The sequence below is a fragment of the Erigeron canadensis genome, chromosome 3 (assembly GCF_010389155.1).
Source record: "Erigeron canadensis isolate Cc75 chromosome 3, C_canadensis_v1, whole genome shotgun sequence".
NCBI classification, from domain to species: domain Eukaryota; kingdom Viridiplantae; phylum Streptophyta; class Magnoliopsida; order Asterales; family Asteraceae; genus Erigeron; species Erigeron canadensis.
In genome coordinates, this window is record NC_057763.1 from 35569108 (window position 1) to 35641196 (window position 72089).

Here is a 72089-nt window from a genome sequence, read left to right on the forward strand (position 1 = left end):
AATTTAACTTAAACTTTGGGCCAAACAAATAAAAAACAAACTTACGTGGTCCTTTGTCCATCTATATATTAGTTATTCTGCTTGTATGATGGTTACGTGAAAATTATTGGTTATAATAATATATTTTGATATGATGAGCTATTGGCCCTTTGATGTCTTTGTTACTATTTTATGTTTATTTTGTCCAAGTGTTTGACAATTTATTTGGATGATGAGGATTGAGGAAGAGGTACTAAGGTGTTGTATTTGGGGCGTGACTTGTTGGCCGTGGGTTGGAATCATCCAACTCAACCATACTCATATTAATTGTGTACGTAACATCTAAATTAAACCCAAACATACTTAAACAGTTAAACCTATTTGACCTACACGATCCGTATATTCCGTTTTTCAAACAGGTCAAATGAGTTAGCATGTCAAACCAATTCTTAGGTTATGATATATGAGATGATTAAAGATTAAAGTCGCGAAGATGTATGATGATTATAGTTTTTTCAATTGTTAGAGTTAGGTGATAGGAAAGGGAAAACTAAACATAACTATAAGAGTTGCATATGGTAAACTTAAACGACCAAATCTTTTAAAAAATGGATTGGCGAGTCAACTCATTTATCTTCAACCCTAACTAGGTAGATTGCGATGCAAATCGGTTTAGCTACAACTCTAGTCTCAAACCATTTATTTCCTGTTAGACAATTGACGACCAAATCAGATCAGCTCTAACCCAAATAACCAAGGTGAAAGACAACTACAACATTTTTATTTTTATTTTGTTGAAAATCGAATATACACGTGGTACATAATTACATTAGATATGAATAATAATGAGTTTAAAATCACTTTTGATTAAAAATATGTTAAATGGGTATCTAACAAACTCAATCGACATATGAACCGGATGACTTGTAATAGTCCATGATACTTTAAAAACTATGTATCGATATCGATTTGTTTACGTATATAAGTATATGAACAAATATTAGTTTTTTATCGATATAATCAATATTATATTGTACAAAAGAGTTAAGTACTTTTTTCATCTATGTGGTTTTCGATTTTGTACTTTTCATCTTCGCCGTTAACTTTAGGCCAAAATCATTTTTGTGGTTTGCATTTCGTTCTTGAATCTAGGGATGAGAAAAAAAACGAAACCCGTGAACCGACCCGCCCTTCGGGCTAACGAGTCGGGTCACGGGTCAAGCTTTTGTTGCATTTTCGAGTCACGGGTTGTGCGGGTCGGGCCGGGTCGGGTCAAGCCAAAAACCAAAAAAAGGTGAAGGAAACCCGTGACCCCCGAACCAACTTGAACCGAACTAATGTGTATTTTCTAGTCTTAAATTTATGAACACGAAATACCTAGTTACTGACTACTACACACTTGCGGGCAGTGAACCCGTTCGTATGCAATATAGTTGACTTGGTAGACCGAGGTCGAACACAAGGACTTAATAAGCAATTGTTACAATAAAATGATTCAGATAAAAGGGGAGTTTTGTGACCGAATTGTCACGTTGCAAAGTTAGTGAAGAAAGTCAGTAATCCCGTAGGATTAATCGCAAAGAGTATTTGATTGGTTGAATCTTAACACAGATTTAGAAATGAACACCTACTTGGATCAGCTCACATGCCAATCATCGGGTCTAAATATTACTTGCATTTGTTGAACGACTCAAAAAGTAGACAAGATGAACTCCCGTTATACTTGAAACTTTAACTGTTCAAAACATAATTATTGCTCCCGCACTTAATTTCTCCTCTAAACAGTTAAGCATTAAATTCCTGAGTTGATTTTATGATTTAATATTTTGAAAGCTTTCTCCCGAACTGCTTATTCGCCTAATCAGATCCCTCTATCATAGACGTTTACACATTCAAAATGAATTTAATTGTTTTTAATCTTTATCGTTGATTTCTCCCGAACTCCAACGATTTCAGGTTAATTATAGACCGATTAACCATTTCATAAATCAATTGACAATGACATAGATTTCTCCCGAACTTCTAATTACAATTATCAATCAATTAACATAAAAGTTGAAAACAATATTTAAATCTAAATAAATGTGGATATTCGATTAAACATATAAACCTTGTTCAACATTCACAAGCAACATCAATTCGACCCTATGACATGCTTACTACCCAAGCGGGTGCTAAAGATTTAGCTATTCATATTAAAATCACAAGAATAAACAAATAGAGAGGAAATCATATTATACCAAATGAATGACGATAATCCGGTAGCGATGATGATTACAATCCAAAGCTGAAAATAGGTGAAACCCTCATCACTTGTTTGCTCCAAAGTATTCCAAAATATATGAAAACTAATAAAATTGTGTTATGAATTCGTCCCAAAGTGCAGAACCCTAACTGATCCCATATACAAAACACGCGTAACGGCCGTTACTCTTATACTTGATGTCTAACGGGAGTTACTGGGCTAACGGCCGTTACTCGCCAGTTGATTTCTAACGGCCGTTAGTTCTCTAACTGCCAGTTACAGGAGAAACCATAAACCACCTCTGTAACGGCCGTTAGTACAGTAACGGCAGTTACAACTTCCAGATTTCGTTTTCTTCATCTTTCGCTTGATTTCACCCGAATCTTTCTCCCGTTTCTTCCATAACTCATCAAAATCGACCAATTCATTCATTTAATCAATTTCCAACCTGAAAACACTCAACACACCTTCAAAGCATCGAAAGTTGGATATAAAACTATCAAAATGACGAATAATTGGTTCTAAAATCACGTGGGAAATGGTATAAAATATGACACATCTTTCATCTATGTGGTTTTCGATTTTGTACTTTTCATCTTCGCCGTTAACTTTAGGCCAAAATCATTTCTGTGGTTTGCATTTCGTTCTTGAATCTAGGGATGAGAAAAAAAACGAAACCCGTGAACCGACCCGCCCTTCGGGCTAACGAGTCGGGTCACAGGTCAAGCTTTTGTTGCATTTTCGGGTCACGGGTTGTGCGGGTCGGGTCGGGCCGGGTCAAGCCAAAAACCAAAAAAGGTGAAGGAAACCCGTGACCCCCGAACCAACTTGAACCGAACCATCACGGGACGGGTCACGGTTCTGATTTTCATGTACTTGCGGGTCACGGGTCGGGCCGGGTTTTTGCTGGTCGGGCCATTTGCACATCCCTACTTGGATCCGTTAACCCCCTTACGTGCCTTGCACGTGAGGGGCATTTATGTCTTTTCACCCATCTTTATGGTTTCTCCTTATGGTTAAGTGCAAAATTTGTCTCTATGGTTTGTCGTTTTTGCATTTTTCATCCTTGTCTTTAACAAACCTCCAAACAAGAATTTAATCAAAAAAACCAAATAAACTCAAATTAAAAACCTATATATACCTACATATGAGGATCTTATTTAATACCGATTGGTACGACTAATTTAATTTATTTTATTTATTATATAAAAATGTTATAAAACTTATTACAGTTTAATGAATTAAATAGTCAAAATATAATTACAATTTACTAAAAAATAATACCAAATAGGTATTTTATAATAAAATATAAGTTTTAAAGTTCACAAATTACAAAAAATAACATTAAAGTATTATAAAAATAATATATAAAAAATAAAAAAAATAAAAAATGAGAATACCGTAAATACCGGAACAGTAATACCAAAAAATACCGAAAATACCAGAAATAGTTGTACGAGTATCCTCCGATACCGGTATTACGAGTAATACTACTGGTATTTAAAACATCGTATGTACGAGTTTTTTTTTGACAAACGAGTCGATCTCGAGTCGAGCTCGGGCTTTTTTAACATATCGCGAGCCGAGCACGAGCATAAACAATAAGGTTCGGTCGAGCTCGAGCCCGAGCTTCTAAAAGGAATTCGAGATTGAGCTCGAGCTTGGCAGCATTCGAGCTCGGCTCGGCTTGTTTACACCCTTAACCACTCGTCACCAACACCACTAAACCGTCGCCGCCGTCACCGTCACCACATTGCGCGGGTACCATACTAGTAATACGATTATATATGGTAGTACTTTTCTATGGGCACAACAAAAAGATAAAGCCATGTACAATAAAATTGACAGGCAAGGTTTATTTTTTAAAGATATTATTTGAATCATACTTTTTATATTTATGAGAGTCGGAATTTAATAAAAATAATAATAATAAGGTAAATAAACATATAAATTCCTACTCAAAGGCAGCTCGTTTCTTAACTTTAGGGCCGAGTCCTCTCAGCTCGAAGTTAAATTGGAACTTGCTTACTAAGTTCGAAATTGCCTCGCAAGCTATGATCCTCCTCGATTAGTTTTGGACCTAACTTTAACAATTAACAAAACGTACCAAGAGCTTCCAAAAATATAATCTATGTTTTATTTCAGTATTTTATTTTCAACGAGTGTAAGTACCCGCGCGATGCGGCGGTGAGATGGTGGGGGTGATAGTTAGGTCAGAGAGTGTGATAGTCAAATGCCTACGGCCTCCGCCCTCGGATTTAAAAATTCGTCGAAAGTATATCGAATGACATCTCTAATGAAAGAGCATGAAATTTTAAGAACATCCATACAATTTTTATAATTTATCGACGTATGATTTTTGAGATAAAAGATTTTTAATAAATTGGGTGAATAAATGATTTATGGAGGAGAGAGAAAAAAGATGATTGATTGAGATTTGAGGAGAGAGAAAGGGTATTATGGTTATTTTAGATAAATATAGAATAGATGAGAGATGTATTTTGGGGATGTACTTAAAATCAATATTGAAAATTTCAACTCAATGTTGAAAATCTGGAAGGAATCTGCTTTATAATATAGTATAGATGTACAAATGGTTAAACAACAATAATGAACATTAACTACTTTAATCTATATCTTATAGACATTTTGTTAATTACTAAAATTGTATATCATAAATCAATTCTCGGCATTTTAAGAGCAAAAAAATAACAATCAATTTTTCAAGAAAGAAACGTTTCAAAAAATGAAAGTGTTCGTCTTTACTGTCAACTTTTTGCAACTTTTAAGTTTTAACAGTGATGTAAGCTGGGTTATTAACTTAAAATATGATTATCAAATGAAATAATTTGTTTTCATTATTAACAAAGTAACTGAATTTCTTGTACATTCATGAACTTTCCATATATTTTTTTTTTTTAAAGTTAGTTTCGATTCAAACGTGCTAGAGGCAATTTTAACCAACAATTTGTTGGACCTCCAACTCCATCCTCATGAAAAATACTGGTTTAGTGACTTTAATCGGATGAACTTAGTAATATTAATATTCTTTCAATTTCAATTCACCATGCACAAATGTTTTACATATTAGGGTTTTTTTTCTTTCTTTTCATTAAGTATAGATATAGATATAGTGAAGATGAGCACCAAAAAGAAAATTAATTTTTCATAAGTATATATTGATAATTTCTCTTAGTTCTACTCGATGTAATTTATTCTTTAATAAAATGTTAATATATATATATATACTAGTGTTCAAACCCGTCCATTGGACAGGTAGTGTCAAAATATATTAATCAAAGCTAAAAAAAATTGGAATTCAACTTATCCTAAGAATTAATATAGGTTACAAATACAAAAGTTAATATATAATATTTAGATTACTCAAGTCATATAAAACTTAATTAATACGAAAACTAATTTCATATAAATATTGATTATAGTTTACCTTTTTTTCAACTTTAGTTAAATAAAAATTTGCCGAAAATTAATTTCATATAAATATTGATTATAGTTTACCCCCTTTTTTTCAAGTTTAGTTAAATAAAAATTTGCAGTTACATGTATTCTAAAAGTGTAAACTATACAAAGATCATTAATTTAAAAAATCCTACCACATAAACTTACAAAAATCCATAACTAACATATAAAGAATGAAGTTTATAATAATGATTAATATAAATTTATAATATGAATTAGAAACGTACCTTGTAGTCGGATGTAACTTGTAAGTTGAACATATTAAAAGTCTAGGTAAACCAACTAAACTGTATACGAACATGGCAAGATATAAGTTCATTAATTGAAAAAATCCTACCACCTAAGCTTACAAAAATCCATAACCAGCATATAAAGAATAAAGTTTATAATAATAATTAGTATAAATCTATAATATGAATTAGAAACCTACGTTGTAATCGAACAATAGTCGACTGTTTATTTTTTTCTGAACAAAAGAACGTACGCTTTTTTTGTGCAATAGTTTTTTAGGGATTTTGGGTTTTATATGTATTTATAGATATAGATAAAAAAAAATTAAAAATAATAAAAGGGGTCGGTCATACATAAAATAAATTATAAAAAATAGAGGATTAATGAGAGGAGAGTAATAAGCTCAAAGAGGGGGATTATGGGTGCCAAGTGTACCCTCAACCCCCTCTTTTAGTTATATTATAGATACTAGATTATTTTCCCGCGTAATACGCGGGATAAAGTTATTATGCTTTTAGTTATAAAAATGTGTTAGGTATATCGTTAGACCTATGTTTTAAGCATATATATCATTACCCATAAATAAAACATGTATACATATGATGATACAAAATATATTTGTATCAAAGACGGTTGGTACGTATATGTACATTATATATTTATAATTTATACAATGATAATGATGATATAAAGTTAAATATAAATAATAATCTTGTTGAAAAATGAGAAAACTTTAACTTGAAAATGTTTTTATTATTATTTTAGATGGTTTAGATGATATTAAGATACATATATTTGTTATCTTCCTATAATGATGATTTCAAATAAAATATAGATAAAATATTTTATTTAGTGTAATAACAATATTATCAAAAAAATATATTATCTTCTTATTTATAAAAAGTTAAACATCAAATTATTAAGTTTAGTTTTATTATATTTATCTATCTCATCTAATAAAATAAAATAACAGAGCAATACAATAACCAAGGTCATAAATATTACCCCATCAGTTTTAAAATACAACAAAATACATTATAATAGCTAAGATCATTATAACTATGCATCAGTCTCTAAATAAATGTTCATAATATATTATATATGATAATTATAAAAATATATTACAATGATATTATAGTTTAAAATTTTTAAAATAACTTAGTCTTTTGGTAGGTATAAAATAACATAGTTTTTCTAATATAAGAACAATAGTATGTTTTGTTTAATAGTAAAATATAACTAATTTTACTCATATATTTTAACATTATGTAAAATTCAGATAATTATAGTGTATTAAGAATTTCCGTTAAGATGAATTTAGCTCCCTTGTTGTTTTTACTAATGATTATAGTAAACATCGTGGTTCCATTGAATTTGTTTTGTTTATTTCTTAATCGTAATTATTTGATAGATTTGTACAATCTTCATCATAGACCTATAAATACGTAGATCAGAAAAATAACCAGAGTACATTGTGAGCAATAAAAAGAAAAGAAAACTTCGTATCTGACTGTAATCTAAAAAAATGTTTATTTTTGAATGCTATTGCATCGTGAGCTATCATAATCTTAATCTTAATCTTAATATATTAAAAGGTAAATGACATAATCTCAATTGACGAATCATAGCCATTATTTTCTCAAAATTAATTAAATCAACACATGTCTAAATTTAATTAGACTTTTTGGTTTGTATCACCAATTTACACTTTAACCCAATTTAAAAATAATTAATATATTTTTTTTTTGGTTTTTTATCATCAATTTACACTTTAACCCAACTTATAAATAATTAATTTACACGTTTTGGTTTTTTATCAACAATTTACACTTTGACACAAATTAAAAATAAATAATGTTTTATTGCATAATATTTATCTAATAATAAAATATAACTAAGAGTTAGAGAGGTTACAACATTTGGAATAAATGATTAATATGAATTAATATTTATATCAATATTTTAGTTGTTCTTGAGAATTATGGCTAACGAAAAAAATTAATATTTTTGCAAAACGTCAATGAAAACTTGGGCAATTGTGTGATTAAGGTTAGAATATTGCTTCTCAAGAAAAGTTTGTATAAAAAACTTTTTGCTACATCATCTAGCTTTGATATTATTTAGTATTCAGTATTTACATTTGAATCTTTCAGTATTTTATAAGTATTTTTACATTTTAACATATAAGTATATTTTTGTTCCATATTCTATTATAGTGATAATGTTGTAAAATTCATGTATTTGACACATGTTTAAAATCTATAATATACAAATTAGATATATTGCAATACATATTAAAAATATTATAACTTATTAATTTGCATTATGCATTAAATATAGTTACAGTTTTGGTATATAGATGTTGCTATATAGTTGAAAGCATCTAATTTTTAAAAGAAAAACATATATAGTTGAAAGCATCTGATATGATATTTGCAATAAATCATCATGTTTGTAGATTGAACATCTATTGGATATGTAATTTTATAAATAAATTAATAATAAAGTGGGAATGTAAATCGTTAGATATATTTAGACGTAATTATATATTTTTTAAGATTACATTACTCGTATATAATTAGTTAATTACTTGCGATTTAAGATAGTAATAGTAATAGTAAATTGTAAATATATATAGATAATCTAAAAAAGGTAAATGAGATCATCAAATCAATCTAATGGCTAATATATATTTTTATTTTTCATCCAATGGTTGTTGCTATTTAAAAAAATCTTTAAGATGTTGGTTTATAATTATTGGGATATATATATATATATTTCTTTTCATAGAAGTGATTTAAACTTAGAAAATGCTTTACAACTTTCAACTCATTTGAACCATTTGTATTGTTTACAAAATAAATTTTTATACTAAACTGAAAAGTTAACCTTTAGCAAATAATCAAGATTAAAATTAACAAAAAGTTGTTTAGCCTTGTGTGCATAAAATAACGTCCTTAATAACACCCATACAATAGATACAATCACAACCGTTGAATTTGCCCACCACCTCTAAATCGTGGTCCGAAATCAACGTCCACGAACTACACCCCATTTCAACACGACCCCACGCTTTTGAATTCGAATACTCTCTAACGGTCTTCTCTGCATATTAATTCTAAAAAATACCAAAAAATCACACCATAATTCTTTTAAGATACACAAATTAAAACACTCTTTTGCTCACTAATATTCTCTCAAAGAATCCAATTTTTCCTGATTTTGTTTCCAATTATACAAGATTGAATTTTGATTTATAAAAAATCTTAAAGATTTCGAGAATTAATGGATGTGATTGTATCAAGAGATGGGCATGATCTGAATTTTAATTTGGCATCAAGAAAAGCCCAAGAAGCAGGTAAAGTTTCAATCTTTGTGATTATATATTTTTTATATTAAAGTATATAAATATAAATAAATGTTTTCTTGATTTGGGTTTCTTGAATTTATTAAAAAGTTTGAATCTTTTTGGGATGTTTGTAGCTTGGAGAAGGTATCAAGCAACCGAATGGCTTGAAACGATTGTGGGTCCGTTAGGAATACCGAAACAACCATCGGAGAAAGAATTTGTTTCGTGTTTGAGAAACGGGTTGATTCTTTGTGATGCTATTAACAGAATTAAACCTGGGTCGGTCCCAAAGGTATATTAGTCATATAACAACTTACTGCACAACTAGGTTTTCATTAATTAGCATTTTTAGGTTTTTTTTATTTTTGATTAGTAATGTATGTATTTTCGACGAATTGTGATGAAGGTTGTGAAGATTACTACTTGTCCTTCACAAACCCTAACATGGGATTCTCAGCCATTACCTGCTTATCAGTTCTTTGAGAATGTTAGAAACTTTTTGAAAGCGGTTGAAGGACTAAAGTTGCCTGTATTTGAAGCTTCTGTATTCGAAAGGGTACTCATATAATGATTTTCGGTTCATTTTATTTTATATATGAAATTTGTAATGATCTCTTAAGTCTTTTTTAGGAAAACATGGAGACGGGATCTTCGTGTACTAAGATCGTTGATTGCGTATTGGGACTTAAAGAATACTATGAAAGGAAACAGAAAAAAGAAGGGAATGCATCTTCTAAGTATACTTTGAGATCTCCAATGAGTGTTCGTTCAAATGGTAGGAACCCTAAAGACGCATTGTTTGTAGACCCAAATACGCAATTGGATGTATCTACCCACTGTGAAAAGCAGTCGCCGACTCAACCTGATGCTCGAATAAATGAAGGTTTACTATTCTTTTACTTATGTGAATATATGGTTTTTGATCAAATGAATATTCTAGTTAGGTTTATTGAATCTCAAAAAGGATTTCATTTTCATTTATAGATTGTTAAGGTAGAATTATATAATGTTTCATTTAAATTGTCACAAAATATGGTTTTGTGATCAAATGCATAGTTAGGTTATTTCAATAACTTTATATGGATTTTTTATCACAAAAATGATTAGGTTGATTGTTGATATAAAAGTGTATTTGTTTTTGTATGATTTAGATTCTATAATCAAGGCCTTAGCAGATTGTATGATTGATGCAAAAGAGAACTTAGACGGCAGCTTGTTGTCTTCTCTTCGTAATGGAGATACGGTAATAACTATTGCCCTTTTTATGCTTTTGTCGTTCTACAACTTTTCTAAACGGTGTTACAAAATTTTGTGCATTATAAGCTTATAACGGATAAACGCAATGATTGTTATATAGGATATTGTCAAGTTGTTTCGTAAGATACTTTCGAGTACATTTGAAGAACAGCTTAAGTACAAGTTCCCTGAGGTATCATATATAGTATGCTATGACTCAAATTAGATTCTGTATCCAACTATCATTTATATAGTTATGCTATGAACATTACCATTAATATTTTCTTTTTGAAATCAGTTGACCCCTACTATCAAAGACTTAATAAAAGATAAAAGTGGATCGATCACGGGGTCATCAGCTTCATCGCCTCTAAATTCATCCACAACTGAAAATGGAAAAGTATGTAACTTCATGTATTCTGTTATATTTAAAAGATTGTTATTATAGTAACAGAAAGCTTGTGTTAATCTACATTACGCTCATTCGGAGTTCTTGCAAATTTTGTTGCAGTGTTGTCAATCTGTTGATTGCAAACACTGGCAGATGTTTCAAGTTCAAGAAAGGGAGCTAATGGTATGCCTTATTTTCTGGTTCTTAGTAACATTATCATTGCATAATATTACGCCAGTGCCTCATTGTTAAATATCTATCTACAGAACTTAAAAGCGTTGTTGTCAAGGACAAAAGCAGAGTATGGAAATATGCAGGCACAGTTGCAAATCGATTTTAAACACTTGGGTATGCTAAGCTACTTACAAATGTTCAATAGTCAACTTGCTACCAAAATATTAGAGTATGTATTATTTTGCTGATTTTTGCTAATGGTGTTTCAGAGAGTCAAGTAGAGGAGTTATCCGCTGCTGCCCAGGGATATCATAAGGTCGTCAAAGAAAACCGGACCTTGTACAACATGGTTCAGGACTTAAAAGGTATATCACTTGGTTGTTAGCATCATCAAAATTGAGACTATGTATTTACATTAAAGTTACCTCCATTTCAGGAAACATTCGAGTTTACTGCAGGATCCGACCTGCATTTAGATCTGACACAAAAAACGTCATTGATTTTATTGGAGATGATGGCTCCTTAATCGTTTTTGATCCCTCAAAACCACTTAAAGATGGAAAGAAGCTGTTCCAGTTTAACCGTATCTTTGGTCCTACCGCCACTCAGGGTACTTATGCCTCATTACTTTGTATTACATTTACTAGCGTCTATGAAAGCGTTAAGTTTTAACATTTTGCTCTTTCATCAGAGGATGTATTCGCAGACACCCAGCCACTTATAAGATCTGTTATGGATGGTTATAATGTGTGCATTTTTGCATATGGGCAGACGGGATCTGGAAAAACGCATACAATGGTGTGTAAAATACATACATCTTTTTTCCATTTTTGCTGTTAATCTTTGTGGCTCTAATTTTATTTGGTTTGTATTTGTTAGTGTGGACCTACTGGTGCATCTGAAAAAGAACTGGGAATCAACTATTTAGCTCTGAATGATCTCTTTGATCTCTCGAATAGCAGAAGAGATGTTGTGAAATATGAGCTCTATGTACAAATGGTGGAAATTTACAATGAGCAAGTAAGAGATCTTCTCACTTGTGATTCTGCACCCACCACTAAACTGGAGATCCGTAGCTGCACTGCTGAGAATGGATTGAGCCTTCCTGATGCAACCATGCTCCCAGTGAGTTCTACCGCCGATGTTCTGAACTTGATGAAAACTGGTCAAGTAAATCGCGCAGTTAGTTCAACTGCACTGAATAACCAAAGCAGCCGTTCCCACAGGTTTGTGTTTCTTTATCTTCTAACTAGAGGTAGAAAATTGGGCAGCATTGATAATGGGTCAAAGCAAGGCCGTTATAGTTATGTGAAAATGGTATTCTTTTGCCTACCCAAGATTGACAAGTAAATGGGTTGAAGTTTCGTTTATACTTTTAACCAAAAAAGATATATAACGAGTTATGTGGTGTAATTTTTTCAGCATATTGACTGTACACGTCCATGGAAAAGATGTAAATGGAGGCACCCTTCGTAGCTGCCTTCATTTGGTCGACTTAGCAGGAAGTGAAAGGGTGGACAAGTCAGAAGTCACAGGGGATGGGCTTAAAGAAGCTCAGTACATAAACAAGTCACTTTCTTGTTTAGGAGATGTGATTACTGCCTTATCCCAGAAGAACTCATACATCCCATACAGAAACAGCAAACTCACACTACTACTTCAGAATTCTTTAGGTATCAAATGAAAGAAATAAGTAAATTGACATTTTTAACAGAAATGGGTTCTGATCAGGGATTTTTTTATATGAAATGTGCAGGAGGAAATGCAAAGACATTAATGTTTGCTCATGTGAGCCCAGAAGGTGATTCTTTTGGGGAGACTGTTAGTACATTGAAGTTTGCTCAACGGGCCTCGACTGTTGAACTTGGTGCAGCTCGATCGAATAAAGAAAGCCGGGAAGTCATGGACCTTAAAGAACAGATTGAGACCCTGAAAAGACAATTGGGTGAAAAGGAGCCACAAAGTGCACAACATTCCAACAAACTGGAAGCAAAATCGCCATTACAGAGACAAAAAGCAACACCAATGACTTTAGAAAGAACTCCACCCCGTACTCGAAGATTGAGCATTGAGAAATGTCCTCCAAAGAGTCCCATTCCAGCAAGTTCTGCTTCTGTAAACAGGCAACCGAAACCAGATGGAAGGCTGCTACCTAAAACACCTGAGCCTCCTCAAGTGTCCATCAGAAACGAGATCATAATCTCTTCTGAAATTAGAACAAGCACAGCGAATGGGAAATCATCACATATAAGAAAATCAATTCGGACCATTGGGAAGCTGATTAATGGCTCAGAAAAACGGTGAGTATAAAAGATAATAAAGTAAAGTTCCAGAGTCTGAACTTATTTCATGAAAACCAAATTCATAATGTTTTGCTCTTTTGCAGGATCCAACAGAAAGCAGCAAATGAGATGCAATCATTGGCACCTCTAAGCAGTGCTAAGCCATCAAGACGACAGTCATTAACTGGGGTTCAGCCACCAGACGGATGGTCAAGGAGATCTTCACCTGGAGAAGTGGACCCTTGTAAGTCCATATCTGTTGAAACCTTGACTGTTTTTTAATCATTCATTGAACTTTATCTGACTTGTTTACGACATGGGTTTTCATTTGCTTTTGTTTAGGTGTGGATAAAAACAGGAATGCAAAAACGCCTCCACCACCCAACCGTACAAGCAAGACAAAGTGGATGTAAACTTGGGGGCTGAGTTAAGAAAAGAAACTTTGATGGCTTTGACTCGAAGCATTAGTATTGACTTTCGCTTAGAATACAAAAAAATTGTCAATCTTTCAGTTCGGCATTATTAGTTTTAGTTGCAGTATAATGTACAAAAATTGGTCGCACATAATCTTTGGTTTTCCACATTATCAATAATTCATTTGATTGATTTACTTTCTGCCTTGTGAAAGTTTGCTTCATTTCATTTCATTTGCAGTTTGCTCCTATCTTAAGACTTGGAAGTATATTTTGTGGCAAGTGGTTTTGCAAATGAGACAAACTTTTATCATATTTATCTGTATTGGAGTTTGAACAATAAAATGCGTCAAAATATGTAAATGCCAAATTCGAGTTTACTAAATCTCTAGTTGGATTGGATTCACATCAAACTCTATGCATGATGTCAATCGAACCTTAAGTTAAATAAACTCGATTTCCTTGTTATATATGCTTTGAGTGACATACATTTTAGTATTGGAGCTCAAATCCGACTAAATGCATGACAAAGCCATGGAAACGGGTTTGTGAAGCAAAGTAACATATGATCTGATTCTAAATGAGGGGTGTATTATTTGAATTTTATCTATTTAAGGTAGTAAGTAACTAAATATATGTTCAATTTTCTTTCCGAAAACCCAAGGTCCGAATCACTTTTTTCGAGCAATGCTAAGTTGGCAAACATTTTACAACCAAATTTTTATGAACACATATGATATATGAAGTAGTCCAATTAACAAAAAAAAATTTTTTAAATATATATGGACATTATTTAATTGATTAAAGTTTTGTCTATAAATAAAATTTTTGTAAACCTAAAATTATTACTGTATTTTTTAATATGCAATTATACTTTAATGTACCCACATCTAAGAAAATAAAGAATATGGTTGATCACATGTAGCATGACCTTTTACTCGTCAAATTAGCTTTTATCTTACGTGTCAATTTTATATGACTAAAATTTTGTTCACATATGTCATCTCATTCTCATATGTCATGTCATTCGCCTAGTGTCATCTTAACATAATTTAGTTTTCTTTTCAAATAATAAAAGCAAGTGTTGCATCCGGTTTGATTCGAACCCAAAGCTATTGTGACGATTGACGAATGAAATAGAAAGACAAACAATCTAGCCAATTTAGCTAAAGCATATTTGTCATTTTTTTTATCTATCTAATATTAATAACGGTTACTAATTTATTAAATTTATTAATTAAAGAGTTTTAAATTTTTTATGATCCTACTAATGTATTTGCTTTATTAATCAGGATAACTTTTGTCTTAGTTTTTAATCGTCCAACAATTTCCTTTCCATGTAATATATATTACCTTTGATATAACTAAGTAACTAACGCGATATCTTGTGTAATATGACGGTGATCGTGACGACAACAATGTAATGATGGAGACAACTGTTAGTAGTGAGGGCAACAAGGAGATTTTAGACAATTTTTCTATATAACTTTCAACCTAGTTATTTTTTTTATTAAATTGTATGTAAGTATAGATGAAAAATAATAATAAAATTCAATATTCTATGTGGAAAATTTTGTTACTATTGTTGGGCCGAAACCAAACTTTTTGGTCAATAGCCCAAACCAATCTCTTTATATATGCGCATTCCAAACACCTACCCTCCAAATCATCACAAACTTTCCTACCAAATACTCTCCTCTGATTCTCTCGAATTATACCGTACGAACATCGTTTTACATCAGACACATAATATCGTTGAGAAAAAACCCTAAAACGACAAAGATGGACACATATTGTTCAGACTGTAAACGCAGCACAGAGGTTGTGTTCGATCATTCAGCCGGAGACACCGTCTGTTTCGAGTGCGGCCTCGTTCTCGAATCCCACTCCATCGACGAAACTTCCGAGTGGCGTACTTTCGCTAACGAATCCGGAGATAACGATCCTGTCCGTGTCGGTGGCCCTACTAATGTTCTCCTTAATGACGGCGGTTTATCCACCGTTATTTCTAAACCTAACGGCGTTACCAGCGATTTTTTGTCTTCTTCCCTTGGTCGCTGGCAGAACCGTGGATCTAATCCTGACCGTTCCTTGATTTTGGCTTTTAAAACTATCGCTACTATGTCTGATAGGTTATAACCCTAACCCTAATTAACTGTATTTTGATTAATACGTTTATTTGGAATTTTGGGGAATTAGGGTTTGGTTGAATTAGGAATTGATTAATGTATCTGTAGATGGATTTTCTGTTAAAAATTATGTAATTTAGTAATTGTAATGAAATTCGGACATGATGAGAAATCATGTTTTCTAAATATGCTAGACAAAAAGGAGTGGCCACGTAGCTTGTTGCGCGTGTGAGTTCTATTTCTATGTAAATTACTCATTATATATCATTGTGAGTGAAATAAATAAAAAATACGTATATGCTTCAGCTTTCATGTCTTAAAAGGATGTCTTAAAAGGATGGCTATATATAAATTACTATGATTTTCATCCGTTCATTGTTCTGTTTCATTCTCAAGAAAGTTAAAAAAAAAATCAGCTGTGCAATATATAATTTCTAGTTCAGTTTTTCGAAAAAAAAACGTTCACTAAATGGTACCATCCATGTTTGAATATTCTTGTATGAACTCATAGCTTAGCTGTTTGGAGTTAAAGTTTGTTCTGATGCATTTAATTTGTCATTCAGGTTGGGTCTTGTTGCGACAATCAAGGTAACGTTTAAAGCCATGTCTTTCATTCATGCTCTTGGCTTCTTGATGTTTTATCTTTTATTTGTCACTTAATGGGTTTTGTTTTATAGGATCGTGCTAATGAGATATTCAAGAAGGTAGAGGATCAAAAGTCAAGTCGAGGAAGAAATCAGGATGCGATATTGGCGGCTTGTCTTTACATTGCCTGTCGTCAGGAAGACAAGCCACGCACTGTAAAGGGTACTTTACCTTTGTTTATGCTTGATTGATGGTCTCTCTCTTGTCTGTATATGAACTAGATTTCCTTGAACATGTGTTCAAATAGAAATCTGTTCTGTTGCCAATGGAGCTACTAAAAAGGAAATTGGCCGGGCAAAAGAATACATTGTGAAGCAACTTGAGCTTGAAATGGGTCAATCAGTCGAAATGGGGACTATACACGCTGGTGATTTCATGGTCAGTTTCATTTTTTTTCATAAAGTATCAGTTTATACTTTACAAGAGTGGTTGTGATTTATCTTGTTTCGTGAGATTGAATTGTGGAAGAAAGGTTTTCTTTTGGGATGTTTGACTAATGATTGATCTCATTTGAAATGATAGAGGCGCTTTTGTTCCAATCTTGGTATGACTAACCAGACTGTCAAAGCGGCTCAGGAATCTGTCAAGAAGTCAGAAGAGTTTGATATAAGGTAATTCTGCTCTCCTAATGTTGGCCTCTTCAAACTTCAGTTGCATGATCAAGTATGCCTGCTTTGTTATTTCATGTTCTTTTTTTTTTTGTATGTTGCCTTCATTAAAAGTTTGCAGACTCTTCTTTTTCCTTTTTTCCACTCTATGATGAACTCATGAACTTATCATCAGCTCTAGCTTCTCACCTTTTGTTTTTTTTATAATAATGCACGGCCTTATTAAACTGCTATTCTTTTATATATTTATTTATTTTTATTAAACGGCTGTTTGATTAAGCTTCTTAGTCTGAATCCACAAAAGTGTATCTTGCATTTATAGATAATTGTGATACTCTAATCTGAAGTTTTGTCAAATTGAACCATGTACAAGTGTATAACCATATACATTTGTTATGTTGTTGCAGGAGAAGCCCAATCTCAATTGCTGCAGCTGTTATTTACATAGTAACTCAACTTTCTGATGATAAGAAACCTCTCAAAGGTAAACTTCTTCCATCTGCTGAATAATCGACATAAACTGTGACTAAACTGTTACATTTGCATATAGTAGAGTACCTTTCTTGAAACCGATCCTAGAACATTATCATCGACCACCCTTCTGCACAATATTGATTTGTCGAGCATATCATTGATGGGTATAATTTAATGTCGAAATCTGAGAACTTTGATAAACAAATCCGTATATCCTATTATTCTTTATTAAATAAGTAGCATTATCAGGTACTTAAACATTTGGAGGTTCAGTTTTTATGTGTCATTCAAGCATGTTTAATACCTGAACTTGACATAAAGTGAGAATTTGTTGCAGATGTATCTCTAGCAACAGGCGTTGCAGAAGGGACTATAAGGAACTCATTCAAGGATCTGTATCCTCATTTGTCAAAAATAATACCAGCTTGGTATGCTCAAGAAGAGGATCTTAAGAACCTCTCTAGCCCATAAATAGCTCAAGTTTCTTCAAGATAGAAACGAGGTGTTTTGGTATAAATACAGTGAGAAGAAAACATAATACAATTGACATGGTGCAAGAATTATTTTTTAATCATCAATCAAATGTTCATTGACCCCAGCCTATTAGGTAGGGTCTGAATTAGCTCGGGGAATCGTTACTTGTTGAACTCTACTCTCTCTGTCTAATTAAGAACTTTCGAAGTGGTTCCTTGAATCTGGTGAGACTGCTTAGCTCATACTGATTGGGGCGTGGGGATCACATTTTGGGTTTCATTGTAACCAGGATGACACTATGTATTCGTGTCCTTTTTTAAGTTGATGATATTAATTTGAGAAGGGAACAATCGTTTTTAAAATTGTTCTTAAGCGTTGGTTTTTAAAAAAGTGTTTTAACAGTGTCCAATTCCACAAATGTGTTTACTGTTTATAGAGTTTTAAGGTGGAAAAACCAGTTGCATATAGCTGTTGTGGTTTACAAATGGTTGGTTTTATGTTAAAATGTATATTTTGCATCTGTTAACGAAAAAAGAAAAAAAATCTTTCATCTTGGACGACCCTCACTGTGAACCCCTACTCACTTTGGCCTTTGCGACACCCGGTGCAAAAGATGGTTTAAGCTTTATACTAAGCAAGTTTTTTTGGCTTGGCACAGCCCAATCCAAGTTTTATGTATATATAAAAAGTAATAAATAATAAATAGGAAAAGGTAAATGAGGATTTATTGATTCTTGTTTTATCATTTGTGATTTTGTGTATCCAGTTATCAAAAACTCTATTATACATATCAAAATTTTATATTTAGTATTGTTCAATAAACAAGGTCTGATAATTCTAAGTAATGTCTTAACGTTGCTACCGATGTTGAATGATATGACAATGAGAGAAAACAATTGCATTGCAATTACTGAATTATATGATCTTATAATTAATACTAGAAACTTATGAGTTTATTGAAACGCTAAAACCTATAAATACCTGAACACGATATGTTTTAGACAAAGGCAAATGTGTAATAATGCGCGGTATATATTTTATTGAAGAACCTTAAGTTCAACGATACTATTACTTTGTGATTTCCGCTACGAATGCATCCAATTCCTTCCGCATAACACCACCTTCTTCCACGGATAGTCGTACTGCGACACCAAGCTCCGCTGCGGTCTTTCTAACCTGATGCCCCTCTTGTGATGCCATCAATCGTCTAACCGCCTCTGCAACCAATGACGCTGTCACCATCTCATGTCTCCGCCTCCACTCCCTCGCATGTATCCCAGTTCCAAGCACATCCGTGATCAACATAGAGTTCCTTGGTTGATCCGAATGCATGGGCCATGTAGCTATTGGCACCCCCATGCTGATTCCCTCTGTACATGAATTCCACCCACAATGACTCATAAACCCACCTGTTGACAGGTGGCCCAATATCTCAAGCTGTGGTGCCCAACCCCTCACCACCATCCCAACCCCCTTCCTTTCCACCCTCTCTTCATACCCTTCCGGCAACTCAACTTTCCGGTTTTCACTTCCGTCAAAAATATCAGCTTTATCGGCTTCCCTCACCACCCATATGAACTTATGACCACTCTCTTCCAACCCAATAGCAAACGCTTTTGCTTCTTCATCTGATAATGAAACCGTGGTTCCAAACGATACATAAATAACAGAATTCGGCTCTTGTTTATCAAGCCAGTTAAATAACTTCATATATTCAGTAGTAGTACTAGAATCTTTTTTATTACACTTTATCACGACAGGATTAAACGGACCAATAGCCCAATTCTTAGTCGTACCTGACCCGACCTCTTCGTTTTTGAGTAACTCCAAATATTTTTCTTCAAACACTCTGCTCGTGTCATAAAGAGTACCCGAGCTAATCTTCTTAAAAGACGAATCTTCTGAATCAAGTATCTCGACAAACTCATCACTGAAACAGTCTTCTAGTGAAGGAACATTCTTCCACAAGGATTCGGTTTCTTCATCAAGTTTTAGAGCTTGTTTTTCCTCCCAATGGTACCAAAAAGCCGTAAAAGCCGAACATCCTTGAAACATATAAACCTCAGAATTAGGGACCGAATCAAAGTCTTGAACGACCGAACTCATCAAGTAATCATGCACGATAACAACTCGTTTCATGGTCTTTGAGAGCTCGGTTAATAGCTTCTGGAAAGGCTCACGTAAGTGCATGACGGCTTTAAACGATGGCATTAGATGGTTAGGGAACCGAATGGTGGCCTTCGGGTTTGGTGGAGGGTTAGGGAAAGATGGTATGAGGAAATCGTGGAAATGGATGTTGGCGACCGCGAGTGGGTCCCAACCGTGGACACGAACCTTGGCTTGGCGGGCGTGGCTCGTGGCGCAAACGAAGTGGACAGGGATGTTGTAGGCGGAGATAAGGCGGGAGAGATGGAGAAGCTGGTTGAGATGGCCTTGTGCTATAAAAGGCACCATAACCACACATACTTCTTCATTTTGAACCATTTTAGATTAATTGTGTCTTTTGAGTTCCTCGAGTACTAGGCTTGCTTTTTGTATGTTGATGGTAGTGTTATATATATATGGCATAAATAGATATGATCGATATCTGTGTTACACGAGATCTATGTATTTGATGTTTGGAATATTATTTATTCTCTGTTCGGCAAGTTGGGATCTGGTTTCGGCCTTTGGATTTATTGGTGTTATATTTCGAGGCAAGCCTATGTAATTTTACTTCTCAAATTGCAAAAGGTTAGTTATTAATGATATAAGTCATTATCTAAACACTAATATATGAGTCATTATTGTAAGGATAAGCAAATAACCACTATCTATGATGGTGAGAGATGAAGGGGATAAACTTTTTAATTTATCCTTAAGTACTGATATGTATGTTTTCTTAATTATAGGCAAAGAATACGTTTTCACTTTCGTTCTAGTTGAACTTAAACATACGGTACAATCATGTTTTTTAAACACTGAACAGTCGACCCTATGACCGAACGAAGTCAAAACTTATTTCTAATAAACATTATTATCTGCAAAACCGTTTACTTTTTTTAAGATCAAAGCGTGGTCTCACAGATCTCCTATCTATCTAATGTCTATCATTGGTTTTCATATCAAATGAGCAAAGCCCTATTGCATAATTAGTCCTAGTTTTACTTTCTTTCTTTCTTTTTTAAGTGAATTTCGCTTGAGAACTTCGTGTCGTGATTCAACAGCGGGAGGTCTAACATACGTTGTCTTAACCGGGTCCGCGTTAGAGAGCTCCCTCAAAGGAAAAATGCCTATTTTAAATACCCGATGGGGGAAAACCCCCTACTAATCCGTCCGAAGGTACAACGATCAATAGTATTGAACCCTGTCTCCTCAGACTTACTAACTTTCATTTTGAGTCGACTCTTAACTGTAATCCCAATACTATGCGATTCGCCGCACAACAAAAAATACCTTCTCTAACGTTAAAATCCAAAAATAAAGACAATTCGCAAAGCACAAAACTTTAATATTATACTTATTGTTATTTTCCTTTGTTATCTAGCGGATAATACTTGATAGCATAAAAGCTTTAGCATGTTGTATGTTAATGGTACCGTCATTATATAATCATATGGGCTCACGGATTAAGACTAAATTTACAAGTTCAAAACTTTTCCAAAAGCGAACAGAAAAATTATATTTTGTGATCCATGTGTGAGGAGGATGACTTAACAGGCGTGAGTTATATGGGGTGTGCGCTTTTGATACCAATACAATACGTGAGAGTGTGAGACCAGAGACTTCCCTTCTACTTACCCTAAATAGTAAGTTTTGAATATTCAAAATACTATTTTTTTTAATACTGTAAACCTCGTTTTGTAAGCCGATTAATTTAAGAATGACCACCTGCTTAACGGATAACCCGGAGTCGTCCTGGGCGAAACTCTGTAGTCACAAAGGTATACCTTTTTGTTCTTAGTATTTGAACTTGAGCCTCTATAATTATCAAATATTTGCCATTGACTCTCGTGGTCTATCTTTTCTTACACACTTTATCTTTTTAGTTATAAAATTTTTGTATATATGAAAACGTTTGAAGGTACGAAGATACATAGATAAAAACTGTTATTTACAAAAAAGGTTGGTGTTTGGTAAGATTTTTGACCTTTGGATGACCCATCTAGATTTGTGCGATTAATGAATTGGATCGAATAAGATAAAGTGTCATTAAAGATAAAAATTGAAGAAAAAAACAAAATTTTATAATTTAATACAAGCATTTATATGTGATTTATTGCAGAAACTTCGATAAGAATGTCTATAATTCTCTGCCATTCGGGAAGAAAAAAAAAGAATAATAAAAAAAAGAACGTTTATAATTCTGACAATAGGCTGAAGGGCCTTATAAAGACGTTTGGCATCGTTTAGGGCTTTAGGCTAGTCATTTGGGCCTTATATTATACTATGGGTCATGCAGATATGGACTGCTAGTCTACTACTAGTAAAGGTCTATAAATTTAAGTTAAACTTTTATAATTATATACGAGTAGTTCTATATTAGATAAATACTTTTTGAGTTATTTTGCGAATAAATACATCTTGAATAATTTTTGAACATTAGATATTGTTAGGTAAAAGGCATATTTGCCTTGCAAAAAGAAAAAATTGTCAAAGACATATCGCTACAAAAAGTTATTGTGCCTGTGCACTTCTACTAGACGTGGCCAGACCGGTTTTTTTTTTAGGCACCGGAATCGGAACCGTGTTCTGTCAATGTTAACTGGAACCGGTCCTTGGTCAACGTTTGACCAGATTTTTTGAACCAAACCACTTTGAAACCGGTAAGGAATTGATTTTTTATCCAAAAGTGGTACCGGTTCCAAATGATCAGTTCTTGAGAAACTGGTTTTTTCAGGTCCCGATTTAGGTTTATCCGGACTGGTTTTTTTGGAACCGGCTTTATTGGGCGAGCCTATCTTCTACTAATCCGTTTAGCTTTTCCATCTGATTGGTCTTTATTATATATGGCAACATACGTAATGTGGTTAGAGATTGCCACATGCGCTCCACACTACTAAATGTATGAAAGTCAGTACTGTATGTCGTATTTCCCTGGAATGGGATGAATATGAAATTATGAGTTTCTCGTATATATTTTGAGTTGAAGTAGTAATACTAAATTTAGTAAAAACCGTCATGAATTCAACTATTGGTAGTTGGGTTTCAACAATGCCGACAGTTATCTCGCGTATATATGCATGATTGGTTGAGTAAGTATACATTAATTGAAAGTTAATCCTTAATTAGTATTAACGACATCATTGGAATTTTGTTTTCGGTTGGTCCATTAGTTTGATGACGCACGATTATGTCTTTGTTTTTTATTCGTTAGAGCCCATGGGTAGTCTCAAAGAGTTTTTTTGGGTATATATGAGTGAATCACCAGCCTGTCAGCCGATACAAATACAATTGCTTAATTAACAATTTGAGATTTTTTCTTTGAAACAAGTAGTGAACAACCCATACATCTCGCTAGGTTGGGCGTGTAGAATGTGGTTATGTCCCACAAAACATGTTGGATTGGACAGCAAACCAATTAATTGGTTTCTTTTTAATGGTTAGTAATACATTATAATATGTAGTAATAATTTATGAACGTAAAGAATAATAATAAGGATATTCAATTTCAATAAACATAATAATAAAGACAATAAGACACCGAATACACGCATCCATTGTTTGCGCAAATCAAGCCAGCATGTTCAATGCCTTCCTTCACTTTTCCTAATTGTTTTCTTTTTTATTCTGCTTTTTTACAATTTCTTCCTCACAAGGCAAATAGCAAACCAAACCTATAGTAGTTCTAAAGTCATTACTTTTTGTTCGATCGCTACTGTGATTAAAAGTAAATTTACCTCATAAGATGTAAGTTGTTGACGTGGGACACTAATGAGTCAAGATTTGAGTTTCCAATTTGTCATATTTATTTTTCTATTTTCATTAGATTAGTATTTTTTTTATTTAGATATTATTATGGTAATTACTTGGAGCCTATTTTTCATCCTCTTATAAATAGAGGCATTAGACGATTGTTTTGTCATTGAATAAGATATGCTCCGTACTATTCTTTATTATTCATATTTTGTTAACTGTTGTTATTTGTGAAGATAGTTTGACTTCTCAGTTCCCTCTCCGTATTAGTTGTCAAAGTCCTATAGTAGTAAAATAGTAAATTTACACGAGTTCACTTGAGATTGTGCTGATCGAGTCATGTACACAGTTTGCAAAATGCTTAAGTTGAGTATGCGACATTTTAAATGGATGAATGGCGGGTATGTTCGCGTACTGTATTTATTTACGAGTAATACAATTCGTAATACAAATTCTATGGTTATATTTGCACAGCTGATTGTCGTGTAACTTTCATTTCTAGCAACCATTAATTCATGCTTGAAATATTTATCAGTTAAAACCAGTATGGATTCAAATAACGATCTAGACACTTTATCCACTATTTGTCCTAAATAATTTAAAATTATTAAATGAATAATAACAATAATAGTATTAGACCGACCCTTTCAAGTTTTGATTCTCCAAATTCGCAAATCCAATCATTGGATTGCATCAATAAGAGATGAGTGGTTCCCAACCTAGCTATTTGACCTTCAAGATTGTATGTTGTTGACCTACCTAAATCATTATATATATTGTGTCAATGTTAAGGTTCAATGTGAATTGACTTTAATTTGTAATATGTAGTTTGAGAAATTGGCCTTCAAATATGTATACAGTTGATCGGACCATTGTAGTAAGTCAAAAGTACTAGATTTTAGTTTATAATTATTGATCCTGCAATATCCTATGTGGAATTCATAATTTAGACTACACAATGGATATTTATATCACTTTGTAAACTATGATTAGATATTAAAAACATGTACACAGTTGTTCTTGGAGTTGTGAAATAAAATTATTGTTGACGAGAACTCATTGATCCCAATTTAACCAGACGTACATTGAGCTTATTTTCAATATTATCTAACATATTATAGCTTGTAATGTTGTTATTGATCTTACATTTTTGCATCAATTGGTTTAGAGATCACGCAGGTATACTTTCAGTGTGGTCAAAACAAACGTCAAGTGCATATTTTTGCCAACAAAGTAAACGTGAACCATACAAACTTAATCACTCATGGCTTAATGCTAGATGATGTTAAATTGAGCAAAAGATAATCGAATGGATACTACCAATAATAGAGGACGGGATGAAGATATAAACATTTGCAAATTTAAGTGTCGCTTTCATCATTTTAAAATAATCGAGGGTGATTATAACAAGACTCGTATTGATAGGGGACCATTGTTGTGCTTATAACAACTCTTTCCAAAGTCCACCACAGCCTTGATTGGATGATCTAGATCTACTATCAACAACAAACACCAACCCATGTGGAAATTTGAGTCCCCATCAAATACCCTTCTTTTGGACACAATTTGGAATCATGATTCGAAGTGAACATGATCGTTTGCTTCCACAAATCTTTGTCTAATTATTTGCCAAGATTTTGCACTTTCAATATTAATTGGAATCATGAATCAAATATGTAAAAGATGTAATGTTATGTCATTTGTTTATGAAATACAAGTAATTGAGAATACAACACCATTGATAAAAGTGTCGACCCTCATACTTTTGTCCAGCGGTAAAGAATTTTCTTTAAAAACGACCTCCAACAAGAGATGACAATTATTATTGATGAACACTTGAGCATTTATACGAATAATTTAGTACTAGTTATTATTAGTTACATGATTTTCATTTTTACACAAAATATACGAAAGCAGCCTTTAATAATTAAATAAAACAGTAACAAAATTTGAATAGGCGCCACAAAAATATAATAGTATTTACTATCATTTATTTAAATATTTGTAAATCGTACAATAATATATATTTATACACGATGTTAGTAATCAACCTACATGGATTTTCTTATAACTATCTAATATTCTAATCTAATAATTGTAATTAAAAGCATGTTTGTCTAAACTGATAAATTGAACATCACGCTAGTAATAGTAATATTATGATTGTGTCCAAACCTTTTAATATATTAATTAGTAGACGTTGACCAATGAAATTATTTTATTTGTCTTGCGACATAGTTTCCTACCTATGTACTCCGTAATATGGTAACTTTATCTTCATGAAATCATAGTTCATAAATTTTCAAATAGTCAAATATGATTTACCAATCGTTTACAAACGTTATTTACTTTTATCAACTTATGAAAAAAATAAACCTCATTTTAAATCTTTTAGTTGGTCATTCTTCAAGAGCAACTCTAGCAACTCATCTTAGATTTTCTAGACGTCAAATGCGTTAAATTGATTCGTATCGGTTCGTTTGTAGTTTGTCTTCAATAACCGGAATTTGATAACTTATTACTTTACAAGATTTTTATATAACATAAACATTTGTTTATGATCGTAATAATCTTTTTCATAACCATGGTATGTCTAAACTAATTTAATTTAGTTTATGCAATCTTCAAATCTTGCATATATAAAACATCATTTTACACATGATCCAAATCACCTGAAACTTTGATATGCAAATAAGAAGATATGTAAAGGGAACCTTAGAACCGTGTGAAGAAAGGAAAGATTGTGGATGATTAGGATTAGGACATGGGATCCTAATCAGCGAGTACACCACATATATGGAAAATGACGTGTCACGTGTGTGTGTGTGTTTTTGTGAGTATGTTGTGGTGTGTAGTAGTGTAGTGTATCTTTGCTTTCACTTTCGGCGGAAATTAAGCATAAAAAGAATCTCATTTTTGCGGAAATATGAAGCAAAAAAACCAATCCATTATTAGCCAAACACATATATCAAAACTATCCGACAATAACGAAAAATACTACTCGTATTAAGTTACAAAATATAGAAGACAGAAATTAATGAGTATATAAAAAAAGATTTCTGTAAGATTGTATCATACAACTTATCGTATCGATCTATTAGTATTCTTTAGTTTTGGTTAATGAAGAAATAAAAGGAAAGGGAAGGAAATAAATCAGTCCAATTTCGAGTGGAAAAATGCTAAAATAATTTATACATTCTCCTCCTTTTCCTCCTCTCCCCTCTCCTTTTCACCTTTTAAAAAATATTAAGAATGCATTTTATAAATTTTCCCTTCCTATTTCTTTTCTTTCTTCATTAAAAAAATCTTAACAATACATATTAACATTTTGTCACTAGCATGAAACTTCAAGTTCTTGCTATTATCTGTGTTTCTCGCATTTTACCACTTACACTCTTACAGTACAACATAAACAAACAATTTGTAATTTGTGATGAGTGGCGACGAAACGAAAGGTGGTGGTGGTGATTCGTTTTTTGTTTTGCATCTCGTTTCTTTTTAATGTTAAAATTATTAATATTTGTATAAAATGATTTGTATGGTTGTAAATATTTAGGGCACATTTGATAACGAGAAATTCAGAGAAATGAAATGTACAGAAAAATGAAACTGAAAGAAATAAAATTGACTGGGAAATTCAATGAACTCCTTCGTTTGGTAATGATAGAGATATTGATACGAGAAATGAACTAAAATCATTTCTTGCGTTTGGTAAGAAAATCTGAGAAATGAAAAATAAACTATTTTTGTAGAATCCTAAAATAGGTAATGAGCTGCATATACAATCTATTTAACAAAATACAACTATTCCACTTCAACCTGCATATAACAAATCAATAATACACCGTCTTTTTCTATTTCACCACCTTATTGTCCACTGTTAATTAACATCCTATTCAATTTCAGGTTCTTAAATTCGATAAATTCAAATTCTTTGCTTGCTAATGGTAACCCGAGGTAGCAGTTTCTCAAATAATGGGTTAGGTCTTTGTTGCTCCGCTATCGAGGTAACCGATTTCGGTATACATACTCCAGCAAGTGTGTATAAAAATCTTGCTGGAATGTTGAGATCTCGGTATGAATTTTGTATTGACGACCACAAACTCCATCATATGATACTCTAATTGATCCGGTGAACATGTGTTGTATGACATGGCTGATGGATCTTAAATTAGAGGGTTTTTTTTTGGTAATTAAGGTTTTTGATTTGATATGGGAAAACTGTATACAAAAGAGAGAAAGGTAGATTTTTTCGTTTAGTGGTGTGGAATGTGACTTGCACGTGTAGTCATATAATTTATACCCATCTTTTTTTAATTTCTTTCTCATTTCTCAGACATAAGACACGGAGAAATTCATGTGTAAAAATTCATTTCCTTACAAGTTGGATGGAAATAAAAATGTAAAGGGATCATTTCCTGAGAAATCTCATTCTTCCGTGTTCTCATTTCGATAAGCTACCAAACAAAGGAAGTAACTTTAATTTCATTTCTCTAGACTTATTTCACCCAACTAAACATACTCTTAAGGATAAGTGTACCAGAAGGATTGTTTGAAATTCCGGTTTAAATGAATTATCTAATTATTGTATATACATAATTTAAATAATCAGAAATAAAGGATCGGGTATAATAGTTAATTTTTGAAAACATAATATCAAGTTCCAAAATGCAATTATTAGCCCTCTCAATACATTTGGAACTTAACTTTGATCCGTCGAGTTTTTTACCAAAATAGTGTAGTGGGAAAACTTATTTACCAAACTAGTATAGTTTCAATAATATTTACCATTTTAGTATAAAACATAATTAAACATTATATTTATATCTATTAAATATAATAAATAAAGATATGTTGATAACACCTGTTGTTCGATTGTATTCACGTTCATTTTTTCTTTCAATAAAGATTGGGTATAAAAAATACAACCATGCACATTGATTAATTAGGAAAACACAAAATCGATACTATGAGTTTTATGAAGATGAAACAACACTACAAAGACAAAAATATCGGCATTTACGATGACACGTGAATACAAATCGATCAAGTATGTTCCAAACACTAAAAATTTATGCTCTATAATATCGATCTAATTTGATATTATTATATGCCAATTAGTTTAATAATCTGAGATAAATAGGATAATAGCTAAAGCTAAAAGCAATTATTTGGTAGTTAATCAGAGATGTTATTCTCAATTGGATGACATCCTCTCTAGAAATGTCTTTTCCATTAATTTGACGATCCGCATTTGATTTATCATTTATTCTATAGTTTCAACAGAAATACCATTATATTTTACTATTTCTTTGTTAGTGATTTTTTGTATATTTATCAACACTTTTTTTTTATAAAGTTAGTTTTGATTCAGACGTACTGAAGACAATTTTAACCAACAAATTGTTGGACCTCCAACCCCCTCTTTATGGAAAATACCTTGATATGAGAAACCCAAAATTCGAACCCGAGACATTGGGGAAAACTCACCTTCGAGACCCACATAATAGATTTAGAAAATACCCCTGACCAACCCACCTAATTTAATGTTTAATTAAGTTGTATACTAACATATCTTTATTTATTATATTTAATAAATATAAATATAATGTTTAATTATGTTTTATACTAAAACGGTAAATATTATTGAAACTATACTAATTTGGTAAATAAGTTTTCCCACTACACTAATTTGGAAAAAAACTCTTGATCCATCTATACCCCTTTTCACCTTTATAGTAAATTGTTGCATGTTTGTTTATGCATCTTATCACGTTTAGATACACAAAAGTAAATGTGTTCATGTCTAATGTATAAAGAAACCTAGATCTAGTATTTAATATAAATGTAAGGTATATATAGATCTAATCAACTAGTGTATAAGATTAGCTATTATAATGAAAAGTAAGCAAATACTCGTAAAAGACAATAAAAGGTTTGATTGGGATCATACTTATTAGGCGTCATTATCCTATACCTTAAGTCCCATGTTCTTTTGCTCTTTTTTCTTTAAATTCGTTTCTTATTATTTGAGTGGGAAGTCCCAACTGCCGACCCACTTGATTTACCTTGACTCACGCGCAACCGCCGGCATCTATCTCCAATCTAATCTCTATATTTTCATTGCTTCCTTATCAATCAATCTATCTTTACATTTGCTTTGTTTATTATCAGTTTGTCACTAGCTAGCTATAATTGCCTAATTGGACTATGACTTTATTAATTCAAATGGGCCAAGTTTCTACAGTATTTTTATAGTAACAAAAATGTTACTGTACGTTTTTACTTCACATGTGTTAGCTATATGGTTTCATGATAGATTTCGCACAAACTTTACATAGGAAAATTAACTGGGTGTCAGTTTAACTTTCAAATGTTTTAAGTTATTTGGTATATTTCTTTGGTGTTTTTTCTTTTTGTTGCAAATTGGTGCTTGTATTAGATGATTATGGCCACTAACGATTTGTTGGTATATTTTAAAATAGTACTCGTAATTGATTTTATTGACTGTTAAAAAAAAAAAGGAGTTGAAGACCATGCTGAAGAAAAGTTGTACAAAAAAGTTGCTATATTTGTCTCATGTCCATCGATTAAATGGGTGAAATCGGGTGTTTGTATAATTGTATTTTCATAGGCCTATTCCAACAAGACCAATAGCTTACCCGAACATAAAACCAATTGCATATATATATACAATCAAATCAAAATACACATCTAGCTATACCGCATGCATATCCGCGTGTATCTCTAATATTTTGTTCCAGTTTAGAGTAAGCCTGAACTCTAAGCGTCATGTATCTTCAATTTCTTTTGAAGTTGAATTTCATTACGGTTTGATTCTTAAAGAATTTGATGTCGTCCCTTTCTTGTCAAATGTAGTAATTTGGAGCACCAATTAATTACCAACCAACCAATAATTTGTTGAATTTTGCACTGCTGTAGTGATCATCTCTATCGGCAATTCACATAATAAACACTTGTCGAAATATGTTGAGGAATTCAATTCCAGCATCTTATATCGAGTTTGCAAATTTAATTTCACCCATAATCAGCTATAGAGTGGAGTGACATGGTACGCAATGTGAACGTACACCATACTATAGAAAATCCATGGGATTAATTACTGAAGATCAATGTATTTTTCTTTTTATACTTGGTTGCCCAATAAATTAGAATATTGATGTGTATCATCCACGAACTTGTAAATTTTATACATAATTGGTCAAAACTACCTGCTATAGTCAGTTACACTCTATTGAGCTGACGTAGTAGCTTACATGTTAACTAGACTTATCTAATTGTACATGGTTGCCCAATAAACTTTTTATGCTGGTGTGTATAACCTACAAACTTGTAAATTTTATACATGGTTGACTAAAAATACCTGTTATAACCGGTAGAAATGGTGAAAATGTTTTTCTTATTATTAACATTAAGAATATGGATATTTAGTCTGTATTATACTGATGTCATAGATTCTAAAAATCCACCATTTTTCACCAAACACAAACGTGGTCTCATCTTTATTAACTCAACAACCACAGGATGAAACAGACAGACGTGGTTGGATGTTTCATCTCGCTGTTTGTTTCATCACTAGATAAACAACCAGACACGTCTGTTTTATCTATTAGTTATTTGATTTAAAAAAACAGGAGAACAAGTCTGTATTTTATGAAGAATGTAGTTCATTAAGATCCATGTCATCAGTATAATGTACACCTAATATCCATATTATTAATTCAAATAATAATAAAAAGTTTTGGTCAATCATGTATAATACCCACCTGGTATCCGTATTACTAATATCCATATTAGTTTGTGGGTGAACACATTAATTAAAAAAAAAAGTAAATTGGTCAACCATGTACAAAAGAAAAAAGTACATTTAACATGTAAGATGTCACGTCATGACCAGCTAAGTTGACACGTCAGCTCAATAATGTGTAACCGGCTATAGCAAATCGTTTTGGTCAACCATGTACAAAATTTACAAGTTTGTGCGTGATACGCATCAATATTCTAATTTATTAGGTAACCATGTAAAAAAGGAAAATAGTACATTGGTCTTTCAGTGGTTAATCCCAAAACCATCCATTGTTCGGTCTCCTACGGATATGTTGTAAGCATGTATGTCTTGCGGAGGTCAGGGAATTGGCTAGCACTGGTCACGGACAAAGCCCAACAACATTGCTATGAGCCCGATATGTATAATTGGAGACAGTGAGACACACTTATATTTGTTCATGTCATCAGTTTTTGTATATAGGGGTGGTTGCACCATTAAGTGCATACTGTGTAAGATGATTAGATGAACGTGTTGATGATGATGACTTTAGAAAATCATTAATATAGTATACCGTCCGCGTATTAAAACTAATTATTTTCTCATTTTATAAAATTAAGTTGGTGTTGTTCACGTCCAAGTTATAACGAAGATCCACTTTAGCCCATGGGATACCTTTTAATTTTGGTCAACAACTCTTCGAAGTTCTGACGGATCAAAGATTCAAAGATCGTACACACATTTTGTATTAGTAATTCTATTACTATGAAGATTTTTAATATCAAACTATCAAGTTTGTGTCATAAAATGTTATGGTATTAATTTGGAGATGAAAAAGACGGAAGACTCATGGAGTATGTCAAAAACATGTGGCTACATATTTTGATGTGTATGTATGTTTATAAATTAAACAAACCAAAAGATGGTCATGCGGATTGACCAGAGCAAGATTATTATTTCGTTTCATACTTCTATTTCTCTTGTACGTATTGAATATAAATTTATTTGCTTTATTGAAACGGTCAAACTAAGTAATAAAATGAAAAACTATCCAACTTCATTGTTAAAAACTACTCACTCAATTAATTCATATAACTTTTATCTAACTATTATTGTTCATAACCAAAAATAATTAGGGTCAGAGTTAATAAATAAAGACTTTGAATTTTCAAAATAAAACACTTCTAATGAGAAAGAAGAAGTAAATTACAAGCCCCGTGTATCCCAGTTTCCTGTTGTAACGATAAATTGACCGATTTCTTAGTCTTTTACCTCATTACATTCAATGGCCATTTTTACTTTCCATAGTTTCTAACCAACAATTTATAGTAACAAGATGATGTTCAATTGGATTATTAATAACAATAATGCAATCTTATGATCAAAAGACAAATCTTATATATATATATATATATATATATAAAAGTTGTAAAATTACAATCAATGCTTAAACTCTATGATTAATTAGGGTTTTAATGATTTTACTTTGTGGTTATTTCAATTTGGTAGTTAATTTCAATTCGTGTATTATTTTTATTACTTTTACTACAATATCAAAATATATATCGATTAATGTATATGAATGTATTAATGAATGAATTGTTTAATGATAAATTTTGATGTATATAAATGTATTGGATAAATGTATGGAGGAATAATTTTTGAATGATCGATTGTTCATTTTCCTGTTGACCATTCATTCATCCTTTAATTGTCATGGGTAGTGTTAGTGTACATGACAGTGTTGTTAGTGTACGTAAAATATTTATTGATTTCAATTTCTTTCATTCACCATCATTCATTCATATTCTCAAGCTTTAACATTAATGGTAGAGGTGTTAATTCATAACGTATAACTTTATTCTTATGCCATCAATGTTTCATTAGTTGTGAATTTGTGATTCTTTGTATTCCCGGTTTGATTTAATTCATTAATATTTGGTTTAGTTTATTAAAGTTTAGAAATTAGAACCTATTTTCAGCTTTATCACCGTCCCACCTCCTGTGCATTCAACCAAACTTGCACCATCTCCCGTCCTTTCATCCACCATTATAAGTTTGTTATCTCTCAACCATTTGCTATTGTATTACTGTATTAATCTTTCACTATAATCTTATTGTTTAATAAGTTTGTTTATTCAAGTATTTGATAGGATTTTTGGTTTTCAACTACTCGGAGAGTCTTTTATCCAAAAAGAAATCTTTCAAAAGCTTGAATCAATTTTCCACCATCCTCATCAGTTAAAGGTAAGTTTCCATTCTAATTTTGATCACCATCAAATGTTGTGTCCTTTTCCCCTCTTCTCAAAACAAAACCTATGATGCAATAAAAGAAATAAGATTAAAAGTTAGTGGTCAGTTCTTACTTTTACTAGATCCTCTTTATAAACTGTATCGATCTATATGCTCAATACTTTATGTTTTTTACATACGATTGATTACTTAACTGATAGTAATTTTAGCATACACATTCACTTTCCAAATGGTTGCATTTTGGGTTAAATATGACATTTTTTATTTTTTTGTTTCTTGAAAAATTTGTTCTTTGTGCAAATTAAGTTCATATCGCCAATGGCCAGTAGCTCAGATGGTAATAGGTGTAGGTATCTTTGACATAAATGGTAATAGATGGCCAGTAGCTCAGATGTCATATACTCTGTTACTCCTGGAATTAGTGAGATGACAAGTAGGCAGGGCAATATGGCATGACTGGTAACAAATGATCCAACTCCGTAATGACTATTTAATCTTTCCCATTGGAAGACTTACATACTTGCATAGATGTTGTATACACAAAATGTTAGAAAAGGAAAATCACACATCATTAAGACCGATATCCAACGTGGTTATAGTGCCAAAAAGTCTTCTCTACTATGGAACTCCTTAATTCTATCATTGCAAGTATGTATGTTCCCTTATTTACTTGAAGTATAAAAATGGGTGAAAAAGTTTTATTAATCTAGATGTTCAAATGCTTATATATATAGTACAAGGTACATGTGATAATCTAATAATGGAAAAATGAAAAAGATGAATACTTGATCTATGTGAATCTGTTACGCTTTCAGTTCACTTAGATGATAAATAGGGACGACCATATTATAGAAAAGTTGTTGCTATTTCATGTTTGGTAAATTTGCCTTAGTAATCCACTTTCTTCGTTTCTCAAATTACATGTGTGTTGGTCTGATCAATGTACCCACTCTACTCAATGGACCAAATGGACCTGGGGCTGGTGGTATTACCACGTCATATTCATTGAATTTGTTTTGCTTGATTTCTCATCAACTACATATGCATCACGAAGTTTACTATATAAGGCCAAGTATGTATGAGTAATATCCAAGGCTATTGTATATAGCAATCATAGTTGACCCAAAAGCTTTTTTTTTGTCAAGATTTAAACTCTCATGAAAAATAATTAATGCCTTTAGTACGACTCGAATTATGTTATTACCCTAATGCATGAAACGACTTTGGAGGTTATATCTATTATAAATATACTTTGTTTGACCACTCACCAGAGAGATCTGATGCATTTGACCAGACATCTTGCCTCCTGCTATGATGATCACTACAGTTGCTATGATTATCCTATTTGCAATGTGCGTTGTGGTATTTGCTCAAAGGCCAATTATCAAATTTTTTGACCTCATGACTCGAATAGAGTTTTGTTTTTTTTACGTACATAACATCTAATGTATAGATTCTAACATAGCAAGAACAACCCATTGTGTCTTCAATTCAAGGTTTTTTGTGTCACTTCAGTTAAAGGTAATATGGAAACAAACTAACCCTTCTTTGATATCAATTCATTAATTTATATCTTTTCTACTTATTCTATGCTTTTCTATTTATAAGCCGATGAATAATATGATTTTATAAAACAATTTCTATTAGTTATTTGAAAAACCGGAAACAAAATGCATATAAACAATATATTTAAAATATAACGTGCGTAACACGGACGTTAACCCCTCGTATATAAAAAGATACAATATAAACAATCATGCTTATATGTCAAAACAAAATACTAAAACTCTGTTACTTTTTTGGATGATACTCGTAAGATTAATCTATAAAATAGATTATCAAAAAGCCGCATCCACAATTAATATCTACCAGTAATTTTCACTATAGTAATCGTAACTCTACTAATTGGTATATTCCCTCACAACCTATAAAACAATAAAATAATTAAGACCAGAAGATGAAAATTTATATACTTTAAACACGTTATATAGATTTAAATAATACTTCGTATGTGATAAGTTTGTACATATTGATTATCTTTTACCAACCAAAGGAAAAAAAAAACGCCGTCCATGCCGGCACGTTGTATCAGCAAAAGAAAATGACATTGCCGTTATATAAGACGACGGACGGACAACGGAGACGGTGACTGACGAATTGCCGACTGCCAGTTTGTCTTGTATCATTATTATTCCAATCATTATTTGGTTACTCGATCCATTTGGATGTTGGGGGCTAAGACGCCACAGTGTTGGAATATATCTTGACAAATGTATGTTTTTCCTATGAAATGAAATTAGTTAACTCTTTTGATTAAGTATAAACAAGCATAAAATTATAATCAAGTCTCACAAATGTATGTTGTTCCATTAACTAATTTATTATCCAACCCATTGACCGATTTAATTAATTAAACTATTTGTAATTAATAAATTATTTATCAATCAATTAAAACTAACTTTAATCAACTACTATAAATAACATTTGTCGATTTATCTGTTTATCCTTAATTAATGTGCGTTAATTTATAAACGTATAATTTAATTAAATACTATTTAATTAAATGCGTAAATGATTAAATATCATTATGTAGTTTTATAGCTAAACATTATAGATATTTTAATGTGTATGACCCTAGTCCTTACGGACTTAAAGATCCGAAGTCATATGGTAAGTTGAGTCTACGAAAAAAATTTCAACACCCCAATGACCCCATTAGAAAAAAATTTGTTGCTATCGAAAGTGAGGGGAGCCACGAAACTAAGGGCACTCCCCACACTTTTAGGGTTCGTTGTTGTAGCAACAACAACGAAATCCCAAGTATACCTAAAAACCGTAGAGGAACCGCCACAATCCTACCCAACCTAGTTTAAACCCTAACAAGTCAAAATCCCAATTGATGACGCGATTATTATTGACAAAAACCCGACTAGTTTGACTAGATTCGGTCTTGGGGTAACCCTTTTGCGTAATACCTCTGAACGAGAAGTGCAACCACCATCATAATGAAAACGAAAAGTGTGCCTACGGATGGTAAAGTAGCCAAAAAGTCCAAACTCGAAAAAAAGGCTATATAGGCACTAGAAATCATCACCAGCAACATTGCGTTTATTGGAGTTTTTGTCTTTGGATAGACCAAAGTGAACCATGGAGGTATCATATGGGCTCGGGCGATATGAGTTATATATCGAGCTTGTCTAAGGGCACCAACCATAGAACGGTGGTCATATCCTTAAGTGCGCCTAAAGCCACTAGATACTTCTTACTTGGCCCATTTTAATCCTATCTCTAATGCAAACAAATAGGCTACATTCGGGTCAATATTTGTGTACTTTTGCATCATACTTAACGAAAGTGCCATTAAACAACAACTTATTGTAATTATCGACATAGACCCAAGTTAACCCAAATTAAGGTATATCTCGAGCCAGGTTCTTTGTTTCTTCTGCCATGGTTGCAATAGCATCGAACCCTCCATAAGCAAGATAAACAAATGCTGCAACCCGAAATACATTATTGACATAGACCCAAGTAATCTCAAAGGTAAATCTCGAGCCGGGAGCTTTGTTGCCTCTGCCATCGTTGCAATTGCATCGAACTCTGCCTAAGCAAGATAAACGATTGCTGCAACCTGAAATACACCATGATTATGGGGTATTTGATCCCATATCGAACCTTTTAATTCTAAATTTGATACCGTAATTTCTTTTTATTAATTTTATCTATCTAAAATGTTAAATCATATGCTTCCGACCTATTAATTCGATGGGACCAATTTTCTATGCATATTTTGATGGATAACCAATTCATCTCAGAGTTTTTTTTTACAATGAGCCTTTCGTTTGTGCTACTTGTTGGATAATCTAGATTAGAGTTGGTACATTTATTTCGATACGTGTGGACATTGTCGTGTAAATAATTTAATCGACAATAATTTTTTTGAAACTTCGAAAATGGTATCGTAATTCGATATACATGTAGTGTCGTCTAGGGGTGAAATTGGGTCGGTTTTGACCTAAAACCGAAACACAAACAGATCCGTTCGGTTTTTATAAAATCAAAACCGTTGGATTCGGTTCTGGTTTGGTTCGGTTTTTCGGTTTCCCGGGTCAGTTTTTTTTTTTTTTTTTCAACACTTGTAGCTTATTATGATAAACTTAAAATGTTACTCCGTATTTAGTTAATGGTAGTTGTTCTATAGCGTATAAGTATGAGCAATACATTATCGTGAAACTATCTTGACATGAAAGAGTGTCTGAGCTTTTAACTATAGTATGACTATTTTTACAAAGTAAACATCACATGGCCACGTGTTAATATTTCACGTATAAAACTCAATAGAGGTTGAAGAGTGAAGACTTGAAGTATACAAGTTTCATATAAGTTTTCATGCTATATTCAAGAAAGGTTAATAGACAGATATTTAACAAAATATTCAATCTTGTGATGTTGATAACTGAACAACTCTTGGATGAAAAATGAATTGAATCGTACTGTTAGTGGCTTATCTGGATAGTCTTTGAAAACTATAGGCAACTTGAGTTCATTAACATATTTTCTAATAATATAGATATAAAATAACATAAATATATATATATAGTTTTCGGTTCGGTTTTTGCGGTCGGTTTTTACACAAGAAACCAAAATCCGAACCGATCCAATCGGTTTTTAGAAAACCAAACCGATTGATTTGGTGCGGTTTTCGGTTTTTTGGTCAATTTTTTCAGGTTTCTTTAGTTTTTTGTTTTACGGTTCGATTTTTTCTCGTATGACAATGGGGATTGGCATTCCCATCCCATGTCTATGCAACTATGACAGTGTAAAAAGAGAAGGAAAATCTTTAGTTTGGCAGAGAAAAAAAAGATCTTCCATCTCTACTCTCTCATAACAATTTGCTTTCATATCACATCAGACTCTGCACATGACTACACCCCGCCGCACTCACCCCACTACCCCTCACACCTGTCAGACAGATTGGAGGCTATTTATGTCATTTCCATTTTCCCTCCAGAGGGTATAACCGTCAACCACAAATCTCGCACTCCACACCCCCACTTTACATTCCCATGTTTGCACTAACACCCAACATGGTCTCTTACTTCCCATAACAACCCTTTTTGTTCTCGTCTTTGCGTAAGTAACCCTTTCAAATCTACATTTGCTTGTTAGATACAAGAGTATTTATGTAATTATATAGCAGTATACATTTAGCATGACAAAAAAAAAGCTAAATTTACAAACTAATTATGAACAAAGTTTATAAACTATGTTGACGCCATTCAAATTATATATATCTTCACTTTTCTTTTAATCTTTCTCTAATTTAATTGGACTATATGCTATATGCAGTGACGGAACTTGAAATTTTTTAAAGCAGGTCAAATTAATCATCTAATGTTTGTGTTATGAGATATATATTAAACATAATTATATGAACATCTTTATATTAGATATTTTGATTTACTCATCATGACTTTAGCTTTCTATTTATATAACTAAACAAATTATACAATAAACTAATTGTATATATCAATAAACTATAAATGAAATAAATATAGAAGGTAAAAATGAGAAAAAGAGCCAACAATAGAATGGAAAAAAAGTTAAAAAGGTGGATAGAAGGATTTGAACCTCCGTCAATCACAATTGAAACACATTATAAAACTCAACAACAAAACCAGTTTGGCTAGATGCAATTTTATTTATATTAAACCAAATTTAACATATAACTGCTAGCAAATGAACATTTTAGGGGGTTTGATCCCCTCCCTGCCCTTATTAAGTTCTGTCCATGACTATATGTCTATGTCCATTTGTAAATTTTTTTTATGAACATTGATTTGTAAATATAATATTGCTAAAAAAACATAATACATATAATTTATGTCTAAACGTAGTTAATTAATTCAATTTGACTCATGATTTTTTATTTCTCATTTTTCATCTTCTAACATTTTTCAATATAATTATCATATTTAAGTCTACCAATATTACATTTTGAAAAAAATAGAACAGCTATGTAAAATGAAATGAAAATTAGCTGTGAAATCATATGAGTTAGAAACCACATGGAATGTTTATGGGGTTGTGGTAAAGTATGAGGGAAGAAAGTGAAACAATTTACTTACATGCAAAGCATCACTGCCACGTGTAACAAGGCGTGGCGAGGCAGTACCGAAAATGAAACGGCGACATGGGCCCCGCCTTGCCTTCCATTTTTCCCGCCTCTTCAAGTCACGAACCCTGCAAAATAACGGCCGTACAACCATAAAAACGGGGCATACGGGTCCCACCAAGTACACCCACGTCTTATAATTGCATTTAATTAAAATTAAATTAATTATTTAATTTCATAAATAAATTTTTTTCCTTAATATTAAGATAGGAAGGAGTACAAGTTTCTTACCTAAACTTACCCAAATCATTTTTTAATCAAAATACTTTAACTCACAACTATCCAATTTTATCAAATTCTTACCCAAATCACTGACAACACATACCCAATTTTTACCCAATTTCAATTTCTTTTCAAAATTTTAATACATAATAAACGGAAAAAAAACATACATAAAATAAAAAAGACTACAATTATTAAGGGAAAAAACTAATCGTCGAAAAATGTCAATTCTTTAGCCCACACATGTTCGGTGAGGTCATAACGAAGACGATGATGGATTTTTTCATTTAGTAACTCACCTAAGACGCTATCGTCGAACACCGGTTGGACCGACGGGTCCATTATGTGAAACGGTGAGATTGCTCTGTCATCGCCTTTTATGATCATGTTGTGTAAAATACAAGCCGCGTAAACATGTTGTGCGATCTTGTCTTTGATCATGGGTCGAAGATGACGCCTAAGAATTTTCCATTTCCCTTTTAGAATCCCAAATGCACGCTCCATGTCTTTCCTCGCCGCCTCTTGTAGCTTCTTGAATCTTTTCTTCTTCGGGTCAGTGGTATACGGGTATGCTTTTACAAAGGTCGAGTACTTGCTATAGATGCCGTCGGTTAGAAAGAAACCGCGTTTGTACTCTCGGCCATCAACGACAAATGAAGTATTCGGGGCCGTGCCATTTCGCTCCGTGAGATACAAGTCAGATTGGGTCAACACGTTTATGTCGTTGTTTGAACCGGCAGCACCAAAATACGCATGTCAAATCCACGTATCTTGAATAGCGATGATCTCAAGCATAATAGTGGGAACGCCATGGTCGTCTCTCCTGTATTGTCCTCTCAAGTGTCTAGGACAATTTAACCACTCGACGTGTGTACAATCGATGCTACCAAACATCCGCGGCATGTAATGGTGTTGTTCGTGTGCCTCGAAAATGCGAGCAACGTTGTGTTGAGTAGGCCAACGTAAGTACTCTCGACCATACAACTAAATGATGGCGTCACAAAAATGGTCAAGAGACTCGCGCCCGGTTCGAGCGGCCATATGCAAGTACTCATCGTACTCGTCTGGCGGATTGCCCGTAGCGAGTTGACGTACCGCCGAGGACAGTTTTTGGATCGTCCTGAAGCTTCTTCTCCTACGCGCATCGAACCCCTCTTGAAAATATGGAAAATTTGCTTGGATGTCGTCGACGATTTTTAAAAACATGGTTTTCTCCATACGAAACTTTTTTCGAAAGTAAGCATCGTTGTATTTTGGTTCGTCAACAAACCAATCATTTAGTAGTATTTGATGACCGACTTCACGTTCTTGATTGACGTATCTACGGTGTTGAACGTTGTTAGAGTTTGCCGTGTCGTCCATCCATTGAACCGCGTTTTGCAAAAAGTAAACATCGGTATAGGATGACGAAGCCGATTCCACAACGACAGCCCGCGATTCGGAAGATGTGGAAGACATTTTCAAGGTGGGGTGGTGATTATTTAGGTGAATGGAGAGAAATATGGAAGATGGTGATTTTATGTGTTTTATGTATATATGTATATAGATATGTATTTATAGAGGTGGAAACCTTTTTTTTTAAAAAAAACCTGGTCAACTAGCCGTTTGGGGGGGGGGGGGGGACCCACGCGTGTGTAATGTTCAAATTTGAACCCAACGATCGGTTAGTGAAGCCGAATTTTCCGAGCCGATGCTTACCCGAAGGCAAGGAATGGTGTACCTGATCGGCTTCGTTGTACCCGACTAGTGTCCGGCGTGTACTCCTTCCCCCCTAAAAATCGTATGTTTTGCATATAACGAAAGTAAAAATAAACTTGATAATTCTAATTCGAAATAATGCACATTAATTTAACAAATTGGTAGTGGTGATACTATAAATATAAATTTATGTAGCATAATTAGCTGTTAAATAATAAATAAATAATTTGGTGATTTCACATGCAAGTAGGGTGTGTATTCACATATAGTGGGACCGATTTCCAGCACCCCACCCGACCCGTATATCCAATAACCTTTAACCTGCATACCAATACTCCTTCCCAAAAAGCAAAAAACACCCTGTTTCCCCCACCTTCTCTTTTTTACTTTGGCGCGTATACTTCACTCTCCACACCTCCAACCCCATCCTCCATATTTATATATCCCCAACACTTCACACCATCTTCTATTCTCTCAACATTAAATATCTCTCTCTATCTCTCTGTACATGTCTCTATAGCCTACACATATACATATATATCGACCAACGGCGTGAACCGCATAATTGCAACCCCAACCAAAATTTACTCAAAAGTTATGGCGCAAGAGTTGGCTGACGGTGAGTTTTGGTTGCCTCCGGAGTTCTTAAACGATGAAGACATACTTATGGACTTCATCCCTAAGAGACCCATCACCAAGGGCTCTTCTGGGTTATGCGGGTCCGGGTCGGATCTTAGCTCTCCTGTTGAGTCTGAAAGTGATGAAGAAGATTACCTCTCTGGGCTGACCGTGAAATTCACTAACATAACTCTTGAGTGTGATTTCCGGAAATATGCAAACAACAATAACCACTCTAAGGTATCATTTTCATTTCACCCCCCTTTTTCTTACACATATACTTACATAAATATGTATCTATCTATACTAATTTTAATCTAATTATGTTTTTTTTTAATTTTATTTTATATAAATAAAATAGTCAACAAGGGTTATGGCTGGTTCACCACAGTCAACACTGTGTGGGTTCAAACCAGGTTCAAGCAGAGGAAGTCCCAACTGTTTGTCTCCTCCGACCACGGCAGCGCCGGTTAACCGGAGTGAACCGTCGTGGGACCTACTGTATGCTGCCGCCGGTGAAGTTGCTAGGATGAGGATGGCTGAAGAAGAAGCTATTCTCCGTTATCAACAGCTTAAGCTTGCTCAGGTAAGCATTAATTAACAAAATATGTTTAATATAACAATTAATTTAAATTATTCTAAATTTTAGAAATATTTATAGATATGTTTTTCTGCATGTACAGATACAACAAATGAAGAGATTACAAATGGTTAAACAACAGCAATATTTGCAGATGGTTCTACAAAACAGGAAAAGGAATGAAGCTGGAAGTGTCCGGGTCGGGTCAGTTGCTCCACCGTTGTCTAGTTGGCCTACCCCACAACAATCTCAACAGCGACCACCCGGGTCGGGTATGCGGGCTGTTTTTCTCGGTAACCCGGGTACTGTTAAACGAGAATCCACGGGTACTGGTGTGTTTTTGCCTAGGCAAGCCGGAGCCCCGACTGAACCCGTTAAGAAAAGAGGTTCGTTTTTTACTTAACATTTTCTGTTTTAGATGTATATATTTGGGTAAAGTTAAATGTGAAAAATGTCTCTAGATCTGACTTTTTATTGGTGTTTATTTTATTTGTTTGAATTTTGAATAATAAAGTTTTATTGAATATTTAATTACAGGATGTTCAACTGTTTTACTTCCGGAGAGAGTGGTTCAGGCACTCAACTTGAAAACAGTTGAGGCTGATGTGTCAGAAACAGAAATGATGTACCGGAACAGTATGATGATGAGTCAGCAACGGAGGAACACCACCCACCGGCAACAACCGGCGGAATTCCGGTTGCCACAAGAATGGACTTATTGAAGAACCAAGTGTAGGAAAATATTAGGGGAAAGAAGTTAGGAAAATATTATTAGCAGACTAGTATAGAAAATGGTGATTTTTAAGAAGAAAATGGGTTTGTTTTGTTTTAATGATGATGAATAATAAAGAATTTAATGGTGGGGATTATACCAACAGAAAATATACTCCGTTTTGGGTTAGAAGGAGAATTTTTGTTTGGTTTTTGTTTAATGATGTTTTAAGAAGAATAAATAAGGTGATTTAGTGTGACAAGTTTAAATTGAGTGAAAGATTGGGGGGGTCTTGATCATGTCTTGTTTGGCCTTTTTAGAGCCTTCAATGATCTGGTTCATGGCTAATGGCCTATGGTTACTTTTAACTTTTCGTGATATTTATTTTTGTTTGAGCCCTCCTGAAGTGTGTAGGAATTTTAATTCGAGTCCATCTGTTTTTGTATGGCTTGGAATCTTATAATAAAGATTTAACTATATACAATTTGTCTGTTGTCGCAATTTGTTACTTTCCTTAAACGTGCATTGTTTAATTTACTATTCAATAAAGTGGATTTATTACTCTCTTTGTCCCATTTTAATTGTCATGTTGATTAATTTTGACCGTAAATAATTTTGTTTAGTTGATGAAACTTATATGAATGAAAAGGACATTAAAAATTCAATCCATTCATATATTTTATATCAAGTGTTACATCATTAGGACGGTAGGATTAACTTTTTTACGGTGGGAGTAACTTTTAAAATTGACAGAATTGTGTCAATGTAATGTTAAAGACAATGCATGGAGGTGATTGTGCATAATCTTTGGTAGTAAAAAAGTACGAGTAGATGTAACTTGCTATCGATCTCAAAATGATATGTTGAAGATGAGTTGTTTTTATTGATTGAGCAAAGATATTTAGTGTCACTATCAATAAAATCTTTACTTGCATAGTTATGGTTTTTGTAAAATCCAAACTCTTTTGTATAAAAACCGTAAAAAAATTTTTTACAGAACACCACTGCGGCGCAATGAGGAAAAACCAACCCACTACGGCGCAATGGAAAGTCTCGGAGCAGAAAACCAACAAGCCCACTGCGGCGCAGTGAGGCACCTGCACAGAAACTTACCACAAATTTTATCACATTTCCTGTACTTTTCCAAAAACTCATTCATTCCAAAATACCATTTCAAAACATGTAACGTGAGATTACCATATACATATTTCATTGTACCAAAACATTGTACAACCCATTTATAGGGTTACTCAAACTATGATAAAATGGGTCAAATGCCCAACCCATTATAAAACTAAATATACACATGACCATTTACAAACCAAACTACTAGACACTTTACATGATTTCAAGTGTTTACATTAAAAATGGATTGATTAGACCAAACAAAGTTTGTATCAAGAGCCAAGTGATCAAGAATGGATTGTATAGCCAATTACCCAAAATGTCAATTCTTTCGAACCTCAAGACTGAACTCTAACTTCACGTCACTGGCTCCTTGCCCTTGCTACTACTACCTTTTTCTTATAAAACATCAAACAACTAAAGAATAAGCTTTAAAGCTTAGCGAATACATATAAATATGACCAACATTATCTTTATAATGCTAAGGCATACAACAAATTAAGCCATTCATTTATCAATCAAAACAATAATAACAAACAAAGCATGATCATGTCTTTTCTACTTGGCCAAGGACATATGCTAGTAGGTATCTCATCATCTACTAGTCTTGCACTAAACCAATGTATGCTAGTAGGTATATCTTCATCTATTAGTCTTACACAATTTCACACACAAATGGTGTCATAGTGATTATTCATCTATGAACTCCATATCACAACTATGAACACATACATATGTACTCACCTTGATTTTGGCTAATAGACCCTACTTGATTATTATGCACAATAATATGCTCTTCACCACCAACACAATGTATAATATATAGCTATGAGTTCTACAAACTCATTTCCTTCACAATTATCTAACTAAATTCATCATGACTTCAATTACTATGGTGTTTGGCTATTCAAACTGTTTCATCATAAGTTCCATAATCAATTTTATAACATTTCTAGCCAAACACCTAAAATACATAGTTTATCATCATGGAGTTTTACCAAAAAGACTTTATTTTCAATAATTCCAAATTCTTCCTTTTTAAATTTCCATTAGGGTTTATCAAAATTCCCAATATAATAAAATCCCCAAAATTCAATACTCAAGAACCCTAATTTCATAAATAAAAACCCTAGATTATAATTCAATAGTTATGAAGAATTACTTACCTCCAAGAACAAACAAACAAGATAAATTCTTTAATTTCCTCTTTTTTTTTTTTAAATTCGATCACCACCCCAAATTATTAACCCTAACTCTTTAGTTTTTGCTTCTTGAAAATCATAGATGATTACTAGTGTTATTGTTAATTCTTAAATATAATTCTTTGATAAATTAAGAGTGATTGCAAGTTAATTCTTTTGATTCTTGCTTGAGAATGATTTAGAAGAGATTAGAGAATAATTTTGAGAGAAAGAAAAGATAATATCAAAGATTACTACACAAGTTTGACTGGCACCTCCTGCCTTAGCCACGTTTTCTATTAGATTTTGTGGGTATAATACCCGTTAGCCACTAAGGTTCCAACTAATTTAACTCTTTATATCAAAACAAAATACTAGAAAGTTAATTTAATGTTAAAATTATAATAAAGGTTAATTTTGCATTACCTTAAAAGTATTGGGGTGTTACAGTTTTATACAATGACATCAAACAGGGTGATTAACAATAGCATTAAACAAAAGAAATACCATTACTTTTGGTTCTAATATAAACATGGAAAATGATAAATTCTCCTAGCCAAATAGCCTAATAATCCTCATGAATTATTAAGAAGGTGACATGTGGTATACACTAAATCTCTTTTCTAATATTGCCCCTGGTTTTTCCATATGTTATCATCTCATAGTTAAAAGAATTATTAGGCTATTTGGTTAGGATGATTAATCATTTTCCTATAAACATTATTGTTCATTTTTGCATTTGTAGGTGAACTGTGAAGTTGTTAGAATGCGTAATTTATGAGGATTATTAGGCTATTTAGCTATTTGCCATAATCATTTCCCTATAAATTCAAAACTTTGGGTAAAACTGATGATGCCTCTGACCAGTTGGACTGATCTTCATTGGCTACAGTAAACATTTGTTAGTTATAAAACATTCATCTACACCACCATAAAAAGCAAATTTCAAAGGAGAAATTAGATGGAGTCGTTGAGTTTTCCTCCCTTCTTTCACTTTAAAGCAAAAAGTATATACGGATTTGATTCTTATCTTCTAATCATATAAAATATTAGTTATATATGTTTCTTTGACTATAACTTTGGTTAATTCGTTAACCTACATGTAAATAATATTCTTTTGTTACGTTGAGCTTTATTTTCAAAATTTTCTTCCCAAACAAAATAACTTTGACCGTGGCATTAGTGAGTGTTAGCTAAACCTTCAAAATTATTACACACAATATTATAAAAAAAAAAATTTTTTGAAAGAGTTGGGGAAGTTGGTATATATAATCGAAGGGAAATGATAAAAATTCTTAAATTAATAGTTTAAATTTTTTTTTAACTATTAGATGAAGACATATATATGATAAAGAAACATGATATTTTTTTTAAATATTAGTCTAAAATTACTCTTAAAACTATAAAAAAAAATAATAATAATAAAAATTCAAGCAGATGTAAGATTAAAAAAAAAATAGTGAAATCAATGTCCTTGTGGTTTTATGAAGATTTTTATCACTTTCCATAGTTAGAGATAGTGAGAAGCACCCAAAATCTATTTCAAACGTTCTTGTCTTGTTTGTTCAACCACCAAAATCTACTACCTTAATTAATTAATTTCTTTATCCAATTTTTTCTAACAGTACAGTTCCTAAATTTTTAATTCAAGACAATTAAGGCTTCAAGCAATTTAATTAGTCGAACTGGTTAGAAGAATCTCAGGTTTTATTTATGGTGTTGAGTTCGATCCTTAGGGATGACAAGTCTTGAGATTTTTTCCTTCGAATACTTGTAACGGCCTATAGTTAACATCTCGTTGTTTATGGTAGGTGCAAACCTTCACCATTATACGGTGAGGTTTCTCTGATATCGCATACTGACTGAATGTTCGAAAAAAAAATAAAACCGATCCGTTTTATATAGAAAATGTATTTAAACTGTTCTACAATGTTTAAAACTATTTTAATTAATTAGAAGCTTTCTTCTTTAGGATTATTGTCGGGTGGTGTTAAAAAATTTCCCGAGTAGGTTTATAATTAGAAAATTTGGTTCATGTATTCAACTGTATCCGTTAAGGTTATGTAGCCCATGCCTATGGTTGAATTAAAACTAAGCTTTAATTAAGTACTAAATTTCCAGGTATTATATATCATTTTTCATATAATTAATAACTGTTACTTTAGTTACAAAGAAATAATCTGTTACACATGACGGTGGCTAGCATAAGTTTGAGGAGTATAATACTGTTTCTAACCATTTAACACATAATTTAAACCATAAGATTACCAAACTGTTATGTGCACGACAATTATTTTACGTACATTATAATTTTAAGATTCACACGTACACTTATATAGTGTGACGCACTACATATTATATTACTGCATTATATTATATAAAGAAAACTTGATTATGTGGTGCGGATATAAACTCCCATTTTATTGGAATAACGAACTTGCAAAATTTGCTAAATTCAGCTGACTTTAATTAGCAGCTTATACATACATGAGACATATAGTTTAATTAAGATTAGTTAAGATTGGCATTATTTTTCGAATAAAGAAAAACGTTGTTAGATGTGTCTTAATTTGTTTTGGAAGTAGAAGATGCTTTGAAGACTTTTCTTTTCTTGGTTTCCGGCCAAGCCGTTTGCCTTCGTACTTGTCTTTCGTCGTTATCACAAGAACCAGACAATTTACTATATAATACACACAAAACCGTCTTTCAATGTAATTATATATTGGGGAATTGAACTAGCTTCTTAAAATATTAAGAGTAATATGTGTTTTGTAATGTAATACACAAAGTAAACATTGTTTATTCATAATTGATTAATGAAACCATGTGTAAGTACAACTACTTCGAATAAGTTGATTAAGAATGGAATATTTGTAAAGTCTGTGACGTTTCTGTTGATTACATATACGTATTAAGTGAAGTTTATATCTAGATCTCATTTTCGTGAAGCGATACTTCAATTAACTTTAAACTTTCAATTCGTTACAAAATGTTTTGAATTATCCTATATTAAATGCCAAAGTAAGACTATAACTTTGTTTTGTTACTAAGGAAAATGTGAATAGAAAATGTCTTAAATAAAATATGCTATAAAGAGGGACAAAGTTTATGACTTTGGCTGCAGCTTAACATTGTTGAGCATGAATATTAGGGGGGACGGAGTGGGGGGTCCAACCCAGCGGTTTGGGGCTCGTACCGGCGGTAACACCGCCGCCACCTACGAATTCATGGTCGAACGGCATGGGGAGCGGGCTATATTGCCGTTGGTGATAAATGGAGAGAGAAAGAAGGAGGAGCGGGGGAGGTGGGGTCCAGGCGAGGGAATCAAGCCGTTGGCTAATAAAAAAAAACCCTTTTTCCATATTTTATCTATATATACATATACATCTATTAATTTAAACTCAAACAAAAACATATATCTCTTCAAACCCAAAACCTTTTCACCTAAAAAATGTCTTCAAGTTCTTCCGATGAACTTATGATTCCCCTCCGTTTTCCCAATTATCTACTGGTATTACGTTTGATTTTTTTCAAAATGCGATCAATGAAATAGAAGAACTCGAAGACTCGGGAAGCTCTCGTGATAGCCGAACCTACATTGATCGCGAGAGAGAAGTCGCGCATAGCAAACTAATGCGCGACTACTTCAGCAAAGACCCAAAGTTTGGGGAGAGTTGGCTTCGTCATCGCTACCGTATAAGCCAACGTTTGTTTTTGAAGATTGTTGCCGACATCAAAGCTACTTTCCCGTATTTTCGAGATGGAGTGGTCTACGTTTATAAAAGCGTATCCGCATCCAGTTGATCTAAAGAAATTGAAATTCAAGCGAGTGCAGGAGGCGGCAAGAAAAGATGTAGAACGAGCTTTTGGGTTGCTTAAGGGAGAATGGAAGATTTTGGAACGTCCAATCCGGATTATGGATAAGGAGAAGATAGGGAAAGTCGTCGAAACATGTTGTATATTGCATAACATGATCATAAAGGACGACGGGAGGGCTATCTCACCGGTTCATATAATGGATCCATCGGTGCCTGCAGCTTACGATCCTAGAGTTCTACGGGAGTTACACGACGAAAACGTCCATCATCGTCTTCGATATGATTTAACGCAGCATATATCGACGTTGGATTTGGCATATCTCGATGACCCAGCAGCTCAACCACCATCGATCGAGGATTTGATTTAGTATTATGTAGTTTATTTAGTTTTAAAAAAATGTTTGCATCGTATTTTTCTTTTTCTAGTTTATGTAATGTTATGTTTTTTAATATTAAATAAAATGTTATGTATTATTGTTAAATTGTTTAAGTTAAAAAAAAAGGAAAAAAATAATTTGGGAGGGTTGAGAATTTATCGGCCGCCAGTAAAAAGGGTTGGGAGGGTTGGAAGGTTAAATTGAGTTGTAAGGATTTTATTGGTGGAATTTGGGAGGGTTGATAAATTTATGGCTCCCCACTCCGCCCCCTTACAAGTGGAAGGTAAAAAAGTGATGAAATAAGATAAAAATTTAATGGTCGAACTCAACTTGGTTAAATGATGCTATTGAATATATATTTTATGTATGAACTCGGGACAGGGTATTCAAAAGCCAACTAAGAAGAATTGAAGAAAAACAATTGATATGATTCACAGGTCATTTAAAAGAGTTAAAGAGTCCCACCCTCCGGGAGAGGTGATACTTTTGGAATAGACAACATGGGTCGATACCCTTTTGAAGTTTAATTTTAAACATACCTTAAGTTTAAAAAATTTTACAATAAATTATTAGATTTTGATCTCTTCTAGATTTTGTTTCACGAATTTTTTGATTTTGCTTCTTATTAAAAAAAATTATGATACTGAGTATTGACACCCTAGCTCTAAGGTCTATCAACTCGCCACACGACTAACATAACATAGTTGAATTGCATAACCCTAATTAGCTTTTATGTTGTACGTTTTTACAATAAGGCCATTACCGCAAGGGTCAAAGTATTTTTAGGTCATGCATCCTTTATTTGCTATCAGCTTGACAAAATTAGGAAAAATGTTGTAAACATAAGACACGGGTTTAATGACACTTTGGCCCCAAGAAAAAAAAAAGGGGGTTCTTTGGGGGGAGGTGTCTTGGTGAAGTGTCGGGCATCGATTGGGCAGCTCGATATATGCCGCCTGCAATTCTGTGAAAACAACTTGTGATCAAATTCGTGGAAGTATGCTGAGAGACGAGTGAGAGAGAGATTTTTTTGAAAAATATATTTGCTTTTATTTACACTTTTTTTTTTCTTTTTTGTTAGTTAGAGTGGCAAGATGAGAGAAGAAACAAAAAGGAAAGACACATATCTGTTTTTCGTTTAAGGTTTTATTTTTTTTTAAGGTTTATTTTGGCCCATTAATTTTTTTATTGACCCGTCCGTTTTTTTTTTTTTTTATTAATACTACTTGTTTTGTTTCAAATTTTATAAATTGGTTTTAATTTCTCTATTTTATTTAAATGTTATGCTTTATTTTATATATTCTGAGTTTTATTTACCAAAAGTAACTGGATTAAAATGAATGATGTTGAGACTCGGATGTATGGTGATGTTTAGTGAAAGTAATGCCACTATTTTGGTGAAGCGGGAAAAATTGGGTGAAATGAGTTGGAAGATCTTTGTAAAAACACTCCCTACACCCCTAAGTGGAAATAACGAGCTCTATTATAATTAAAAAGAACTTGTTGTTTAAAAAGACCCGTTATTGACGTGAGTTCTATTATTGCGACTCCCTTGCATATATTGGACACGATTGTAAAGGAGTTCCATTTTAAATTTTAACTGGGATACGTTAAGGGCTTTATAAAGTAGTTAGTGCTACGCAATAGTTTGTGCTAATATGAGTGAGGAAAAAAATACTGAAGAATAACAATGGCAGTGCATACAACTCTAGCGAGTTTAATGGGGTGCCACATCCGCTTATGATATCTTTACATAACTTAATTTTGTATCTTGGTAACACATACAATTATAAACGGTTTAGTTGAAAAAATAAAAACGGTTACAACTTATTTATACAGGCACTCCATGCCATCTGGATAGTTTCATGGGATAGAATGACGGAAGATCCTTTAAAGTTATCACAACTTTATAGGTAAAGTTGAGAGAATCTCAACCTTTGAAATTGAAATCAATGGTTAAGATTCAAAAACTAAGTTTGAATCTTGACCTTTGATTTTAATCTAAAGGTTAGGATCCTCTCAACTTTACTTACAAAATTGTAATAACTTTAGGAGATCCTAATCCTAGAATGATATCATCAAGTGTAATGCATGAATTCATTTATATTACTCTAGTTCAACGAATTAACACATGAGAATTGTATTTCTCATACAACCCGTAACTTCCTTTTCTTTTCTTTTCTTTTCTTTTCTTTTAGTCCCAATTCTCATGACTTGAATAGTTTGGCCCAACTTTGTAAGACTCTAAACAAAAAATAAAGGCCTTAACCAACGGTGTCATTTATCACATATTCTAGAGAAAACGGATGGCCAGAGCATTTTTTTGGTTTGTGTCTTTTGAGAAAATGTGGAGAGTTTTCTTATGGGAAAACGGGGGCCAACAAAGGTGTTTTTTGAGAAAATGTTAGTTTTGTTTATTTGCAAATTATACTCGTACTTCGTAATAGATTATTTGAGAAAGAGGTATGATAGATAGTAGGGGTGAGTATGGGTCGGTTTGGATTGGTTTTTGGCTAAAACCGATCAATTCGGTTTTTAAAAAATCAAAACCGTTGGATTCAGTTTTTGTTCGGTTCGGTTTTTTCGGTTTTTTTGTTCGGTTTGGATCGATTTTGGTTTTTGTTTGGTTTTTTTTTTTTTTTTCAAATTTACTTTTTTGTTTATGATGTTATATACTATTTAATTTTCAACTGTTAACAAAAAAACTATGATATAGAAACTAAAATATAGATATGCTTTTTAGTAACTAATTATACTTTTTAGGTGTTAAAATTGATATAACTTTTACACAACGAATTGATTTTATTGTACGTTTTCATCTAAAACATATAATTTATATAGATTTGTACACTAAAAAGACAAAAAGTTTAAATATATTAACATATTTACAAATTATAATTAATAAATATAAATGTAATATGATATAAATATAAAATAAATTAAAATATAATGGGTTCAGTTCGGTTTTTGATCGGTTTTTTGACATATGAAACCGAAAACCGAACCGATCCGTTCGGTTTTTGGAAAACAAAAACCAAACCAATGGATTTCGTTTGGTTTTTGGTTTTTTCGGTTCGGTTTTGTCGAGTTTTTTCGGTTTTTGGTTTTCCGGTTTGTTTTTGCTCGCCCCTAGATAGTGTATTTTTAGCAGAAAAATATAAAATGAAAGATTGATAATGTTTTTTTTAACGGAGAAAGATTGATAATGTGACGTTGATTTGACAGTGAGAAAATTACCAGGATCAGGTAACGGCTAAAGGAACGTATATTTGATGATAGTGTGGTAAGAACTAATGCTCATGAAATTGGTTTTTGGGCTCAACTTTTCATATACCCAACTTAAATACTCTCTTCATTTTTTTAGAGCATTTGCTAAAAACAAGATTTGTATCTAAAATCTCTCAGCTTCAAGTACTATCAGAAAAAAATTTAAGAGGAAGCAAAATTAAACAATCTTTGAAAATAAATTTAAAATGGAGCAAAATGTTTAAAACCTATAGAAAAAAAAAAATACATGACAAAATTTAAATTTGGAAGATAGCCCCGTTGCTATTTATTAATGGCTAATAACATCGGTTAAATTCATGGCAATAAAACAGGTTATCCCATTAAGTGGCAAATCATCAAAGTGTAGTACTGTAGTGTATGGGTTGTATATACTTGTGTATATAAAGCGCCACATTGGCTTCATACCACATAGGCACATACAAGTGCACTACGGATGCTCTTACTGTAAAGACCACGCCAAGTCGCCAACAATATTGTCGTCGACTGTCATTGTGAAACAAGTCCGACAGTATTGGCTAGGTTTCCAATGCAATCACCATTACAATCAATATACATTTAATTTTGTCTTTATTGTTTAGTATAAACAGAATTGTATGTATCGTAAGAAACAAGTGTGTAAACCATAAAGCTATGACTTTACATCAAAGATTATTGGTAATATATGGCTTTGGCTTTGAATTTGTCTATTTGTGTGTATATAATGTTAAAAGTTGTGGACCATCGATATACTAGTGGGAGAGTTTATATGTTCTTCTGTTTTTCATTGTTAAACATATACTAATGTAACTCAGATTCCTTCTGATCGAGGTGGTATAATATTGAGTATCGAACAGCCTTACATTCAACCATTATTTAGTTAACTTTTTCATGTCAACATAAAACATGAATTGTGTGTCGGTGAAAGATGAAGGTAATTAACTTAGGCTATCTCCAATGTTAAGGAAGTCTTGAGCTGCCACATCATATCCTTACAGATCCTTCAAATCTTATTATTTTATCTCCAACCATACAAACATTCTTACATATCCTTTTATCTTCACTAAAAACAAAAATATATGACATAAGGACAAGTAAGAGCATCCTTCAAAAAATCCTTAGTTTTGAACAAGCTTCAATGGCAAAGGATATCCAAGGGCACTCAAGGGCACCCCATTGGAGATAGTCTTATATCATTGGTTTAGCGTTTGCCGTAAAAGCTTACATGTCTTTAGACACTCCATATCTTAAATTTTACGAGATACCGATCGTTTTAGCTAGATCACCAATTTTCATTTTAATACAACCGGTTGTTTCTTCCATAAGCTAGATTATAATTACGTGTATATACACGGTTGGATTAAAACTTTAAAAAAAAAGTGGTTAATTGAGTTTTTCTTTTTTTTTTAAAGGTGAATTTCGCTTGAGAACTTCGTGTTGCGATTCGATAGCGGGAGGTCTAACATACGTTGTCTTAACCGAGTCCGCGTTAGAAAGCTCACTCGAAGTAGAAATGTTTATTTCAAATACCGGATGAGGGGAAAACCCCCTACTAACCCGCCTGAAGGCACGACGATCAATAGGGGTAAACCCTGCCTCCTCAGACTTGAACCTGGGTATACCCAAGCCAAGCCTTCAGAGAAAGACTTCCTATGTATTTCCCAAGTATTGAACCCAAAACCTCTTGCTTGTAAGGCAAGTGCTCAACCACTTAAGCTAACTAGGAATTACGAGTTAATTGACTTCTATTAAGGGGTCTAACTGAGAATTAGCATTTTCTATATTTTAATACACCTTTGCTACTTGCTCTTATAAAAACTATGATGTGCCTTCACGTACACTTTACATTCTAACGAATCTTGAAATTAATACGTCCTATATAGGGATGTGCAAATGGTCCGACCCGAAAAAACCCGCCCTGGTCTGTGACCCGCGAATGCATGAAAATCGAAACCGTGACCCGGCCCGTAAAGGTCCAGGCCGGTTCGGGTCGGGTACGGGCGGGTTACAGGTTTTCTTCACTTTTTTTCGGTTTTTGCCTTCACCCGACCCGGTCCGCGTGACCCGTGAAAACCACAAATCCGTAACCCGTGACCCGGCCCGTTTGGGCTTCGGACGGGTCAGTCCGAGTCGGGCGCGAGTCAACGGTTTTTTTCTCAATCCTAGTCCTATCCCCTACTATATAGTAGTGAGTAGTGACACTAATAATCAAATTATACTTTTACAATATATATGTTAATTATAATTGATTGTATGAAGTATGTGAGATAAATAGCTGCCAACGGCCGTCTTTAAAAGCATGCGAGTAATGTGATGCACAAAGCCTTCTCATTTTTGGGGCCTCATATATAAATTTCGACAAATTTAGTGTAATCGTGAGGTAATATAGTCTAATTGTGAGTAATCGTTAACTAATTGTGAAATTCCTTATTTTCTTTTTTAAAAAAATAGAAAACTTAGTGAATAGTTTATAAACTTCCTATATTGAGTGACAAAGACACCGACTACTCTCTTAATTATGTACACACAAATATATTAAAATTTGTATAATGAAGATATGCAATTTCGAAAAGTACAAAATAAATAAAAAAAAAACTGTATAAAAGATTGATGTTGGATACCAACTTGATCTCAAAAGTTACACTAGACGTACATCTCTTTTTATAAGATCTTGAACTTTACGAAGGGAAATATTAGATATATGTTTGGTACAAGTGGTTAGAATTGAAGATACCTTTTCATAATTTTAATGTTAGTGCACATTAATGATACCTCATAAGAATGATCCAAAAAGTGTTGGATTACTTAAATTAAATTTAAATACCTGAAAAAATACATAAAATTTAACCATATTATACATGCCCAATGTGAGGGATTTACACTTTTATAACGTATATGGATATGGATAGATAATTTATACACTACTTTCATAACTTTTATTAATTGTTATATCAGCTACTAAGAATATACTGCAATTTCAAACATCCAATATTAATACGTAACTAATTTTTTTATGATATAATATAAACCAAGAAGAATAGTCAAATGTTAGCGTTAGAGAATGTCCCATTTAGCTGTCAATGTGGGTGTATCTACTATGCTATCTATATAACGTAACATAAAGCATTAATGCAATCACGCCTTTGATCGTGCAATATGCCCGAAATTATACTTAACCATTGATCACTTCGTTACCCTATTAAATTCACTATCGCAACCTATGGTCCCTTCAACTCCAAAGTAATCATATCTAACTTTTGATTGGTGAAAAGTTTGTTTTCGTACCAATTCAGATGAGTCAATGAACTCACGTGTTAGGTGTGACTGTGTGAGTGTCAAATTTGGAGAAAGAGAACTAGGTAGGATGTACTGATGTAGTTTTATGAACAAGTGTATATATTCCGGTTTTTACGGCCATAGTCAAAGTGGTGCGGGTTCATTAGAGGCGAGGTGTTTAAGAATCGTGGTTTTGCTTATTTTCTAGAAATTTAATTGTACTCTTTTGATTTCTAGCTTCTTGTTAGAGACTTTTTTATTTTTAATATATTTTTGTTCGAATATTCACTTGGGAATCGAGATAGGATATCAGAGAAATCTCACAATATAATGGTGAAACTTTGCATGTCTCATAAACAACGAGATGTTAGTTATGTGTCGTTACAAGTATTCAGAGGAAAACTTCAAGCTTGTCATCTACGGGGATCGAACTCAAAACTTTGGTCAAACCGAGATTGTCTCTGATTAAGATATATCATTAGTTATTTATTTTTAATATATTAAGTGGCATTGAAAAAAAAGATAAACATCGAACTTTCATTGAGCCTAGAAGAAAAAGAATTGCGGTTAATAAATTAATTTGAATAATGAACGAACACGGGTGTCAATTTTATCCGAATCTATATATTTATACCACATAATAAAAAGAATAGTCCCCATGTTGAAAGTTACATAGGGAGAAATGTCCAAACTACCCTTTCACAAAATAACTCTCCCTTTTCTATTTGTAGCTATTCACACACACGCAACTTTCTCTCAATATCTCTTTTTCTTTTTTTCATTTGCACTCTGTTAATGGTATCTGTTACAACGCGCAGGTATCATGCTAGTTCCATCTTGCTAGTTCCATCTGATCTAAATACGACTTGAATTAAATGGATTCGAATTTTCAATTTTTTAAAGCTTGTAATGAAAATGCAAGACTTTTATGCCTTGCTGCCTTAGCATGCTTGAATTCACTAGGCTGTTTGGTAGGAAAGAATCATAGAGAATAGAAATAGTGAGAAAAATAATTAATATTTGGAAAGAGAATAGATTCTGTCGTTTGGTACTCACAGAGAATGAATATATAAAAAAAATAAAATTTTAAATAATAATACATTTATTACATATAACAACTTAAAAAAAAATATTTTTTTTCCATTCTCACCTATTCTCTACAATTTGTAGAGAATGGAGAGAATGAAATTAATTCCTCTTTCTCCTTTCTCGTTCCCTTTCTTTGTTGCAAACAAACATGGAAAGTCTTTCCTATTCCGTTTCTCCTATTTCCATTCCATCATACCAAACACCCTAAATTTGTCATACTTGTTAACCAAAATCCATATAAACCTTATAACAAATGGAATATTTGAATCCGTTACTTCGTATCCCATTGACCATGAGTAGTTAACCAAACAAAAAAATCTTCAAAAAAAGAATTTACCAAACAAAATATAGTATATTACTTTCGCGATCCATATCCATGAATGTAAAAGTTAAACTAAGGATGTGGAAAGGAAATGGGGGTAGTCATAACTGCAAATCTGAGAATTGGTGTGTTATCCGTGGGACCCACGACAAAATGACAGAAGGACTGAATATGTATGGGAACTCAAACAAGTCAAAGGGACCAAGTAGTGGTCGTGATGTTGGATTCATAAAAGAAACTGGATATAGGTGGCGTTTCGGTGGTTTGTATCTTTTAAAAGCATTTTTTAATCGAAAACAAACTGGTTTAAAAACTAAAAGACTTGCATTGTTTAACAATATGGTAGAAAAGTAGTCCCAAGTTCGATAGATACACATGTACAGGTACTAACAAAAGACAAGTACGGGGGAGCTAATTGATGAATCCTCAAGATGAGGAAAGAATGTATGAACTTGATTTCGATAAGTGCTTCTCGGGAGGGTTACGGAAATGGATATAGACAATTCTATCTTTATCTTTATTTATGGGTTAAGAAATTAAACTCATACACCAGAGATCTTCACAAAGATAAGACTTTTTTTTCGATGGATAATAAATAAAAGTGAAATGGTGTCAATGGCAAGATCTGAGATGAAGACTAGCCTAGCCTTAACCTTATTCGACTCCTTTGACTAATACATATGTTGGAAATTTTTATGTTTTACATTTATTACATCTGATGAAATGAATTAACAATGTGAATAGATATCTTTCATTAGAAGTTACGAGAGCAAGTATCCACGCGTTGCGGCCGTGAGATGGTGAGGTGGTACCTAGGTCATAGAGTATGATAGGTTATAGAAGTTGATGTGTCATAGAGTATAATAGTCAAATGCCTTAGCCGTACGGGCTCCGCCCTCGGATTTAAAAATTTGTCGAAAGTATATCGAATGACATCTCTAATGAAAGAGCATGAAATTTTAAGAACACCCAAACAATTTTTATAATTTATCGATGTACGGTTTTTGAGATAAAAGATTTTGAATGAATTGGAGAAATAAATGATTAATGGAGGAGAGAAAAAAAAATGATTGGTTGAGATTTGAGGAGGGGGAAAGGGTATTATAGTTATTTTAGATAAATTTAGAATAGATAGGAGGGGCATTTTGGGGAAGTACTTAAAATCAATATTGAAAATTTCAAGTTCAATGTTGAAAATCTGCTTTATAATATAGTATAGATATTGATAAAGTGAGTGATGTGTTTAATAATGTCCCACTTTGCTATTCGAACAAAAATCTAAGTGTGTTTACAAAAAGATTATTAGTAGAATAATATCTTAGTAACGAGTCACAGCCTAAGTTGGCAAAAAGGGTGTGACGCGCACACGTCCGGGATCGGGTGTTGGGCGATAAGGTGTCGTGGCGTTTAGTGGTGCACAACTTAGTTCGCCGCTATAGAGCCAACTTTTGTTTTGGTTATACCCGGCTCGACTTAGGTTGGTTCCACACTTAACACATGGTGTCACACTTGCCAGACTCCTAATATGACACCTATTGTTGTTTATGCAAGCCAATAAGTGTTTTCCACCAATCTACAATACTTCCTTAAAGAAAGTTAAATAATGCATAAAAATTAACAGTTGAAAATATAACAACAATTAACATACACACACAATTCTGTTAGCACTTGATCAACATCCCTTCATTCTCTTATTCGAGGTATATTTATTGGTGCTATGATAATACTAACTGCTGTTGTTGTTGTATACGGGTTTACTTGGGTAGTCTAAAATTTGTTTCAAGGGACCCAAGTTTAATCATATCATCGGCCAACGTGTCTATCTCTTTTGCATTTTGTTCACATTTGTAGCTTATTTTTGTTATTTTGCAATTGTAGTAGACTTTCGTTCTAATGTCTTGTATGTAGTTCAAATATATTTCCAATAAAGTTGTATTTTCATGAATGATGCTCTTACAATATTATTTGTAGGTGTATGGCAAATTACATTATTTATTACTCTTCGTAGTGATAAGTAATAACAAATAATTGATCCAACATCATAGTGTATTATTTTTGGGTTAAGGGTTACCCCGATGACTTGGTATTATAACAATGTTAAAATGTTCGTTACAAGTAGCATAGTTTAGGAACCACACTAATTCATATATGTGACAATACCACATATACGTAACCAAAGCAAAACTACTACCAAAACAAGACCAAAAGATACTAGTCTACCTATAAGCTATTATTTGTAACATCATAGTGTATTATGACTTTACTTTTAACGAATAACGACACATCTAAGTTTTAAGTTGTGATACAATAACATGTGAGCTTGTTCAACTTATGCCACTGTGCCCGCCAACACAAGTTAATCTACATTCCATCCAAATTAATATTTGTGCATTTTAACTTTTTTAAAAAGAACCTAAAATCCTAACTCATTGTGTTTGCAGAAATAAGTTACAAAAATCTAAAGAAAATAATAAATCCTTTTAAAGAATAGCCTAAAATCTTCTTAAAACTATAAAAAGGTAACATGTGTTACTAATTCTCTTTTTAATCTTGCCTCCTGATTTGTTCACATGTTATTATTTCATGATTTGGATGATTTTTAGACTATTTGGTTATGACGATTAATCCTTTCTCAAAATCTAATTGTAATATGTAAATTAATGGACTATAATATCCAATTAACTAAAACTAGATATGATAGGAAAACGAAATAGTCATAGTCGATATGCCAGATTTGTGAATGCAAATGTAGGGTACGTTACGTGATAGCAATGAGCGCGTGAGAGATAACGGTGAGGTAGTCGGGAGTGGGAAGATCGAGTGGTTGAGGGTTCCATGTGACATGTGGTGGGGAAAGGTGAAGATTTTAGGTGTGTTCCGGTCCCATGTTTCTTCTTTTGACGTGGTTATCGAGAAAGTGGGGTTTGACCGGTCAGTCGTTTATCTCTTTTAGATACATTAACTGCCCAACCAGCTAGCTACTATACATACATACCACATTAAGGATGTTTGATTTGATCTCTCTGAATTATTGAATACTTTGATATCGATATTTATGCCTTATGATACTAGCCATTGTATTTGTCATTTACCACCGAACGTTTTCTACACTACTGTAGTATACCACAAACACGATTATATTAAATCTTCGAACTTAAATAATACAACAACGGTATCCAATCCTTGAACGGGGTATGAGGGTGAGCTGTAAACAGTCTTACCAAAGGTAAATAGACTACTTCCAATGTCAATTAAAAAAGAATAACATCACTTTGACAATAATAATATAATATAATGTCTTTTTCAAATACTACATAAATGTATAACGTAACAATGATAAAAAATTATTGGGAAAATGATGCGTAGAGGGTTGTACCTATCTTGGATCCTTGGGTACAGCCATGTGAAATTTTGTTAAAAACATTTATAAATTAAACTTTTAAATTTGATACACATACATAATCCTCACTTAAAATTCACATGGTTATATCTAAGAAGCACAACATGCTATAAATAAGCTTTACCCAAAATTATTATATAAAAAACACTTCATACATATACTGACACAGAAGAGAATAATCAACAACAAATGAAAACCATAAATTTATAAAAATTGTTCGACATAAACATGATAACTTAAAAGTTTAGTGTTAAAAAACTAAAATTATACTTTGATTATGGCAAAAGTTTATAACTAAAAACTTTATGGAAAAATGAAAATAGACAAAAATTAAAAGGTATTACTCGTATATTTCATCATTGCTTAACTAGAGCGGTAATTGGATTGGAACTTTTGATCACATGTATCATTTGGTACCCACTAATTATGATGCAACGAAACTCCAAACAGGTAGGCGTATCCGTTTCCGAAACTCCATGGGAACGGAAACTCGTACAAAACGCGTACGAAACGTTTCCTTAAAGTTTCCATATATACCAAAACGTTTATGTGAAACTTCAATGCAATATCTATTTTTTTTTTTTTTTTGAAAGGTGAATTTCGCTTGAGAACTTCGTATCGCGATTCGACAGCGAGAGGTCTAACATATGTTGTCTTAACCGGGTCCGCGTTAGAGAGCTCCCTCGAAGTAGAAATGCTTATTTTAAATACCCGTTGGGGGGGGGGGGGTAACCCCTACTAACCCTCTCGAAGGCACAATTAGGGGTAAACCCTGCCTCCTTATACTTGAACCTGGGTATACCCAAGCCAAGCCTTCATAGAAAGACTTCCTATGTACTTTTCAAGTCTTGAACCCAATACCTCTTGATTGTAAGGCAAGTGCTCAACCTTTTGAGCTAACTAGAAAGTACTGTTGTATCTAATAAGTATTAGGATTTAATGTTTTTTTTTTTTTATTTCAAAAATGGTTATCATCTTGCGAATATGCATATCTCAAATACAAACCAACTACATTATATAATTGAGATCACCATCATGTTTTTTCTATTCCAAAATTGATTAGTAAAAATTTAATTCGTGATCACCGGTCACCATCAAACATATATTATAATGTTATACATATATAATTATACATAATCTTCCAAGTCTCAAGTCCCTCTCTATATAAAGTCAGTATGTATATATATATTTTTTTATTGTCGTATTTTTGCCGTACCCATATCTTAAACTTTTTTAGTTTTGCCATTCCCAATTTCCGTATCGTTTCCGTGTCCCATTACCGTATCCGTTTCAGTGCTACATAACCAACTAATCCCTCAACCAAACTAGTTACCAGGTAAAATTCATCCACTTAATAATCTCCTAATTATCTCAAATTTATGTTTGACAAGACTTGAACACATAATCCCTCTAAAAAGTAACGGCTGATGGCCACTAGGGCATCCAATGGTTATCATTGATTAATTATGATAGGGGGCAAAACAAAAAATTATAAAAATATTAGAGAATAAATATAAAAATAGTCCAAAAGTGTTATACTTTGTCTTTACTATTATAAAAACAAATTTTTTCTTTTTTAAAAAAAAAAAAAAAAACTTTTCTATATTTATAATATCCAAAATGATCTTTATAATATAACTAACATTATTCATTTACCTATTAGATACTCAAAATGTTCTTGATGAAATAAATTTTCTATATTCATCCTTAAAAATCTAAAATAGTTACACTATCCATTTACATTAATAACCTACATTAGTCACCGTCAACGCCAATCGCCACATTATCACGTTGCCGCTACCACCTTCGATGCAACGCACGAGTATACGTCTAGTTCACATAAACTTATACTATCATATTTTTTTAAAAAATTAGCAACTCATATAATCAAGAGAACTGGTCATATGAGTGTCATACGAGTATATTCAAAGAGGAACAAAGTAACACGGTAACTTAATCATACATTAAACATTGGGGATGTGGAAACGTGTAAGAAAATACTCGTCTTCGGATGAAAATGTGAACGTAAAAAAATGGTTCATTTTTGATATCTGTTGTGTATTGACGATTGAGTAAAGTATCCTTCCAGTCATCTATTCACGGAACGAATGTAAGTCGTATCATGTTTTGAATTCAGAACTAAAATTAAGATCTTTATTATTTGTCAACTATGTAATAAAATCTGTTTGTTTTCAACTCATTTCGTATATTTAAGCTATTCTTCAATCCAAAAGACGATTGAAAAGTGATATACAATGACCATGAGAGACCACAACAAATTTGTAGGATACTTGGCTAGTTATTACAGTAGTTAATAAAAAAAAATAGACAGCCTTATACCAAAAGGGATGTGATGTGAGCCGTGACTCGTGAGGATAGTTTGGGCTTACTATAAACTTTCTCAGTTTCTCCCAATTTGGGTTTATTATTTATCAATTTGGGCTGGGCCTCACTTATCCGGCACCTTTACTCCCTCCCAACTCTATTCGGTAACTCTACAAGTGTTGGGGCCATTGGGCTACTCAGACTGATCATTGATGTAAAATTTTGATAAAATAATAATGTGAAATAGAAATGAACAATACTGTTGTGACCAGTGACGTTTACTACTTATGACTCACCGTCTCTGTGTATAGATATAGAATATCTATTATATCTATCTGTTGATTTGTATTGGTTCACCAAATACTAGTTATTTTAGAGGAGGTGAAAAACTGTATCATCCAGCTTCTACATAATTTCATTCATAATTCTAAAACTTATTAGGGATATCCGTCTCCAATGGCAGTGGTCAAAGATGATCAACAAACTAGCAAAAAGAAAGAAACTCCTGAATCAGAGGATGATAAAAGGTACTGCTATTTTTACTATTATTATTTCTAATTAGTATTATTACTTGCAAATTTTAATAATAGTTTTGTATTTGATTATTTAATGCAATATTTATAATCAGGAGAAAAAAGATGGTTCCAGGTGGTTTAATGAAGGCCATGATCCGACCTGGTGGTGGTGATGCCATGCCTTCTGATGGTGATCAGGTTTTTTTTTTAATTTTATCACCTTTTTTTTTTTTTTTTTTTTTTTTTCCATTTCTATGCATATATATCTGTATAATTTCTATGCATATATATAGTTTGATTGTTAGCTGAAAGTTACAGTTGAAGTAAATTAGGTTTTGTATGAAATTAAGTCTATATGGTAACAATTGAAAGAGAGAAGGTACTTGTTGTTCATTGATGTTTGTTGTGTGCAGGTCATATATCATTCTACTATCCGGACACTAGATGGCGTGGTTGTTCAGTCCACTCGCTCGGAATTTGGCGGTGCGTTTGGTTTATTTTGAAAATTCTGTAGTTTGTGTAAATTAAGTTTACTCTTGATTAAAGTTAAATATATTTTGAAGATAACTTGCTAAGATAATGAGTTAATGTATGGCGTGCGGATTTAAAGGCTAATGTTCTGTTGCAAAAGTATCATGTGGTTTGCTTGGAGTTCAGTTTTATCACCATAGGCTTTCACATAACGTGAATGCAATATCTTAAAGTTGTTAGTTGTTGAAAAGAAGGACAAATACAATTGTTATTATTATTTCTTCGTAAAAATTCTGGCTTGTTTGATTTTGTAGATATTTCTGATAGAATGTCGTTAAGATAAGTTTTATTTTCCTATTAAGAAGTTTTGAACACAAATGTTTGTTGGCTATTCCCGAGCGATTGTTGTTTTCAGGCAATCAACAAGTTGTTTGAGAATTATATATTTGTTATTAGAACTATTCTTATGTATAATTTCCCCGTTATAGGCAAAGGCACCCCAATAAGACAGGTTTTGGGTAAGAGCAAAATGATATTAGGACTGCTAGAAGGAATTCCTACAATGCAGAAGGGTGAAGTTGCTGTGGTAAGTGTTTGATAGTGGTAATGTATTTATGAGTATCCCTTTTACTTTATTGACCCTGGAGGATACCATTTTTACATTTATATGCTGTGTTAATTATTTTTGTAACTTAGTTGGATCCTGATCTGATTTGTGATTTGCCTTTTACTGCACATAGTTTATTCAGTGCTTGAAGATATAATTATCACCATGTTGGATTGGTTTTGATCTTTAACACATGTTGTGGTGCGAACTATTTCAGCTAAAAATGAAGCCTGAATTGCACTATGGCGAGGATGACTGTCCAGTTTCTGTTTCTGATAGCTTTCCGAAAGATGCTGAACTTAATTTTGAGATAGAGCTGATAGAGTTTTCTAAAGTCAAGGCAAGAACCACTATAAATCACTTTGACTTACTATTTCAACATTCACTTACAAGCTGTCTACATATAGAGCATTTGCTTAGTAATGTGACGCCGGTGTTTGCTTATCAAACTTGATCAACTCAGTTTTATTTGCTTTGTAAATATTTTCCAGGTCATAACTGAAGATTTGGGAATCTTGAAGAAGGTGAGTACTGTCATAAGATCTATTGATTACTGTGTTATCTTTTTACCCGAGTCATTTCTTTTGTTGTAGGAAGTGAGTTGGGCGGGGTTTAGAATTAAGTTACCTTAATTTCTTCCTATTTTCATTCTTTTTTATATTTAGTAATATGTAATAGTAGGTCTCTGATGACTTTTTCACAGAAAAAATGGTGTAGCAGAATTTTGAACTGTCTTAGCAATGTAAATCGAAATCTGTAACTTTAATATGCAATTCACTGGACAGGTTATAGTTGAGGCACAAAGTTGGGAGAATCCGAGAGATCTTTATGAAGTAAAAGCAAGGTTCACCTGTTCTCATCCTCTCTTTCTCTCATAAACACATGCACATGTATAAGCACATGCACTGTCTCATACGCACAGAGTTGAAGAGTGCCAGGTTTAAAGCTAGCTGCAATACTAGTAATTTATACCAATTTACTAATCAGATGTGGCTGATTCTAGAATTTCTGCCAAGTCGGGGGATGGACATTCGCTTCAATTACATACGACTGCTGAACCAATTCTGTTTACTTTTGGACAATCTGAGGTTTCTCTATTCTTTACATTATTATGTCATTTTTAATCTGCTTTGTTTGTCCATATTCTGGTTTTATTATTATTAAATCCATGTGATGAACAAGTCAAGATTCGTGCATGCTCATTCAAAGTTGTTAAAGGCATGCGCCTCTTGCGCCTAGGCGCAAAAGGCAGGCGAGGCACAACCTTAGCGCCTTAAACCCTAGGCCCAAGGCCCAGTAACTATTTGAAGCTCAAGTTTACAATTTTCTATATAAATAAAGTTATAGACCCTTTGTATTTCAAGGAGCATTTATTGCATGTAAGGGAGAAAATTACGTATATTGTTAAAACTCTGTATATATCTTTATCATCGATAACATAACATCATTCATCAGAGAGTATTCTTCGAACAACTAAAAGGTAAGGTTTCTTCAATTTTTATATTTATTAGAACTTTTCTTCTAAATTGTTCAACCTCTATAACATATTCATTATCATTGTTAGAGACAATGAATCAAGATAGTAACTTAAATGGCATTTGGTTTGTTTTTTACTTGAGTACGCTTTTTTTTTCCGGGCGAGCGCTTTTTTTGCGCCTCTCGCCTACGCCTCAATTGGGGTCTTTGCGCTTTGAGTTCGCCTTCGCTTTTGACAACTATGTGCTCATTACAGTGTTCATTATATCTATCTACCAGGTACCTAAAGGTCTTGAAATGGGTATAGGGACAATGTCACGGGGAGAAAAAGCCACGATCTATGTTACAAGTCAGTACTTAAGCCAAAGCCCTCTAATTCCCTCCATAGATAGTATTGAAGAAGTTCACTTTGAAGTGGAGCTGATCCATTTTATTCAGGTGTGCCAATGTTATGTTTATAATTTTAAGGTTTTTTGCTATTTTTTATGCCGAGTGCGAATTATGGTGCAAATGTTTTAGATGAGGATTTTCCTTTGCCATTGTGTAGGTAAGGGATGTGCTAGGAGATGGAAGGCTAATAAAACGTCGCATAAAAGATGGAAAAGGTGTTGTTTCAGTCCTCAAATAAACCCTTTTGCATATTATCTGATATTACATAGTTCCCTTTTAAGTCCTTCACCAAAGATTTGATTCGTATGACTGTAGTTTTTCAGCAATCTGCTATTTAATTATTAAATTTTTAAAGAATTTGCTTCAAAGCAGATATCATCGAGATTATGTGAATATATTTAGTCTTTTCAACTATATTGGTGTAGCCTAGGCTTTTAAAGCCTGACAAAAAAATTTGTGATCCTTGTTCTTTTGAAACTATTAGGTGAATTTCCTATGGACTGCCCTCTCCAAGATAGTCGACTACGTGTCCATTACAAAGGCATGCTTGTTAATGAAGAAAAGACAGTTTTCTATGATACAAGGACTGATAATCATGGCCAGCCTTTGGAGTTCTCCTCAGGAGAAGGGCTTGTAAGTTTTCGTTTCGTATATTAGTTCATGATTGTAACTACATCGATTTGTTATGATCTATCGGCAATTGGTCATTTCCACTAAAACCCAATGATAAGCCTAGGTAATTTAGAATTGTGATCTCTTTTTGGAAGATGATCTATTGAAGAAATTTCATTTTGCGTGGTAGGTACCTGAAGGTTTTGAGATGTGTGTTCGGCTGATGTTGCCTGAGGAGATATCACTAGTAACTTGTCCCCCAGATTATGCATATGACAAGTTTACCAGGTTATTGTCAGCAAACTATTTATATATCATTTACCACAGCTTTATACTCAAAAAATTTTCTTTTGAAGCACTCTTCTACTCATCAAGTATAATTGTGCGATTAACCAGTCTTGATGTTTGTTTGTTTTTCTTCTCCATTCTGTGATTTTAGGCCAGCTAATGTTCCTGAAGGTGCACATGTTCAATGGGAGATTGAACTTCTAGGTTTTGAAATGCTTAAGGTAAATCAGTTGATGGTATTTCATTTCATTTAAACTAATCATGAATGAGATACTTGTCTATGCTTAAGATACTTGAGATTTATATCCCAACATAACTGCGAATCCAAAATGACAAAATTTATAGGTCATATTTTGATGCTAATGGTTTTTCTTGACGCCAATTCGGAAGGTTAATATCATTGTAGTAGTTGGTTATAAATTTGAACCAGCTGATCATTACTTATAGGTCTATATGGGTTTATGCTGAATGTATTATTGCATTCATGGTCTCTGTTGCAGGACTGGACTGGCATGGATTTTAGAGCCATTATGGATGATGTTGAGAAGACCAAAGGAACGGTATATATTTTGTTACTGTATTATTTAACCCTGCTGCCTAGTTCAGTATTTTATATATTGATCATGGGGAACGAGTAGAGTAAATGAATTAAAAAGATTATGAAATCTTAAATTTGATGTAGAAAACATAGTGTGGTTTTTCTTATCTTGTTCTCTCTTTTTTTTTTATTTTTTTATTATTTTTTTTTATAACTGCCTTCATACGTATGAATAAAACTGGAAAAAATATAAAAAATTAGATGTGAATGATAGGCTGTAGAAAGATTTTTGATAAGATAAATCACAATGTCCTCTTGTTTTGTCTCCAGGGTAACAGGCTATTCAAAGAAGGAAAATTTGCACTTGCCAAAGCAAAGTATGATAAGGTACACATCAGTGATTATAAATTTGGCCGATTACTCGGACTCGCATCGCGACTCGGTTGTATGGTCGAGTTAGCCCGAATTGGACTACAAAATCGGTTGATGGTCAAACTCAGGTCAAAATGATCAACTTTTTTCTTTTAATAGAATTTTGAAGAATCATATATATGTTTCTAAACAATTAAGCTTGAACTTTGTAGCATTATGTATAAGTTTGAAATTTCTAGTCTGTTTCTAATTTCCTCTTTCATATAGTTTCAAAAAATATTATTTTACATATAAAATCCCCAATCCGATTACTCCTCGAGTTGCCAGAAACTCCTGAATCCGACCCTGGCCGAGCCGAGTCCGAGTGGGGAGTCCCCAACCTTGGTACACATTCTGGAATACTGTGACATTATAACTAAAATGAAGTATGAAATATGGTCTTCTATATTAACATTTAATTCCTGGTTGTAATGTAATATGAACTGTTTATTCTTTCTGTTGCAGGTTTTACGGGAGTTCAATCATGTCAATCCTCAAGATGACGAAGAAGGAAAAGAGTTTGCAAATACAAGAGTATGAATCTTAATTCATATAATGCAAGATTCAAAGACAAAATATTTTCATATACCAAGGCAACTTATATATGTCTCGATGCTGTATAAATTAGCTTGCACTTTAAAGTTTTAACTAGACTGGGTCTGATAGCATTATCTAATCTTCATTTGATTTCATTTCTATGATGTAAAAGAACCTGTTGAATCTGAATGTGGCGGCCTGCTACCTGAAGATGGGGAATTTTCGAAAGTCAATAGAGACATGTAATAAAGTAAGTTTGTTTTATATAATCACTGGTCTTTCTTTATATACTTGATCCACTCACAATATTAGTAATTAGTAAATAACATAAAATATTAAATCCTTAAAGGCATGTGATGCTGTATTTTTAGTTTCTTTCTTCTTTTACAGTCGCATGTTTTATGAACTATTTTTAAACAATTGTTTCTCTTCTGTCCAGGTATTAGATGCGAATCCTGTTCATGTGAAAGCACTTTATAGAAGAGGTATGGCTTACATGGAGGCTGGTGATTATGAAGAAGCTAGGAATGATTTCAACAAGGTAACTTAATTTAATTATAAAACACCACTATAAGAATAAAATTTTGGTGGAACTCTGTTGTAATCATTCTTCTTGATGCTTAAAAATAGATGATGACCATAGACAAGTCATCAGAAGCAAATGCAAAGGCGGCCCTGCTTAAATTGAAGCAGACAGAGCAGGTAAGCCATTTTTTTAAAGTATTGATTCCCTTCATCGGTTCATAGTAAACATTTTGATTACCAATCAAAAGTGCAGAGAAGAGTTGGGAAGATGGGTGGGTTGGGTAATGGGTCAAATCAGGTCAGTTTTTAAAGAGTAGAAGGTTGGTTTGACTCGAAAACTCTTGTATGTCTATTTCTGCAATATATATACATAGTTAAGTAATAATTATGGATTTATGGTTACAAAAACAACACTATTACAACTATAATCTAAATCTATGAATAGAACGATTAAAGAGGTGGTTAAAGCTCCACTTTTGTTGACTTTCAACCCGTTAGCTCCTGTTGATTTGTTTCTTCATGATATAACCTCGATAATGCTTTAGCTTATATCGTCCTTTATAATGAGGTTTCATTTAGATAATGGTTGGATGTCTATTTCTGAAATATATACATAGCTAAGTAATATTTATGGATTTATGGTTACAAAAACAACACTATTACAATTATAAGCTATATCTATGAATAGAACGATTAAAGAGGTGGTTGTATGCAATAAAAGCTCCACTTTTTTTTTACTTTCGACCTGTTAACTCCTGTTGATTTGTTTCTTCACGATATAACCTAGATAATGGTTTAGCTTAGATCATCCTTTATAATGAGGTTTCAGTTAAGTAGCTTCAAATGGACTTATTAAAAGTTAAACACTGCTTATAACAGGAGGTAGAGAAGAAAGCTCGCAAGCAATTCAAAGGACTATTCGACAAGAAGCCTGGTGAGATATCAGAGGTAGGACTAGATGATAAAGTTAACGAAACCACAGTCAAAGAGGACAAAGATGCCCAAGAGCGGTTAATTTCTTATCAGGAAGAGAACGATGGCGTTGAAGATGAACCACCAGCTCCACCTCCTGCTCGTATGGGTTCTTTTTCACGGTTGTTGAACAGTAGTATGAACTTATTCAAGTCTCTCGGGGTAAACAGATGTTCTATATTATAAATGATAAGTCTTCTAACCCCGAAATGAGTGTAGATGGTTAGCTTCAACAAATGAAAGATTATAAGCGACATATTTACAGGATTCAAATGGTTTGTCCTAAAGCAAGCATGTGTAATAATCTTTGTTTTGGAGTTAGAATGGCTAAAACTTTCTTGCTCTTATGTTAGACTCTTTTGTAAAACACTTGATCTTATTATTATCTATATATTCAACCCACATTGGTTTCCATTGTTCATTGGGTGCAATAGGCTAATATGCCCCTAAAGTTTGATTTGGACATCCTCCTTTTTTTTCTTACATTAGTTTCTACTGTTCATTGGATCAAGTTACCTTAC

At 32.9% G+C, this 72089-nt stretch overlaps 6 protein-coding genes and 1 pseudogene across 6 annotated transcripts; 4 read left to right on the top strand and 3 right to left on the bottom strand.

Moving 5' to 3' along the window:
• The first annotated feature begins 9220 nt into the window (after positions 1-9220).
• On the top strand, positions 9221-13977 carry LOC122592025 (kinesin-like protein KIN-14L). Its single transcript, XM_043764239.1, has 17 exons — positions 9221-9293; positions 9419-9576; positions 9691-9840; positions 9915-10167; positions 10436-10527; positions 10642-10713; positions 10819-10920; positions 11032-11094; positions 11178-11259; positions 11355-11450; positions 11522-11695; positions 11777-11883; positions 11965-12311; positions 12508-12758; positions 12842-13385; positions 13472-13611; positions 13710-13977. Exons 1-17 carry the CDS (start codon positions 9221-9223, stop codon positions 13778-13780), a joined length of 2775 nt encoding a protein of 924 aa, XP_043620174.1. The 3' UTR covers positions 13781-13977.
• Positions 13978-15458: 1481 nt separating this feature from the next.
• LOC122592344 (transcription initiation factor IIB-2-like) lies at positions 15459-18457 on the top strand. The gene is made up of 7 exons (XM_043764546.1): positions 15459-15912; positions 16473-16497; positions 16587-16716; positions 16802-16932; positions 17077-17165; positions 17570-17646; positions 17974-18457. The coding sequence occupies exons 1-7, from the start codon at positions 15563-15565 to the stop codon at positions 18105-18107; spliced, it is 936 nt and encodes a 311-aa protein (XP_043620481.1). The 5' UTR covers positions 15459-15562; the 3' UTR covers positions 18108-18457.
• Positions 18458-19178: 721 nt separating this feature from the next.
• On the bottom strand, positions 19179-20594 carry LOC122590491 (zeatin O-xylosyltransferase-like). The gene has a single exon (XM_043762694.1). The coding sequence runs from the start codon at positions 20592-20594 to the stop codon at positions 19179-19181; it is 1416 nt and encodes a 471-aa protein (XP_043618629.1).
• Positions 20595-36739: 16145 nt separating this feature from the next.
• On the bottom strand, positions 36740-40945 carry LOC122592026 (annotated as a pseudogene).
• A 480-nt stretch (positions 40946-41425) lies between these two features.
• LOC122592027 lies at positions 41426-41899 on the bottom strand. The gene has a single exon (XM_043764240.1). The coding sequence runs from the start codon at positions 41897-41899 to the stop codon at positions 41426-41428; it is 474 nt and encodes a 157-aa protein (XP_043620175.1).
• A 703-nt stretch (positions 41900-42602) lies between these two features.
• On the top strand, positions 42603-44528 carry LOC122592629. The gene is made up of 4 exons (XM_043764912.1): positions 42603-42997; positions 43119-43343; positions 43441-43723; positions 43875-44528. Exons 1-4 carry the CDS (start codon positions 42737-42739, stop codon positions 44057-44059), a joined length of 954 nt encoding a protein of 317 aa, XP_043620847.1. The 5' UTR covers positions 42603-42736; the 3' UTR covers positions 44060-44528.
• A 20016-nt stretch (positions 44529-64544) lies between these two features.
• On the top strand, positions 64545-71982 carry LOC122592280 (peptidyl-prolyl cis-trans isomerase PASTICCINO1). The gene is made up of 20 exons (XM_043764469.1): positions 64545-64753; positions 64855-64939; positions 65155-65224; positions 65701-65798; positions 66037-66159; positions 66311-66343; positions 66605-66663; positions 66823-66907; positions 67575-67733; positions 67843-67900; positions 68170-68318; positions 68488-68585; positions 68737-68806; positions 69086-69145; positions 69454-69510; positions 70000-70068; positions 70244-70321; positions 70511-70612; positions 70702-70773; positions 71476-71982. Exons 1-20 carry the CDS (start codon positions 64683-64685, stop codon positions 71752-71754), a joined length of 1875 nt encoding a protein of 624 aa, XP_043620404.1. The 5' UTR covers positions 64545-64682; the 3' UTR covers positions 71755-71982.
• The last annotated feature ends 107 nt before the right edge of the window (positions 71983-72089 follow it).

What these genes read in the sequence shown, in the direction of transcription:
- LOC122592025 (XM_043764239.1), top strand. Translation starts at nt 9,221, where the DNA reads ATGGATGTGATTGTATCAAGAGATGGGCATGATCTGAATTTTAATTTG. An exon ending in AATCGATTTTAAACACTTGG is followed by an intron (nt 11,260 to 11,354) that starts GTATGCTAAGCT and finishes ATGGTGTTTCAG; the next exon opens with AGAGTCAAGTAGAGGAGTTA. An exon ending in ATTAATGGCTCAGAAAAACG is followed by an intron (nt 13,386 to 13,471) that starts GTGAGTATAAAA and finishes GCTCTTTTGCAG; the next exon opens with GATCCAACAGAAAGCAGCAA.
- LOC122592629 (XM_043764912.1), top strand. Translation starts at nt 42,737, where the DNA reads ATGGCGCAAGAGTTGGCTGACGGTGAGTTTTGGTTGCCTCCGGAGTTC. An exon ending in AACAGCTTAAGCTTGCTCAG is followed by an intron (nt 43,344 to 43,440) that starts GTAAGCATTAAT and finishes CTGCATGTACAG; the next exon opens with ATACAACAAATGAAGAGATT. An exon ending in TGAACCCGTTAAGAAAAGAG is followed by an intron (nt 43,724 to 43,874) that starts GTTCGTTTTTTA and finishes ATTTAATTACAG; the next exon opens with GATGTTCAACTGTTTTACTT.
- LOC122590491 (XM_043762694.1), bottom strand. Translation starts at nt 20,594, where the DNA reads ATGGTTCAAAATGAAGAAGTATGTGTGGTTATGGTGCCTTTTATAGCA.
- LOC122592027 (XM_043764240.1), bottom strand. Translation starts at nt 41,899, where the DNA reads ATGTCTTCCACATCTTCCGAATCGCGGGCTGTCGTTGTGGAATCGGCT.
- LOC122592280 (XM_043764469.1), top strand. Translation starts at nt 64,683, where the DNA reads ATGGCAGTGGTCAAAGATGATCAACAAACTAGCAAAAAGAAAGAAACT. An exon ending in TAGGTTTTGAAATGCTTAAG is followed by an intron (nt 68,807 to 69,085) that starts GTAAATCAGTTG and finishes TCTCTGTTGCAG; the next exon opens with GACTGGACTGGCATGGATTT. An exon ending in AAGAGTTTGCAAATACAAGA is followed by an intron (nt 70,069 to 70,243) that starts GTATGAATCTTA and finishes ATGATGTAAAAG; the next exon opens with AACCTGTTGAATCTGAATGT.
- LOC122592344 (XM_043764546.1), top strand. Translation starts at nt 15,563, where the DNA reads ATGGACACATATTGTTCAGACTGTAAACGCAGCACAGAGGTTGTGTTC. An exon ending in CAAGCCACGCACTGTAAAGG is followed by an intron (nt 16,717 to 16,801) that starts GTACTTTACCTT and finishes GTGTTCAAATAG; the next exon opens with AAATCTGTTCTGTTGCCAAT. An exon ending in TGATAAGAAACCTCTCAAAG is followed by an intron (nt 17,647 to 17,973) that starts GTAAACTTCTTC and finishes AATTTGTTGCAG; the next exon opens with ATGTATCTCTAGCAACAGGC.